General features: G+C 51.8%; 2 protein-coding genes across 2 annotated transcripts; both read right to left on the bottom strand.

Annotated features, from left to right (window-relative positions):
• Positions 1-20005: 20005 nt before the first annotated feature.
• On the bottom strand, positions 20006-36668 carry LOC132246606 (maestro heat-like repeat-containing protein family member 2B). The gene is made up of 29 exons (XM_059719934.1): positions 36603-36668; positions 36065-36164; positions 35516-35556; positions 35038-35176; positions 34405-34463; positions 33656-33763; positions 33204-33323; positions 32848-32970; positions 31751-31903; positions 31374-31400; positions 31048-31127; positions 30525-30660; positions 30279-30374; positions 29808-29912; positions 29495-29618; positions 28978-29087; positions 28320-28472; positions 27012-27166; positions 26570-26714; positions 25888-26084; positions 25121-25258; positions 24808-24919; positions 24114-24260; positions 23616-23795; positions 22883-23035; positions 22290-22424; positions 21948-22050; positions 21070-21135; positions 20006-20245 (listed from the first exon to the last, which is right to left on the bottom strand). Exons 1-29 carry the CDS (start codon positions 36666-36668, stop codon positions 20064-20066), a joined length of 3453 nt encoding a protein of 1150 aa, XP_059575917.1. The 3' UTR covers positions 20006-20063.
• LOC132246461 (maestro heat-like repeat-containing protein family member 2A) lies at positions 36150-46096 on the bottom strand. The gene is made up of 11 exons (XM_059719597.1): positions 43888-46096; positions 42492-42631; positions 41340-41462; positions 40547-40709; positions 40050-40148; positions 39450-39601; positions 38848-38991; positions 37873-37965; positions 37340-37409; positions 36603-37196; positions 36150-36164 (listed from the first exon to the last, which is right to left on the bottom strand). The coding sequence occupies exons 1-10, from the start codon at positions 43919-43921 to the stop codon at positions 37054-37056; spliced, it is 1161 nt and encodes a 386-aa protein (XP_059575580.1). The 5' UTR covers positions 43922-46096; the 3' UTR covers positions 36150-36164; positions 36603-37053.
• Between the last annotated feature and the right edge of the window lie 24088 nt (positions 46097-70184).

Below are 70184 nucleotides of genomic sequence, written 5' to 3'. Positions count from 1 at the left end.
GGTGCTGAGAGGACATGAGGGCTGAGCGTCAGGCTGGGTGGCACTGAGCACCACTTTTAGGATGGGGATCCCAGAGCCCGTATGAGCGCCACCTTGCGAGGGAGCAGAGGGCAGCAGGGCCATTGCCAGGAGGAAGGCCCCCAGGGCTGGGGCATGGGCAGGGACTGCAGGGCCAGGACCTGGCCCAGCATGAGGAGCCCATGGGGGCCAGTCCTGTTCCCCTTCCCCAGGGAACTTGCTGGTGAAGAGCAAGGGGTGGCAGCTGGGGAGGAGTGGGTGGCACAGGGCAGGGGCTGTCCAGATTGCACCTTGGACAGCGTGGAGGAGGATGGACTAAACCTAACTACCTAACTAATGCCTAAGGAACTACTAATCTAACTAAGAAACAAACAAACAACTAACTAATGAACAAATGAAATCACTAACTATTGAACTATCTAACGAACTAACAAACAACCTATCAACTAACAAACTACCTACCTAACGAACTAAGAAACTAACTAGCTAACAAACTAACAATCTAACTGGCTAACGAACTGAGAAACTACCTAAAGAACTAACAAACTACCCAACAAACTGCTAAACTAAGGAACTAACTAACCAACAGAGATGAGGCACCAGGACGAGGAAGGGCAAGTGGCGCGGGCGAAGGGCGGGAGAGCAGTGGGAGGAGCCGGTACCTGAGCGTGAGGCTGGGCATTGTGATGTCACTGGACACAACAGCTCTTTTGCCATGGCAACCAGGGGTCTCCCTCCCACCCGGGCAAGGTGCTGAGTGCGGGGGCTGTGGGCGCCTTTGGCTTGGCCTGGCCTGGGGGTGCTCCCGCCCCAGATGACCTGAGCCCCTGAACCCTTTGGGTGCATTGTCTGTCTTTGTCCGTGTGGCCCAAGCAGTGAGCGCCCTGGCTGGAGGGTCACAGCAGTGACTGCCCTGGTGCAGGGGGTCCCGGTTAAACAGGAGCCCCCTCTGATCACTGCCCAGTGGGGTGGGGCTGGGAACACAGAGCCCAGCTCGGCCTCAGCCCCATCTTTAAGTCCAGAGTGACAATGGCCTCCGAACCCTCCACCCCTGCTTCTGTCGGAGAGAAATAGCTCCCATTCCTCTTGCCCCTTCTCAGATAGAGCTCAGCTCCCCAGCACGGTGCGGTCACTAGGAGTGGACTTTCCTGATGGTCCTCTTGCCCCACACTCACCCCTGCCACCAGCAAGGGGACGGGGCGAACTCGTGCAGCTCAGGGGGCCACTCCCTGGGCTCTGTTACTCCACATGGGGAAGGGGGAGCAGGGACGGGCATGCTCATAGTTGTGGCACAGCCGAATCGCCAACAGGACACTTGTGGGCTCCTCACATGAGCCCAAGTGCCAGGGATGGGCCCAGCGATAGTGCTTGCTCTATGGCATGGGTCCCAGGGATGAGGCACTCACTCAGACCCCCATGCCTTTGGGTTCTGTCCACGAGTCACCATTCGGCTGAGACCCGGCGGGGGGGCAAACAGCTTGATCTTTATTAGGAACAGGATTCAGCAACTCACAAGCTCACAGCTTGCAGGGAGAACTACAACTACCCACCAGCACAAACCGCACCTGCAGGGCATCACAGGGAGAGACTGGGACATCCCACTGCTGGCCCCTTCAAGGGACCTCCCATGTACCACATCCCCGTCCTTTACTCGGGCAGCTCCCTCTTAGCGACTTGGATGTTCATCAGGCGCTACTTCAACTGGTGTGGAAGAAATCAAACTTCGCGTTGTGGTTGTATTAGAATTGGCAGAGCCATCTAGGTTTATTTAAAACTATACAAGTGATCACAGGGAGAGTTCTCAAAGGAACTCTGACCGCTACAAATGTACAAGCGTATTTATACTTTAGACAGCGAGAAAAGATGCAGGGTTCAGACAAAGCAACCTGGGGAGAAACAGAAAGATGTTGATCATTTGTTTGTCGCACGTAAGCAGTTTACTTATTTAGAAAAAAGCTCTATGTTTTGGGAACAGTTCTCAGCTTCTGGTTCGGCGGAAAGGAGGAGGTTAACATCTGCACACAGACAAAACAAGGCATGAAGGTTTCTCCTTATGTTAGAACATGTTAAAACACATAGCATCAGCATCAGCACCTTTTTTCTTCTCTTTCTCTCTCTTCTTAGTCAAGTAAGAGGCCTGGTTAAACTTATTTCCACACTGGGAACGTTTCAGGATCGTGGAGCCAGAGGTTGCTAGCACTCGGCTCACCAGTGGGCTCTAGCCTTTACCTCTATCCCATTATGGTCCTTGTTCTTCACAGGCAATCTCACCACACGTCCACTCTTAGTTGGCGTGGTGGCATCAGGTTCCTCTGGGCGACAGGTGGATTCTCTGCAATGTGATGAAACTCTTGCTCATGGTGGTCTGGTTCGTCTTCTGAAGTTTGCTGTGCTGCCATTTCTTGAGGTACACCAACTTGTCGTGCTGGGACTGACGAGTAATCCTATCCTAAGTGTCTTCTGTTCCTCCTGATTACCGCTGGGGGCTGTCGCGCAGTTCATCCCTTTTTGCCGTGACGGATGCTGGTGTCCAACTTGTACTTGTTTGCATCCCTACTTTCTCCCCGTGTGGTAGAGGTGGCAGGAAAGCAGCCGTGCGGTCGTAGCGCTCCTCCTGGTGCCTTTGAAGGTCCCGCAAGTTGTGGGAGGCGATCGACGGTCGTCTGGGTGTCAGCACCGCCGTTGTAGCAGGGAGGGGACTGCGCAGGCGGCTCCCCATCAGAAGCTGCGCTGGACCTTGCTCAAGACCGGAAATGGGCATGTTGCTCAGATTGAGTAAAGTAGATCAGAGCCGTCCTGCAATGTCGTCTTAAGTGTTCGTTTGACGGTCTGAACTGTGCGGTCAGCCTGGCCTTTGGATTGTGGCTACCCGGGCCTAGAATGGGTGATGGTTATGTCCCAGTCGGTCGCAAATTGTTTCATCGTGTGACTTTCAAATGGCCCATGATCACAGACAATTTCTCTAGGTATGAAATGGAGAGCAAACACAGACTTTGTTTTGCCTTCTACCATGCCAGCTGTTTTGTCTGGCAGGTGCAAAACTTCAGGGTACTTGGAGTAATAGGTGACTAGGATCAAATGAGACTGTCCGTGTTGGTCAAGAATGTCTGCTGTCAGTTTTAGCCAAGGCAGGTCTGGGATCTCATGTGAGATCGTGGGCTCTTTCTGATTCCTGGGTTGGAGCTCTTGACAAGGTGCACAATTTGCAATCCATCACTCAATGTGGGCATGCGTTTTACACCCACATTTTGTGTTGAGGGCGGGCTTCAACTCACCTGAGGTTGCATAGGGAATTTTTCTACAACCATGCACAACTGGTGGTACCGCTGAGTCGACATCGGTGTGGTGGGTACCAGGAAACTGGCCCAAACCTTCAAAAACGTCCGGGTATATTTTGAGACGGTCCGCCTTGGTTGCAGGTGCTGTCGAGCCATTCCATGGACTCGTCGGAGAAGGTCTAATGTGGTGCATGCCACCCTACCACATATTGGTGGGTCACTATTGTCTGTTATATAAAAAGGTAAATCACGTTCATTAGCACCAGATTTGCAGTGTGCAAGGATTGCACTTTGTGGTTGGATGTGTGCAGTGCCGAATGCAACCAATGTAACATGAGCTGGAGTCTTCCGCACTTTCCCTTGCAAAGGCTTTGCTACATCTGTTGGGTGAGTGTTTGCTTCTGCTCCAGGATCTCACTTCAAAGCAACTAGCAAGCCAGGGATCATGACTGTGCTACACCAGGCATTCTGGCTATGAAAGGTCTGTGAAAGCTGCCTTGCAGCCATTGGGACCATATATAGGGTAGTGGCTCCTTTTGCAGATTTTGGACCCTCTGCCTTTGATTTGCACATATTTGCAAAGTGGTTCACTCCCAAGCAAATGTAACAAGTTTCTCCAAAAGCTGGGCAGGACCCAGGCTTGTGTGTGCTTCCACACCTTCTGCAGGCTCTGCCTTTGTTAGCTTCATTGTTAACCTGTGGAGCAAGCTTCACTGATGGCTTGCTTTGCTTTTGCAAAGAGCTCTGGCAGCTTGGCGTTTGCTCCCCTATATGCACGCTTGCTTCTGCAGACATAACTCGGGCCTGAGCACTTGTGAGAGCCTTTGCTCTACAGATATCCACAGGCTGCGCTAGGGTGAGGGAGGGATTTAGCTGAAGCCTTTCTTTCAGGTTGCAGGCAGTTATGCTGAAGACACTTTTGTCCTGCAGCATAACATCCTTGGCAAGAGCAAATTCACAATGCTGTGCTCTGCTTCTGAGCTCCCTTACAAAATCACCTATGCCTGCAGCCTCACATTGTAGCTAAGCTGCCAGAACTGCTACCTTTCAAAGACAGGGTTTTTCCTGGGTTCGCAGTACTTTTTGAATTCTGCAAGCACCTCAGGAAGGGTTTTGACACCCCTTGCATGTTGGTGTCAACTTCTAGGGCTTTATCCCCAGTGCAGTGAAGCATGACTGCAATTTTATAATCCTCTGCCTCTTCCGCAGCCTCTGTGACTGCAAGGTGTAATCGAAGCCTCTGTTCCCATCTCCTCCAATCTCCCCAAGATTTCCAGTGAAGGAGGATGCTGGTGGAAGTTTGAAATGCTCCATTTTTTTCTTTGAATGAACGCTGAAACCCCTTTAATCAGGATGCCCGTGACTCGACCGAGAGACGGGTCACTTGTGACACCGTACAGTGTTTGCTGTATGCCACCGGATCCCAGGGACAGGGGACTCGCTCAGACCTCTGCGCCTTTGGGGCCCCATCCTCCAGTCACCATTCAGCAGAGACCGGTGGAGTGGTAGACAGCTTTATCTTGATTAGGAACAGGATTCATCAACTCACATGCTCACATCGTGCAGGGAGAACTACAACTCCCACCACCACAAACCGCACCTGCAGGGCATCACGGGGGAAGACTGGGTGGTCCATCTATTGGCCCCTTGAAGGTACATATCATATACCACAAACAATGCTCGCATCCAAAGGGGTGTGATGGTGAAGCCTAAAGAGCTTGACCAGGTTTCCCCAGCAGAGACGGAGAGGCCTGGCCAGGGACAGAGGAGTGCACATGCCCTCTAATCTGTCCCAGCCTCCCCTGGCACACTACCTCTATGCAAATCCCAATTCAATCCTGCTCAAGGACCTGCCCGGGGGTGCTGGGGACCACGGCCCCAGGAGCTGAGCTTCCCTCCTCCGCTCTGGGCTCCCCTCCTGCAGCACCATGACCACCCTGGTCAGGGCCCTGCTCGTCCTGGCCCTGCTCCCCCACGAGTGCTTGGGGCAGGGCTGGGGCTGGCAGCAGGGATAGAGTCAGGAACCCTGGTGCCCAGTGCCAGGTACCCCAGCGCCAGGTTGGGGCAGCTGAGGGGGGGCTCCTGGAGGCTGTGGGGAGAGACCCGCATCCCATGGACATCCCCCTGCTCCCCACAAGCAGTCCAACCCCAGCCCTGACCCTCCAGCCTCCGCTCAGGCCACACCAACCCTCTGGGCCACCTCTAGCCCCAGCTCCTTCTCCCACGGCCCAGCCCCTGCAGCTTCCCTGCCACCAGCACCCTCTGCCACTGAGGCTCTATCCTGGGCCTGTCTCCAGGAGCCGGAGGTGCTGGACTGTGAGGGGACCTTGTGAAGGTCAAGTGAGGCAAATTCAGAGCCACAAACACCTGATATCTGCTGGCATCTTCTGGCCCCGCCAAGGCTGGGGCTGGCAGGGGGTGTCCAGGGGTTTTGGCCCCCACCAGCCCTGCGGACCAGCACTGTGCAGTCCTGGGGGAAGCTGCTCTTGCTTCTCACCGCCCTGCCAGGTAAGTCCACGTCTCAATGCCCTGAAATATCCCAAAGTGTTGAGATCCCAGAGACTTCGGCACTGGGTAAGCCTGACCGGGGCATCCTCAGGGTCCCTCAACATCTTCCCATGTGACTGGCACAATGCTTATTCTTACCCTTTTTTTGTTATGGAAGCCCCGTCTCGGATCTGGAGGGGGAGTTCAGATGCCGTACAGCGGGTTGGGGTTTGGGGCAGGGGTCTGTGCACCTCTCTGCAAAGCCTCTGGATTCACCTTTTGCAGCAACTCCAGAAACCAGCTCCATCAGGTGCCTGGGGAGCGGCTGGACATGAGTGGCCTGAGAGCGGTGGACAGAGGGTCTTCCCAGCTGCCATCAGGAGGTCATCACAACTCAACACTAGCCCTGCTCCCCAGATCGGGGTAATTTTGGGAGTGCCAGGCACGTCTACACGAGACTTTACTGTGTGCTTGCCTAAAGAACCGCACAGCCTGTCCATGCGTCTTTGAAAGAGCACCAAACTAATCAACTCTGCAGCAGGGTAGGACTTGTAAATACACAGCTGCAGTTTTTTTGTGCACAGCAGCACACAAGTAGACCCGTCCAGCTGGCTGTGGCACGAGGGTGCTTCTGTGCTGGGGCTGTCTGCCAGCGAACCCCGTGCCGAAGCATCCTCATGCCCCAGCCAACCCCTCTGAGCACATTGAGCCCAGTCGACCCCCTGGCTCCCCTGCCCCCTAGCGCTGCTGTGACTTGGCTCAGTGTGCTGTGATCTGGGTGCACTTGCAGACGCGCACCCAGGAGCTTTGCCCCCTAAAGGCCCGGGTAGACGCTCCCACTGAATCTCCTATGCTGTAGACAAGACCTCCTGTCCCGGGTCTAAGGGAGTCCTTGGAAGCAGCACATTCATTTACTAAAGCCTTGATATTGCTCTGCCTTACACCAAGGCTAGGGAAGGGACCTGTATGGCTCCATGATACAGGGAACACAGTAAGAGAGGAAATGAGACTCGGGCTGCCTGCCTTCTCCAGGACAAATCCATTTTAATATTTTAAAGTTGGTGGCCTGTAGAGATTTGGACAGTTCTCCAGCACCTTGGCTCCCTGGCCTCAGGCCTAATTTAGGATGGAGATGTGGTCCATGTCTTTACAGAGCAGAAAGATCCCAACAAAAATGGCAAGAAGCCTTTTGCATGAGACGAGCCATTGCAGCGCTGGCTAGCTGTGGCAACAAGCCATGAAGGGGAAACTGTTTTAGCATTCTTCGAGGCACATTTTATTTCTTAAAGACATTTTTCACGTTCCAAGCCAAATTCGCCCAATGAAGTCCAAATCAGTGAGTCAGTTCAGACCCATAAGTGGCCCTACAACCAGCAGGCCCAAGCATGGAGGCTTGGGGTTCGGATGCCCCTCAAGTTTTGCCTGTCCTCAGACATAGCTGCAGAAGCAAGCGAGGGAGGAGCCTCCCATGTCCATAAAGTGGGCTTTAAACCGCAACACCTTAGCGGGTACTAAACCGCACCAGAAGAACAGTTATCCCGAGGATCGCTTAAGGAAGACTGCCTGCATGGACCCAGATCCATGATGTTTCCCCTGCCAGGAGCAGCCTCTCTGCAGCCTGCTGCAGCACCCCATGTGCTTCCCCCTGTGAGGTTCTACAAGATAAGATTGAAGAGCACAGCATGTAGGCTGCGGAAGACTCCCAGAATGCCTCCCTAACACCAGCAAGATAATGTCTCCCTGACACCTGCAAGATAACAAGAAGTTCAGAAAAAGGTCTCATTATAATGCTAAAAATCACCCCCCTGGGGCAGAGCAAAGTATGTTAATGAAACATACATATATGGAAATGAGACACATGGCTGAAACATAGGTATAGAGACATGCTCAGGAGAGAACGTCTTATGTCAGTGGCTTGTAACCAATCACCAAACGATACACTTGCGAACATATGTATAAAAGGTACCCAAAGGTAGTAACGTGTGTGCTTGTTACGTGAACTATCTGCTTGCACCATTTATTGCTGGCAATAAAACCTTCCTTTGTACTTCCACCCCTGGTATACTTATTGGCGCTTGCATACCAGGCACGATCCCAGACTTGAGCTGGGGCACAACAGTTTTGGCACCCCAGATGGGACTGCCTTAGATAAGTCTTTGCCCGTGTGGAATCAGAAAAAATATATGCCTTAAACTTTGATTATTTTAGTTATAAGATGACATAACCGCTTTGTGTAGAATTGCTGGCTCTGTGCAGTAGAACAGATAAGGGCAAGTGTTTGTTCTTTGTAACTCTTCTGTAAATGCTTCGCTCACCGCGGCCTTAAAGGTAGAAAAAAAAAAAAAAAAAGTATGTACAAAGTAGATTTCCAGGTGCAAAAAGGAGGTTTGTGAACTAACCCTACCTCCCCCATAATTCCCATCCTGATAACAGCAAAGAAATAATGAAGTAATATTATAGCCGCTTTTCATGCTAATTTCACTATATGATCACGTGAGTTATAAGCGACTGTTAAAAAATATATAAGCCTCCTGATTTTGCTCTTGGGGGGGGACCCCTTCCAAGTGCTTAGGAAATCCATGTCACTTTGGAACTCCCCCTACAGCTGTAGTTTCTTTTGAATAAAAGCTTCTGCTGACCTGACCCAAAAGTACTCTGTGTGTGTTTCCACGACAATTCCTGGTGCCGTGACTCAGATCCAGAACACAGGCTGAGGAAGGAGGACCGCAGGCTACCCCCCCCGAACCCTGAGGCGCCAAACTTGAGAGGTAAGAGACCTAATTCAAAATCTCTATTGGGGTTTCGGAGGAGGACTGCCTGTAGGCTCCCAACTTGGCCGTGGTAACTGGATCTGAACCTTGTTAAAACAGGTCAGTCTGAACCTTACTGCCGGCTAAAATTTTCTGTCTGGTAAAGGATCCCATTTTGTGTCTGGTAACGTACGTTTTAGGGAGAAACTGTTTGAGGCACCTTCATCCAACAGCACATCGGGCTTGTAGTTAATTAACTAAGGCGGTGTGGGGTAGGAGGTCTGGCTGACTGAATAAATGTGCATGTGTGTGTGTATTTAGAAATATGAGCCACTGACCAGGACTGAGACTACGGTTGGGCTCAGCCGCCCCAATTCTGCCTGACAGGGCAGTTTTGAAAGCAAGGGGGCCCAACTGGAACCTCGTGACCCAGTGGACAGGGCTTATTGAATGAATGTGTGTGTGTATTTAGAAATATGAGCCACTGACCAGGACTGAGACTACGGTTGGGCTCAGCCGCCCCAATTCTGCCTGACAGGGCAGTTTTAAAAACAAGGGGGCCCAACTGGAACCTCGTGACCCAGTGGACAGGGCTTATTGAATGAATGTGTGTGTGTATTTAGAAATATGAGCCACTGACCAGGACTGAGACTACGGTTGGGTTCAGCCGCTCCAATTCTGCCTGACAGGGCAGTTTTAAAAACAAGGGGACCCAACTGGAACCTCGTGACCCAGTGGACAGGGCGTCTGAGTGATTTTGTCTTTTCCAAACCCCTTGTCCCAGTAGCTTCTGCCGAAAGCAGGAGTGAAAGGATCCCTCTAGTGTTTCCCTCCCCATTTCCATTTTATGAGCCGGTGTCGGGTCAGAAGCCTTTTGTCTGGGCAGTGAAAAACTGCGGGGCAAGGCACTGAGCGGCCCGGACATCCTAAATAAGCCTCTCCTACGTCTCCCTGTGTGACTGAAAATGGGAACAAGTCAGTCTAAACAGGTTCCTGTCCCCCCTAAGGGGACTCCGGCGTACTTTATGTACACACACTATTCTCCCGAGACTTGCAAGTACCTGGATAAGTGGAACTGGTATACTAGGGATGATCCTGTGAAACATTTTCCACAGGAAGGAACATTTGATCAGGATAAAATAGTGCACTTGAGAGGGGCGTTAGAGTCCCGTGGATCCAAAACACCACAAAACCAGTGGGATGCGTTCTTTTATTGGTATGATAAAATGTCCAAAAGGCGGACAGAATCTCAAACTAGGAGCCTAAAAGACTCTCAAAAAAAATTAAAACAGCAGTTAAAAGCTGTTCGGGAGAAATTGGCTGCTCCCCCAAATTACACGCTGGCCACCGCTCCGATGTATCCAGCATTGCCCGGGGCGCCCCCACCACCGGAGCCAGCAGAGGATATCCTTGACCTTTGTTCGAACCCTGCTCTCCTGGGACTCCCACATCAGCAACAACCGGTTCAACATCAGGCTGCAGCCCAGGCTAGTGACCCATTAGCTGAAGCTCCTTCAGTAAATCCATCCACGGAGCTTAATAGTCCGGACTCATCCACCATATCTGCCACTCAATCATCACCAGTGTGGCAATTTACTCCTGGGTCACAACCCACCACAGGTGTATTTAGAAGAATGGGAATAGGCATGGAAAGATCTCCCATCAATCTGAGATCCCGAACTACACAAGTTTACCCCCTAAGATAAATGCCAGGCATTGGCACCGATGGACAAAATATAGTAACTGTGCATGCACCCTGGACTCCAGGTGATCTCTACAATTTAACTCAAAAGTTCCCAAAAATCAGGGAAGACCCAAAAAAGTTTCAGGAAGAATTGCAGACTGTTATAAATTGTTATAATCCAACATGGGCTGACATTAATCAGCTCATGCGATCCATTTTGCCCAAGGAGACTATGCTACGTCTGTACGCTGCCTGTACTTGGCCAGATCAAAACCCAGGGATTGGCCAAGACTTTATTGACAAGAGAAATGCTTTGGTTCAGGCAGTTCTCACAATTTGCCCAAAAAAGGCAGACTGGACCAAAATAAATACCTGTAAACAAAACAAAAATGAACACCCCAGTGACTATTTAGAACGCCTCAAACAGGCATTTGAACGATACTCAGAAATGGATAACCCAGTCGGAAATGCTAAACAAGCAATAGTGGCAGCATTCGTCCAGGGACTTAACCCTAAAATTGCTGAGAAAATTCAAACAGTAATTATTGGCTGGGAAACTAAAGATTTGACTAAAGTCCTTGCTGCGGCTAACCATTTTCATAACAAATTGGAACGGTCTAAAGACAGTGCCGAGTTTAAGTTAATGGCCTTACAGATTTCTCAGTTGCAGGGTCCAGGTAGAGGAAGGGGACGAGGATGGGGAAGGGGAGGCCCGGGTAGATTCAGGGGAAGAGATAGATCCTTGAGCCCACAAAACCCAGGCTATGGGAACCAATGTCATTATTGCAAGCAAGAAGGACATTGGAAATCAGAATGCCCCAACCGCCCCGGCCAAGGACCCAGACCCCAGCCCCCACCTCCACTTCCTGTCAATTTTCCCAGTGTTGAATAGGACAGCCTGAGGGACAGTGACATCATTGCTCCTTTGCTTGCTACTGACCAATCTGGTCCGTTTGTTGAATGCCTTATTTCTGGTAAACCTGTCTCCTGTCTTGTCGACACCGGAGCGTCCCGCTCCACGCTAAAGGCTGCTGAGTTTCCTTTTCTGCCTTATTCTCCTGAAACTGTAAATGCTGTCGGTATAGGCAAACAACCTATCCCACATCCCGTCTCTGAACCTGTCTCCATCTCTATTGGCCCTTTGTCTGAAAATCATGCCTTTCTTCTTAGCCCCTGTGCACCTGTCAACCTTCTTGGTAAGGATTTGCTGTGTAAACTGGGATGCGTGATTTATTGTAGCCCAGATGGTGTTTACCTTGAGGTACCGGAACATAGGGAAACCGAGCTTGTGGCTTTGCTAACCCAGGAGTACTCTGATTCCGACACTTCCTTCTTGCAAGAGGAACTGTTGGCATGAGTACCACCACAGCTGTGGTCCACCCATGCGAATGAAGTGGGGCACATGCTGAGTGCTGAACCAGTGCGTATCATCCTGAACCCTGCCAAGCCACTTCCTCGTGTCCCACAGTACCCCATCTCAAAGGAAGCTGAGGAAGGGATCAAGCCTGTCGTTTCCTCACTCTTTGAGCAAGGGATTATTGTCCCAATACGCTCCCCTTGCAACACACCTATCCTACCTGTCAAAAAACCTGGTAAAGATACGTCTCGCTTTGTGCAAGATCTTCGAGCTGTAAATGCCGCTGTGTTACCCGCTTTCCCCGTGGTCCCTAACCCTGCCACTATTCTTTCCTGTATCCCTTCAGATGCTACATATTTCACAGTAGTGGATCTTTGTTCTGCTTTTTTCTCTATCCCCGTTCATAAGGATAGCCAGTATCTGTTTGCATTTACTTATCAGGGATTTCAATATACCTGGACAAGACTCCCTCAGGGATATACAGAGTCCCCAACCCTGTTTTCCCAGATCCTAAAAAAAGATTTGGATCCTATCACGTTCAAAGGGGGGTCCACCCTTGTTCAGTACGTTGATGATCTATTGTTAGCCTCACCCACTTTAGAGGCCTGTGAGCAAGATACTTTGACACTCCTCACAGCTTTAGCTCAGAAAGGCCACAAGGCCTCAAAATCTAAATTGCAGCTCTGCAAGTCTAAGGTACATTATTTAGGGCATGATATCTCAGCAGGAGAACGACACCTTTCCCCTAGTAGAGTTGAAGCTATCCTCAACATTCCCAAACCTATGACTAGAAAACAGATGAGGGGATTCTTAGGTGCAACGGGTTATTGTAGACAGTGGATCCTGGGTTATGCTGCTTTCGCAAAACCCTTGCAAGCATTCACTCATGATACCACCCCGGAACCCCTCCCTTGGACTCCTGAAGCTGAACAAGCATTTGTGGTCCTTAAGCAAGCCCTCACTCTTGCTCCTGCTCTTGGACTTCCTAATTATAAGAAACCCTTTACCTTGTTTTGTCATGAACGGGAAGGAATCGCTTTAGGAGTACTCACTCAGCTGCATGGTGAAAAGCATCGCCCAATTGCATATTACAGCTCTGCCCTTGATCCCGTAGCTGCGGGACTTCCTCCTTGCCTCCGTTCAGTTGCAGCTGCTGCCTTGTTGGTTGAAAAGGCAGATTCTCTAGTTTTGGGACACTCTTTAACCGTTGCAGTTCCACATGCTGTGATGGCCCTTCTGCTCAAGGGCAAAACTCAGCACATTTCCAATTCCCGTCTTACTAAATATGAGAAACTTCTACTGTCAGCTGCAAATGTAACCTTAAATCGCTGTTCAATTCTGAATCCTGCGTCACTTCTGCCTATTGCCTCTGATGGTGAGCCTCGTGATTGCCTGTCTATCACAACTCAATTGTTAACCCCTCGAACTGACCTCAAGGACATTCCTATCCCGAACTCTGACCTTGTTTTGTTTGTTGATGGTTCCTGTCTTAGAAATGATGCAGGCAAATTAGTTGCGGGATATGCAGTATGCACTCAGTATGCTGTTTTGGAAGCCTATTCTTTACCCCAAGCTCGTTCTGCTCAAGTTGCTGAACTCATTGCTTTAACACGTGCTTGCATTCTTGCAAAAAATCAAACCACAACCATTTATACTGACTCTAAGTATGCTTTTGGTGTTGTTCATGATTTTGGACAAATCTGGAAACAAAGAGGGTTCCTCACTTCATCAGGGACCCAAATCAGTCATGGTTGTTATGTAAAAGCGCTCTTAGAAGCTGTTCAATTGCCTCTTGCTATTGCTATTGTTAAATGTAAAGCTCATGAGAAACCCTTTGATGATGTCACACGAGGAAATGATCTGGCAGACCGTTCTGCCAGAAATGCGGCCCTTTCTGGCCCACAGGCTCCTAACTCTGTTTTTGTGTGTTTTTCAGCAGACCAGTCTCCTTTGGCTAGCCTTTCAAGTCTGGCCCTTCTTCAAAATCAGGCCCCAAAAAAGGAAATAAATGACTGGCTGCGTGCAGGATGTTCACTGCACCCCGACTCTCTCTGGCGCTCCCCGGACGGCCGCCTGGTGGCGCCTAGAGAGCTTTTGCCACATCTTGCTCGTTTAACCCACTCTGTGGCCCATACGAGCAAAGGAGGAATGATTGCTACAGTACAAAGAAATTGGTTTGCCCCAAATTTTCCTTCCATGGCACAACAGTACTGTAGCTCCTGTCCCATCTGCTTAGCTCACAACATTGGGCAACGGGTAAAAACGACACCCGCAGCCCATCCCCCTCCATGGGGACCGTTTATAAATCTACAAATTGATTTTGTGCAGCTACCTAAGTGCTGTTCTTATAAATACATTCTTGTTATTATTGATGTGTTCTCTGGATGGGTGGAAGCCTACCCATGCGTACGTGCTGATTCCATCACTGTAGCAAAGAAATTGCTCAAAGAATTCATCCCTAGATTTGGATTGCCCCTCACAATAGATAGTGACCGTGGCACCCATTTCACAGGACAGATAATAAAAAACGTCTGCCAAGCACTCAACATACAGCAACACCTACACTGTAGTTATCATCCACAGTCAAGTGGTGCTATAGAACATAAAAACTCTGATTTAAAAATGTGCATTTCGAAGATTTGTGCTGAAACAGGCCTCAAATGGCCTGATGCACTGCCCATTGCTCTTATACACATTAGAAACACTAACAGAAAACATGGCCTAACCCCTTATAAAATACTCATGGCACGACCCATGAGGATGCCAGCTACACCACCTGTTGCCCCTCACCAAACAGACCTACAATTAACTGATGAAACTGTACTAAATTATTGCAAGGCATTAATAAAGTATGCCAGGTCTGTTCATTCACAGGTCCAAGAAGCCTTACCTCAACCACCGGATGTTCCCTGTCACAACCTCGAACCAGGGGATTAGATCTACATAAAGGTCTATCAACAGAAAAACACACTTCAACCCAGATGGAAAGGACCTTTCCAGGTACTTCTGACCACTAATTCTGCTGTTCGTTGCCAAGGTCACCAAACGTAGACTCACGCCTCGCACTGCAAGAAGGTATCACCTCCATTGGACCCCGAAGCAGCTGAATTCCAACCCAGGTTGGGATCTTTCCCTGAGGCCAAGGACAAAGACCCTCAGGACCTCACTCAGGCAAGTGAGGAGCATCAGGGTGCAAGTGCTAGTAACCTCTCCCCTGCACCCAACATCTCAGCCCAGCCGGATTCATCAGTTAAAAAACGAAGATATCATCTTCGGCCTCGAAGAAAGTGAATGCTCCCATTCGGAAGATCACCACCTCGATCAAGACCAAGAGCCGACATTATCAGTCCTTTAGATAACTTGAGCCCAGAGGACGAAGAAAGACTTTGGCTGCCATCCTGGGTTTGGCTGGTAGTGTTCTTTTTCTTACTGGTGCTGGTTATGTTTGTTGTTAAGATTCTTTGTCCCTCCTGTATCTAAAAATGGCACTGATATCCTTATATATCACACTTGGATATCTCAATATCACCCAAGGGGGGTAAAAAAAAAATTTATATTTACAGATCTCCCATGCGGTGGCTCAAGCTAAAAATAAAAATAACTGCTAGATATGCTCTCACAGCCCAGCGCACCTACACCAAAAAATCCCAATGATCGAAGTACCAATATCCCTCCAGCAATGGAAAACAATAAACGGCGGCTTCGTTAGACACTACTCGTTAGCTGCCCATCGGTCCGCTCCTAAAGAATGGAGGGCCACCCCTGCTAACTGGATAATCTCCCCAAGAGTAGAGGCGCCTTTCTGTTACAGATCCAACAACACCGGAGCTTATAATAAAGCCACACCTGTAGGACACTACCCTCATTGCCTAACTACTCTAGATTATAGCCCTAGTAGCACCAGTGGAATCCTGTTGGGTAATGTACACTCTCTCATTTGTACAGGATTCATGGTCTACAACTTTTCTAAAGAACCTCATGTTGCTCTCATTGCAAACAGATCGAAATTTTACATTCACTCCAATTTTACTTCTTGTAATATATCTCGGTCCAGCAGGATAGCAGCTAAACGTGGACCGTCCTATACGATACATATCAATCGAAAGTGCCGGATAGGACACAACAACTGTCGAGATTTGAGTACCCTTTCTGCCCCAGGCCTTTACTGGCTCTGCGAAAACAGGGCTCATAAAATCTTGCCCTGGAATTGGGTGGGGGCATGCACTCTTGGACGTGTTATTCCTGGTTTCGAAATGCATAGTGCAATATATCTGGAACAAGTAAAAAATTTCAACCATCACATGAAAAGGGCGGTTAACCCCTTAGCTACCAGAAACACAGGGTTCCATCGATTTGTGAGAACCTTCATACCATGGCTTGGAGTAAGAGAGTTGGAACTAGCCATAATTAACATTTCAGCCACAATGGAAGCTATGGGAAATGCCACTGCGGATGCAATTCAGGCTCTGCAAAAAGAGATCTCCCAGATCTCACAAGTAACTATACAACACCGCATAGCCCTAGATTACCTATTGGTATCCCAGGGAGGAGTATGTGCCTTAGTAAACTCCACCTGTTGTGTCTATGTCAATCAGGACATGCGAATAGAAACTGACATTCACAAAATCCGAAATCAGTTAAGGGTCCTACATCAAGTGGCCTCAGAAAATACTGACTGGAGGCTAGAAGAAATGTGGTCTTGGCTAACCTCCTGGCTCCCAGATTTCGGGGCCCTTGGCAAGAAAATCCTGTATGGAATATTGTTTGTCTTGATAGTTCTGATAATGTTCTATGTCTTAATGCAACTGATCCTCTGCTGCGTGAAAGCCAGCAGGAGAAACTTTAGCAAGGCAAGAAAACCCACAGCAGAGTCTAGAATAATGGTGTTACAAAAGTGTGAGCAGATTAAAAGAAAACATAAAAGGCTGCATGATGAAATAGAGGGGCTCATGAGAATGAAAATTTAAGGCTAAAGTGAGACTAAATAGTCTCAAAGGGGGGGGCTGTGGAATCAGAAAAAATATATGCCTTAAACTTTGATTATTTTAGTTATAAGATGACATAACCGCTTTTTGTAGAATTGCTGGCTCGGTACAGTAGAACAGATAAGGGCAAGTGTTTGTTCTTTGTAACTCTTCTGCAAATGCTTCGCTCACCGCGGCCTTGAAGGTAGAAAAAAAAAAAAAAGTATGTACAAAGTAGATTTCCAGGTGCAAAAAGGAGGTTTGTAAACTAACCCTACCTCCCCCATAATTCCCATCCTGATAACAGCAAAGAAATAATAAAGTAATATTATAGCCGCTTTTCATGCTAATTTCACTATATGATCACGTGAGTTATAAGCGACTGTTAAAAAGTATATAAGCCTCCTGATTTTGCTCTTGGGGGAGAACCCCTTCCAAGTGCTTGGGAAATCCATGTCACTTTGGAACTCCCCCTACAGCTGTAGTTTCTTTTGAATAAAAGCTTCTGCTGACCTGACCCAAAAGTACTCTGTGTGTGTTTCCACGACACCCGGACTAACTGACGACCAGCCAGCCGCTCCTCTGGGACGAATGTCAGGCGCGCCCCAGGATCTCTTTTCCCGGTAAGACCTTTGCTTCAGGGGGAGCTGGATCGCTGTGGCGGCAGTAGCCTAATGGTGCAATGCCATAGAGTGGAAATACCAGTAACAGGCACCGGGAAGAGAGGGATAGGGTCAGACAATGGCCCGCATTTCATCGCACAGATGACTCAGAAAGTTTCTGAGTTTCTAGGAATCAGCTGGCACTTACACACCCCTTGGCAGCCCCAGTCCAGCGGGAAAGTGGAGCGTATGAATAAAACCTTGAAAAGACATCTTACAAAAATTTGCCAAGAAGCCCAACTCAAGTGGCCAGAAGCTTTGCCTTTAGCTTTATTACGGGTAAGGGTGGTGCCTCACTCTAAATTGGGATTAAGCCCATTTGAAATAATGTATGGAAAGCCCTACCCACTGAATCTGCCTGTGAGTGGCGAGCAGCAACTACATGTGTTAGGGGAAGGAATGGTCAGAGAATATGTATGGTCGCTGGTTTCTGTTTTGTCTTCTATCCATCAACAGGTACGAGACGTGTTGCAGTCGCAGAACAAGTTTCCCGCCCCAGAAAACCAGTTGTCACCTGGGAGCTACGTAATCGTGAAGGACTGGAACGAGGAGCCGCTTCGGGCCAGATGGAAGGGTCCATATAGGGTACTCCTGATGACTCCAACAGCAGCCAAGCTCGAGGGAATCAAGACTTGGATACATTCCAGTCGCCTAAAGCCGGTGGCTGGACCAGAGCAGGAAGAAACCCCTGTGGACTATGGGACCAGAAGCAGAGAACAGTGGAAAGTGGAACCGATTAAAGACTTAAGATTCCTATTCAAAAGAAAAGAACTTTAAATAATTTGTCAATTTTGTTCCTTTTGATCAAGTTTTACAGCACTCATTATGAAATTAGTCAGGATTCTCTTGTTAGGTGTCCTGGCCTGCACACTCCTTCTCATGGTAGGGGAGGGCCTTTTAAGACATAAATTTGATTCCCAGGAAAATGTCTGGATCTATCTGGCCTGGGAGGTTTTAAATAGGACAGATTTCTGCTTAGCAGGAGGGACCAATACTCGCCTGATTTTTACTTCATGCTTAATTGCAGTACCGACCCCTTTGGAAGTTTTACAAGAATATACTATGCTGAGAGATATAAATAAGGAAAACACCTATCAAGATATGTATAATTGGAGAGCTATTGTGAAAAATAGAAGCAGAAACATGTTTTCCTTAGGGGTCCAGGTAACAGCCAGCGTTTCCAAATGCTTCCTAATGGTCAATTGTACTGGTAATTGCCTTCAATTGAACCATGGTGAAAATATCCTCTGTAATGAGACCAGTCAAGTATCCTATGCATATGCACATACCATCCTCCCTCGGGGATGGTTTCTGGCTTGTGGGAAAGTAATATATTCGTACCTCCCGGCAAACACTACTGGGGGACCATGCACCGTGGCCCGGGTGATCGCAGTTATCCCAAGGAAATCTGATATGATGTATACTGAACGAACCTCCCTCGGTGGGAGGTATAAGCAGTCATACACTGCTCTCACCGCTGATTGCGATGAGAATGATTCCCCTGGGTTGTTATCTAAGGCTGAATATACAGCATTAGCTGTATCCATTGCAGGAATTCCGGGCCTCACGGTGAGTAATAGCAGAAACCTTAATGCAATCGCCTGTGTTCTAGCAGAAGGACTAAACGCCACATCCCCAGCTCATTCAGCCCTGAATGCTGAGCAGAAACAATTAAGAGACGCTGTCTTGGAGAATGGGGCCGCTATTGATTATCTCTTACTACGACACAATCAGGGGTGTGAAGCTTTTGGGGGAATGTGTTGTTTCAATCTCACAGATAATTCTGTGCTAATTGAAGACAAGGTTGGTGCTTTACAACAACTAGCACTGGCATTAAGAAAATCAACTGGTCCAGACTTTTCCTGGTTAACTTCCTGGATTCCCAATTTTGGGTGGTTGAGACAGTTATTTAGTATAGTTGTCCTTTTCTGTATTATAGGTATAATGGTTTGTTGCTGTATACAATGCTTGCCTGCTTTCACATCTATTTTTAAGCCTAAGGTTAATCAAATGATTCTGCAAACAAGGAAAGCTGACGATACCAAATTTGTGTTACACCAAATTGAATGGAGCAATTCTAATAATTATTAAAATGCTCCAAAGCGGGGAATGTGAGGTTCTACAAGATAAGATTTTACTGGGGGAGATTAAGATTTGAGAACACAGCATGTAGGCTGCGGAAGACTCCCAGAATGCCTCCCTGACACCAGCAGGATAATGTCTCCCTGACACCTGCAAGATAACAAGAAGTTCAGAAAAACGTCTCATTATAATGCTAAAAATCACCCCCCCCCCCCGGGGCAGAGCAAAGTATGTTAATGAAACATACATGTATGTAAATGAGACACATGGCTAAAACACAGGTATAGAGACATGCTCAGGAGAGAATGTCTTATGTCAGTGGGGGGTTAGGAGGGGTTAGGGGGCTAAAAATAACCTTGTGTCGGGGGTGGGGGATAGGAAAAGAGCAGCCCCACGGCTGGGGCCAGTGGCTAGGCTTTCCAAACCCCAGGGCTATTCTGGGAACTGTACAGAAGTTCAGTTAGATCAGGTGGCCATTTTTAACCCAATCTATCCTCCCCCTAGCATCCCCAAACATCTGTTCCTAGCCTGTCTGCCCGGCAGAGTCCCACCTTCTGGTTACCGTGTGGTAACACCTATTCCCAGCTCGCTGTCCACACAACCCCACCAAAAGGCAAGGTACCCAAACCTGACCGTAAAGCCCAAGCCAAACAGACTCCTGAAGCTACAAGGCTTCACCCTCCTCTCTCTCTGCTGTGCTCAGGAGGAGAAAGGCAACAAGAGTCAGGAGAACGCAGAACATAATTTATTTTTGAACATATACAAATTCAGGAGCTTGCTTTTAAATGGAGCGGGGCCTTAGGCACCCAAAACAGAGCAATGAAGTGATATAGGGAAGGGTATGCCCATGGTTTTCCTCTTCTTGCAATATGCTGCCCCAAGGGCTTTTAGAAATAGCCTCTGCAACCTGAGTGGCCACATCTTGGACCTCCTGGGAGGTGTCCTGTCCCAGAGTTTGCAGAGCTGGAAGGAGAGAGGGAGACATTAGTGAACAGACACTTCCACCTCCGGGGAACACTGGTCACACATGCTGGCAGCGCCAGAGCAAGGCCATCCCTGGGGAACAGGGCTCTGGTGTGATGTGCGGGTCGGCAGTGCACAATGGATGCAGTGTTTCTCCCATCATCTCATCACCAGCATCTCGAACAGCCCCAGACTTGTGGTCTCTCTGGGTCCCAAGCTACAGAAACTTTCCCACACAGACATGGCTGTGGCTGCTCCATTGGGATCTTCCTGTATTCCCAGCCCAGGAGAGATGCTGATTCTGGTGGGCACTGAGCAGCTTTGCTGCCCATGGAGGAAGGCTGAGATTCTCAGCAGCTTCCACTGACAAGATTCTCCTGCCTTTGTCACCGGAAACCTTCCCAAGAGCTGCCATTGCCAAGGGGATGTGACTGGGCACTCAGACCTGGTGTGGAACAGGCCTGGTTCATGTTGGTCTGCACCTGATGAAGGAACTTGACAGACAGGCTGCCCAGGGGAGGATTGGCAGTGGCATCCAGTGGCACTGGCTACAACTTTCCCCAACCTGAGGGACCCTAGGAAGCCAAGTGAGGCCGGGGCCTGGGCAGGACAGTCAGGAGGTGCACAGATTCAGCTCCTCTGTGCTGCACCCTGCTGCTCCAGGGGAATGTGAGCTGCCTGCTCGGGGCAAGGCTCTCTTAGCCTATCCTCAGGGCAGAGCGGATGAACTGGGCTCCAAAGCACAGGGAGGGGTCGGTCCCTGCAGCTTCTCAGCTCCTTCTGGGCTCCGGGAGGGAAGTGCAGGGGCTGGATTTCTTACTTACAGCTCAGCAGGCGTGCAACCTTTATCTGTCCGGCACTCCTGGGGGCAGCATACTCCAGAAGGATACCTAAGCACACAACAGGGAGAACAGATCAGCTCCCGTGGTCAGGACACAAGGAAAACTCAGTCCAGGGGAAGGTTTTTGGCTCCCCTGTGCTGTGTTTGCCATCACAGGTGGGTTGAGGCCAACAGGTTCACTGTTGGGTCTCATTATCTAAGTAAAGGGCTGGGAGCCAGGAAGAAAAGGGCAGTCTACGCACAAGCTGCTCCCAACAGCTCTAGTAATCCACAGAAACCTGCCTCTTTCCCTGGGCTGCACTGGGGGTGGAAAGGGCACCAGGAGCCTCTCAGCACCCTGAGCACAGGGGCAGGCCGAGCAAGGACCCAGCCTTCCCTGACAAGCTGGGTTGGACATGCAGGCGGACACAGCCTCCTTCCCAGGAGGAAGAGAAGCCCAAGGACTTTCAAGTTGGGCTCAATACGGGCGTGTGGGGATCTCTCTGACAGGACTGCTCCCAGGACCAGGTCCCTGCACCCAGTGGCCCAGGAGGCCTGTGCCCCTTCCCAACTGCCTTCCTCATGAAGTGGTGCTAAGCAATTGTAAGCTGTGCTGGATGACCATGTCCCTGACACGTCTCCATCGCTCAGATCTACTGAATCACAGCACAGGGCTTGTCTGCCACAGCCCCCAGCCTTACTGTCCAGTTGACTCCCTCTCAACACCAGCCTTGCAACACTGGGAGCATCATCCTTTCCAAAGCCTTTCAGGGGAACCTGAGGCACGGGCTGACTAACAGCCTGATCCTGCTCACCAACAGCATTACCTTTCCTCTTGGGGGTGAAAGGGAGAATGAAAAGGGTCCAGGCATCCTCTCTCACCTGTAAATTGGATGGCTGCCATCTGAATTTCTGGCCACGGGCTTGAGTAGTGTCCCTGGGCTGCCTGGCAGAGACCCTCCAAAAGAGCAGGTTTTTCTCTGGCCTGGAGAGAGCCAAGGACACGTGAGCTCCCTCCGGTGAGAAGTGCTCTCACACCACATGCTGGGACTGATCAGGAGGAAACGGGAGCACCAAGGGGCTAGAAGGAGCAATCTTGGTTTGTCCCGTGCCTCCAGGTCCTAGACCCGACCCCTGCAGTTATTTCCACTGTGCCCCAGTTCCCTCCCCGCATCCTATGAGCCCTGACCTCAGTCAGCTCCTGCCACTCACAAACTCACTCACCAAATGCCTGCAGACATCCCTCAGCAGCTGTTCCTGCTTCCCCTGCTCTGACCCCTGGGTATGGAAGGCCAGGGCTGCCTGGACCCTTCTTAAGCCCAGGTAAGGGCAGCACAGGCCCAGCGTTGTTCTGCACTCCTGAAAAACACAGGCACATCAGGTCTGTACTCCCTGCTGACTGCTGAGCTGAGGCCAAGGTTTGCCTCTTGACCCAGGACTGCACCCAGGCCAGGAACAGGATGGCCTGGCCAGGAGGTGACTGGCACTAGGCATAAAGGAGTGGCTGCGAGCAAAAGGACGACTTCTCCTGCCTTTCACATGGCACCTGCAGGCAGCACCCGTCTCCCCCTCAGTAAAGCCAGGCAGGGAGATTTCCTGCATGCACAGGGGGGTCAGGTGTGCAAGCTGCCCTGGACCTGGGAGGCAGCCCCGAGCTCAAGGAGGTGCCTGCATGAAGCTGCCTCAGCGGGGAGGGGAGGGGAGAGGAGGAGAGGGGAGGGGATGGTCACCACTGGACACAGGAAGGGCAGAGTGCCCCTGGGCCTGGACTGAGGAGACCTGGCGGGACTAAGGAAATCAGTGTCACCGGTTCTTACCTTGGCCACCTGCGGGTTGGGGTCCTCCAGGTGAAGCAGGAGTGTTCCCAGGCTCTGCCTCACCTGGTTTTTATAAAAGGCTTGCCTTCTTTTCATGCAGCCTGCCAGGGCGCCGAAGAGGGAGAAAGCCACGGCGTGAAGACCGTCGTTGTCCTGTGGCCGAGAAACCCCCATGTGGTCACAACCAAGCCTCTCTCTCATGGGCCTGGCACAGCTCCTGCCAGGAGCCTTTGGCTTCCAGCCTGCCAGGTGGTGTGCCAGGAGGTGGGCTCTGGCAGGTCCTGCTCCAGGCGGGCTGCCTGGGAGCCAGGGCACTCAGCAGAGCTCGGGGAGCAGCAGCGAGCCTCGTTCCTCGAACATGCGGGCACTGGGGGCTCCGATCCTGAATCCCAGCAAAACCACACCCCCCACCCCTGTGGTCGCTTGTCTCTGCCCAGCTCTGCTTCCGACTCAGGAGAAGTAACACAGCAGAAAAGAGCCCCAGAGCCCTATAGAGCCCCGTGACCCCAGCTGCAGCCTCGACCCGTCTCCTTAGCGTCCCTCCCTGTCTACAAGGGCCCTTCTGTCATCCCATTCTCTTCACTTGCTTTTCCTCCTGAAAACTCATCTCTTCCACAGAACTGAACGTCTTCCAGTTTGGGCTGGATCAAGGGGCAGCAAGTGCATCTCCCACCTCTGAAACGGCCCCGAATGAAGAGCACTGGAATGGGGGTGGGGAGCGCTGCTCACTCACATGGTTAAAAAAGGGCCTGATGTGCATAGCTGCATCCTCAACCAGGGGCCCCGCATCCGTCCCCAGATGTTTAAAGACGCGGGTGAGTGCCCGCATGCCCTCCTCCCTGATCTCAGGCCTGGCAGGAACAAATGATGCCTGGAACAGGGTCTCCACGACGGCCTTCTGGTGGGTTTTTAGCTGTAAAAACAGAAGACACGACACACTGATCAGTTCTTACGCCCCTCACCTCTGGGCTTTCCCATTCACAGAGCGCTTGGCACCTCATCTGACCATGACCCCATGGCTCCATTCCCATGTGCCTGTGAGACACAAGGCACCCGCTTCTGAACCAAAATTACACTTGTCACACCCAACTGTCTCCAGACACACCACAAGGGGTAAGACAGCAAAACTGCATACACTTCCAGTCCTTGCACACCCTCTTGGCCCTGCCTCATTGTTTGGTCTCTACAGCCGAGCTGCGTTCTAGAGATTGCAGAGCGATTCCAACCTCACCTGCTCAGGGGCACCGTACACGATGTTGCCTAGTCCTCTCGCTGCCATTTGTTGGACAAGGTTATTTGTGTCCCTGGCTTGCTGCTGAAGTAAAGAAAGGACTGCCTTCAGGAGCTTTTCATCTTCAAGGACTGGGTCACACATAAGCTAAAAGAAATCAATGTGTCTGTGAGATCCAGCACAGTCATTCTCAACAGCCCAGCCCTGCAGCAGAAAAGTAACCCATGCCAGAGCACAATCCCACAGACCACTGCGAGGAAGAGCCTCAGCACACGGTGCACTCCTGTTGGACATGGGGAGGTTTGTCTGCTTAGAGCCAGGCAAATCATGAAAGCAGGGGCGTAGTCTAAACAGGAGAGATGATGCCGATGCAAGTCGATTGGGACATTGCTTGCTTTAGAGCAGTGTCTACCTGGGATGCTGGGTGGCTATAGAAGATGCAGGAGCTAGGACCAAACTCAGAGCTGCTGGCTAGGATGAAGGCTCAGTAGGGGCAGGTCTGTAAGGCAGTCCTTGTCTACCTCTCCTTCACATACAGCAGAAGTGGCGATGCAGGGGCCAGGACAGAAGAGAAACCTCTCAACCGCATCCAGTGATCCTCCCTCCTAGGAAGGGGACCAGGGGACTCCCCAGGGAAAGAGCACAGCAAACAGCCGCCTTTCCATCAAACTGCTCATTCTCTCTGGGGCCTTACCTGGCTGATGAAGGCCGTACCAGTCACACAGAGATTTTCCGTTGGGGAACTGGCCCACTTCAAGACCTGCCCTATAAATTGGGGCGTTATTATTCCCAGTGGGAGAAGAGTCCTGCAAGAGAAAACCACTAGTTCTGGGACCGGCTGGGCACTGCCAGCACTCATTTGCTCTGAGGCGGCAGCTCTCATCGCTTGGAGCACGAGCTCTAGGTCTCCAGCCCCACACAACCCTGCATGTTCAGCACAGAAAGTTCCCCTCCACCACTCGTCCCGCTGCCTAGAGCACAGATGCAATCCAGCCTGCCTCTCCTACCTGGCCAGCTGGCACACCCCCTCGTGGTGTGTCTGAGGGCTCTCAAGTAGTGGCCAGGTTCCTGCTTTGGAAAGGTCTGCAGCCACTCTCTCCCCCAGGCCCTTTGATATAGTGCAGGCCAGGGTCTCCATAGAAAGCCTGGGGAGAGAGAAGATTTACAGATTTACAGACCCTAACGAGATGCTGCGTCCAGAGCAGAACCAAAACGCCCTGTCACTCGGGGGCCCGTTACTTAGATATTTGCTGCGCAAGGCAGGCAGCTCAGATCAGACTGATGCTGCCATTTTTTCTCACGCCTTGCAATCCCGACAGGGACAGGGAGGGCAGGGCCTTGCACTAATCAGTGCTGGAAGCCAGACGGGACGCGTGGAGGCTCTCCCAAGCCAAATGCACTGCGGAAAGAACTGGGCAGCCATTTTTCTCTCCCTACAAGGACAAAGGCCACATGTAGAGCATGGGAGCATGCAGAAGTCACATGCCCAGGTCCCAAGCACCGGGAGCCCAGCGTGTGCTGGTCACTAATGGAGGTTGTGAAGTCCCTGGGCTAAAACTGCCAGTCCTGTCACAGAGGGCTCAGACTGGAGGAACAAATAGGCCCTCCCAGCCTTAACATTTCACACTCTGTGCTTCTCAGACAACCCCAGATACTTTCAGCTGCCAGGACCAAGGCAGCTCAGCACAGCCCTTGGCAAGGACAAGAACACCTTGCAGGCAGCTAGACTGAAGTGAGGTCAAACCTGTGAAACCAGGTGCAGCCTACTCCTTACCTGCAAGGGTTGCCCACTGTGCACACCTGCCCCTTTTGCAGCTGCCTCTGCCGGATGCTTGCTGTGGGCATCGGCATGTCCTGCCCCACGGTGTGGCCAACTTGCTCTAGAAGAGCACACAGGAGCTCGGGGAGTAGCTCCCTCAGGACTGAGCTGGAGTGCATGGTAGTCAGCATCTCCAGAGATGCACATGTTGCCTGAAGGGATAGAGAAGACCAGAGTCAGCCTGGGGAAGACACCTGGAAATCCATAACTCCAAGACTAAAGGTCTCTTCCCCACATCCAGGAGAGCTCAGAACAGCTCTGGCAGCAGCTCCCTTCCCAGTCACATCCCCACGCTCCCAGTCACATCCCTTCCCAGTCACTCCCTTCCCAGTCACATCCCTGCACTTCTGCCTGGGAAGTGCAGAGGCACCAGCAGCCTGAACGCAGAGCTGCAAAGCAGAAGGAGCCTCTCGGTTACACAAGTTCCCAGTTCCAAAGTCTCATGGAGTCAGTCAGCCACGCAGCATGAAGCTGCTGTGTTTCTGCTGCTGATGGAAGAGCGGGGGCGACCCAGGGGACAGGACAGCAAGGGAGAAAAGCTTGCCCCACGACCTGGCATCCTACCTCAAGCTCTTGAGAACCAGGACTCTAGCCCTCAAGGGGGAATGGACAGAGCTGGGCTTGGGCTGTCACTTACTGCGAGAGGTCCCAGGGCTGCAGTGCCCTCAGATGGGCTACCCTCTGTGCCAGCTGGATAGTGGATCTTCTCCAGAAGCAAACGGAGTATATGGAGGGTGGAGACGTCATCCCTCCCCAAGGCCCTCCAGAGCTCAGAGGTGTCACTGCAATTGAACACAAATTACATATGAGCTGCAGATGCTCCTGTGATGTCATGAAGCAATAGGACACTGAAGCAAAGGCCAAGGGCTCTCCTGGCCTAGGACGGGGTTGGGGCACAGTCATGTCATCTGCCAATGCCGTTAGGCATGAGCCTGGTATTTCCTACCCAAACACAGTTGGACGTTAACTCTTACCAAGTCACCCAAAGGATCTGCAGCTGATTTGAAACTCTATGGGCTTTGCCAGGCTATGGGATGTGTGCGCGCCACCAGGCACAAGAGGTAGGGAGTGGCAAGTACCTGTCCATTGGCAGAGGCTTGGCAAGGAGGCTGGTGATCACTGCCTCTAGGTGAAACATGGCAAGAATGCCAACGCCTTCTAACAGGAAGCCTCGCATGGACCTCTCCTGCATTGTTGGCATCCGTATAAAGATAGTGGACAGGATGTCCGGCACCTGGAGAGAAAATAGCAAGAACAAGGGTCCCTTTCTCATTCAGCCAGCACACTCCAAATCAAGCCCTCCCTCAGTTTGGCAATTTGCTGCCATCTTAGAAATTCCTTGCTTTGAGGGACCAGTGTCCAGACACTGCTGCCTCCGGCTGATCCTAAGAAGTGAGCACGTCCCTATGCCCTTAGTTGGGGTGAAAATGGACACCATGACATGTGGGCAGACACCAACCAGCCTGCACCCCCTCAGCCTTTCCCTCACCCATGTGCACACACCTACAATCTAATTGCATGTCTGCCTGGGACCCATTTCTGCCTGACCTGCTCACACAAACACCCCAACAAATATCAACACCTGGGGGTAGTTTGAAGAAGCTAATTTTGACCTGCTGTGTGGATGCTCAGCTCAGGACCAACAAGCACCGCCAACGTCAGAACCCCTGTGAGAATCCCTGGGACCGCGAGCAAGATGATTGTAAGTGTAATTTTTCCAGGTGAGACCAGCTCTGCTGGAACTGCACACTGGAGTTCACACTTCTCAGTTCTAACTGCACCTCCCTATTCTGCACATGGCCGGGCCTGCAGGACAGTAGGTCCAGCTGCCCATAGCCAGTCCCATCCAGAACAGGGAGAGGGTGGAGGCTGCAGTATCTCTAGCATACAGTCTTTCCTGCGCCCTGTTCCCAACCCTGCAGAGAGGAGCAGGATGGAAAGAGCATTTCACATAGCCTCTACCAAGGCTGGGAAATGCCTGAGGATACACAACCATCTCTAGGTCCTGCCTTGCTGTGGACCCTTTGCATGGTGTGGCACTGAGGGAAGTGTGCATCTGTTCCTCATGCCTAAGCATGGTGTTCCAGCCCAGCCACAGCCGGGTGCCTCAGGCTCCTTGTTGCCCTCTCCTGCTGTATTTGCCCCACAGTCTATGTTTCCAAACCTGCTGGGGCTGAAAGCTCTTCTAAGTAATCTAGGTCACTGTGTTCTCTCTCTTGGATAAAGCTGATCTGCTCTTCCCCCCCCCCCCCATCTCTGGCTAGCAAGGGAAATGGAACTTGCTTCATGTCCAGGGATCAACACTAAGATTGCTGTCCGCTCCACATGAAAGCAGTGTTTGAAAAGCACAAGGCAAATGCAGAAAGCCTCCTCAGCTTCAATTTTACCTCATTCAGAAGGGCATCTCCATTCTCCCTCAGGACTGCACAGAACCAGTGGCCTGCTGCTGTGGCACACGTGGGGCTGGCAGAAAGCATGCCATCCATTATTGTCCCCACCAAATCAAGGGCCTGGGTGGAGGGCAAGAATTTGCCAGTGACCTGGAGACAAATAGAAAGAAGGGAAATTGCACTGAACCCCAGAATTCAAGACAGATATTAAAGAGTGGTGCCGTGTATAAGCTTGGGCCTTACGGCAACATGGTGCATGTGCAAGAGGTGAATCCTGGGTTTGAACGTTCCACCGTTCTTCAACGGAGAGAGCATCAATTGACAACACAACACAAACACAGCCAAGCTGCACCTCAGGATAAGTTAAAATGGGCACATGAGGAGACCAAGTCCTGGCTGAGGCTCTCACTTGGATGCTGTACTGACAAAGGTTTGTTCTTCTGTGCAAGGACAGAACTATCTGCCAGACTTTCTAATCTTGCTCTGACTTATTCTTTCTACATGGACATGGGCAAACAGTGGGTGAACCATATGTGTCCCAAATGCCTCCCCCATGCATGCCAAAGAAAGAGATAAACCACGTGTGAGCAAAAGAACGGACAATGAAGGACACCCAGCTCCCAGAGTCTCCACACCAGCTTCTTGAGCCACTGACCTTCGCCATTTGGCAGGATGATGTCAACACAGCCTCAGGGCTGGCAGCTTTGAGCTCCTCCCGGAGACCTCTCAGCTCCCCCTCTGCTGCATCCATTGTCCTGGACTGGCCTGGAATGAAAATAAGGAGGAAAAAGTGCTGTAATGATGTCTGAAACAGAACCGTGGCTCCATGGAGGAACCATGTGCGGTGTCATGGGCAGTGTGGTCCAAGGATGATGTTTGAGGTCTGAGTGACTTCAGTGGGGTCAGAGGTGCAGCGGGATCAGAGCTGCTACAATCCTCTCCCCATTTCTGCTAGGCAGGCTTCTTTTCACACTTCCCAAAAGAGGGTCAGGCCCTTCACACCACGCACTTCTTCTCTCCTAAGAGGAAATCTTCCAAGGGCCAGTCATGGCCCTTTTGAGGTGCTTTTCAGGTGTCATTAGACTAGCAGTGAATGGACAGAGCAGACGAGTAGGCATTACCAGAGGGAGAAGAGGGGCAGAGTCACTTGCACCTACTCAGAGTGCCCTTACCTTGTAGCTGCAGAAGGCAGAAAATGCAGTCGGCGGCCCACAGGCGGGATGCAGCAAGAGAGCTGCAAGTGTATGGTGTCAGCAGCCCCAGCAGGGACCCAAACTGCTCCAAAGGCTCTTGTAGCTGAGAAAAAAGGAACAAGAAATGAATGACGTGTGCCTGTGTCTGGCTAGAGTGATATTCAGATGTATGATCCTCGGAAGGTGAAAACAGGAATGCATCCCTGTGGGGCCCTGTCTGCTAGGGGAGCTTTCTACATCTCAGGGTGAGGCTGCCAGGAGGACATCAAGGCAAGAGTTAGACCATACTTACTCTGCAATAGACTGTCTCCTGATAGGCAACAAGGAGCTGGGAGCTGGCCTGCAAGGCCCTCTCTCTCTCCCACTCCTTGTCAGAGAAGATCCACGGCTCAAGCAGCTGTTGGGAGAGCAAACTACTGTCAGAGGAACTTTTACAACAGCTCAGAGGACCCATTTCAACAGCACACATCACCATCACCACTGAAATCCCTCCAAGCAATCTGCTTCTTTTATCAGCTGGATACACCCCAGGCAGACTTGAATTCCCCTGAAGCCAGAGCAGCTGTTGAGTGACCATGGCACAAGAAGATGCAGCTACTAGGGATGTCAATGGGATGCAAGGGAATTACTATGCATTGCCTCAAGGACACCTTGGGAGACTCCCCTCTCATTTGCCCTGCTGAGGGAAACCTTCCTCCCTGTTTTTTGCCCCGCTTCCCCTTCCCCAGGAAAACAGCTCTGCCTGCTCCTGCTGGCTACTCACATGGACCATTTCCATGAACCAATTCTCAGCGGGGTCTTCTTCAAGGAGGCCCCTCATGAGCTCGCCCAAGGCCTGCATGGACAACTCGTGCAGTGCCTGCAAGCAGGAGATAGAAGAGGGAAGCTCAGGGCCAGCGGGAGCATGCGTCACAAAACCCAGAACCATTCTAGGGAGGCCAGGGGTGACTGCCAGGACCCAGAGCAGGCTGGGGAGCAGGTCCCAGCAGGTGATGCTGTCTAGGTGTACCTGTACTTGGACAGCGTCCTGAGAGGTCTCACCCTCTTCCCTCAGCTGCTGAACAGCTGGAAGAGGCAGCAGGCATTTTAAGCAGTCATCCAGGATGTTTCTGTTCTCATCCCGATTTAGTGAGGGTTTCACCTTGCTGGCAGAAGAAAGAGAGGACGAAAAGCCCTGTCACACTGACTGCCAGCCCCAAGGGAAAGTGGGTGCTAAGATATGATCTGAACCTAGAACCCGAAATCCAAACCCCGCTGGACCTGGCAGCTGACAAGCTCCTGGCACTCCCCCCAGCCACTGCTAGCTGTCCCACAACCACCACCACCACCAAGTCTTTCAAGTCCAAATCTCCAAGTGGACCAAACACATTCAAACCCTCTGACCCCAGCTGCAGTGAGAGCAGCCTGTGACCTGAGCCCTGCAGGTGTCTCTCAGCTCCAGATCTGATGGGAAGAACAACGGAGGATTAAGGAAGGAGCTCATCTCTGACCAGGGCATCCCAGTGCCAAGGGCCAGGGCAGGAATCACCTACCTCAGGTGCTTAATGGCAAGCATGGCCCTGAGGCGAACAGGAGAGGCCAAGGAATCCATTGGTTCCTCTTTCATGAAGTCCTAAAAGGCAGAAACGGAGACATGACACAGGGGAAATGGATGTGGGAAGCAGAGAGCTTCCCCCCACAAACCCACCAGGCTGCCCTCCCAGGTGAGCCATAAACAGAGCCAGGGCTGTGCTGGCTACTGCCCCAGGATCCTGCTCAGGTCCAGCAGCAGGGACTCCCGCCTGGGGAAGGTCGTTGTGCCTCCTGCAGGTGGGGTCTGGGAAGAGCACAGGCAGAGGTGGGGTCATTGAACATTTACCTTATTGACAAAGTTGATGCCAAGCACCTGGGAAGTGAAATGCAAAACAATCGTCAATGCCTGGACGGCTCCAGACTACAGCTCCCTGCCAGGTCCAAAAAAGGGCTGGGCTGGGGAGTGTTGAGCAGTGCAAGGGCATGAATGCGTGCCCCCCTCCAGCGCAGGACAGGATGTCAGGAGCGTCTATCCCAGCACTCTCCATGCATGGGTCCCTCCCACTGCACATCATCCCAGAAGGATTAACATGGATGCTCATCACAGGCGTGTGTTCAGGGGGAGGATCAGACAGTCAGAGCCTCTCTAGGCACCCAAGTGCAAAGGAAACATCAGTCCCATGGCAGGCCTCTTCCCGACATGGTGCAGTCCCAGGCTCTTACCTGGCAGCTGGTCATGTAATACTGCAGGACCTTCCTGGTGAGATCATGCTCCACGCAGGGGAGCAGCTGTGTTCGGGGGGCATGGACAGCAATTCGGCTGTAGGCCAGTATCAAGGCCCTGTGGGTCCTGGCTCTTTTCCCTTGGTGATAGTCCTGCACAGGGTGACATGACACTCACACCAGGGCTTCCCATGCCTTCTGCCCCCCAAGTAGGAGTCACTGCTGACCAAGGAGTTGCCCAGCAGCAATACCGGCTCTCCCTGCCACTCACAGGAGACCCACAGCTCTGACAGCACCATCATCAGTGCTTTGTTTCAGATGCCTCATCTTCTCTGTCCTGCAGCCTGGGTGACTCGGGCAGAGAGAGCTGCAGTGCCACTCTGAGCCGTGGAAGTCGGGGCAGGGGCGGGGGAGAGTTTGTGACCCACAGGAACTGGGGCAGCAGATGCATTGTGCCCAGGGCCGCCTCATGTATTTGGCAGTAAGGAGTCCCTGGGCACAATGCATCAGGAAGGCTGCGGCAGGTCTGTCCGTGTGAAGGAGGTGGCTCTGCCTGTTGTGCTTTGCGCAGAAGCTGAAGCTGAAGCTCTCGGCAGGTGTTTGGGGCACCGTGAACGCCCTGCTGGATGCGGCCTGGACCCAAACACCTGTCAGCGCTGAGGTGCTCAGCTCAGCCATGGTGGCGGCTCCGCTGGGCTGGGTGAGCCCTAGAGGAGAACCTTAGGGCCCATTTTACAGCATTTGGGGCATGTGGATTATGCACTCGGAGCTGGTACTTTGAGGCTGGGCAACAGGGCTCATGTCTCCTCTCCCATGGCTAACTGAAAGATGTGAGAAAGACACAATCTCTTTCTCTGGGTGAACATCAGATGTAGTTGCCTCAGTGCCTGAAAGGGGCTGGTTAACTGTTGACTTATTAACCTGGGACATGAAAAACCTGAGTAGTAGAAACTGTGTTCCCCTCTGTATCACTGGAGACCTGATGTGGAGCATGTTCCCTGGGAGAGGGCATTACCAGGGAGAGGAGCCACCGCCAAGCTGCTCTTCTCAAGGGTTTCTAGGGGAAGGAAGTGTGAGAAACCCCCCAGCTCCATTACCTGCAGGCGGCCGACTATCCCAGACACCTGCACTTTACTCAGAGCCGCACCAAAGTCCTCCAGTGTGCCCAGGGTGAGGTCCAGGTGGCCCTCGGCTGAGAATGCCAGGATGGTCACAACGTGCTGGAAGCCAAGAAACGCACTGGGGAGTGAGCAGGGCTGTCTGGCTGACAGACCCCAGAGTCCTCCCCATCTCCCTGATACTAGAACTGCCCGTCCGACCCGCAACAAGTCAGGGGGCTGTCTGAGGGAAAGGACAAGGGAAGGCCAGGAAGCAAACAAACCCGAGACACAAAGCAACAGAGAAGTGAGGACACGGGAGGACCTGATATGTCTGGAGAGAACAGGGTCCTCACCTCTCTCTCAGAAGCGTTCATGTAATCTGTGCCCTTCAGAGATTTCTGGAGCTGGGATTTCACATGGGCAACATCCTGGCAAGAGGCCAAAGTGGTACCAAGTGCCTTATATAGGAAACTCTGAAAGAAGGAGACCACCCACCAAAGAGCTGGGAACACAGCAGCCTGCTGGTCAGGACAAGAACTGCCCAGAAACACACCCATCCCTAGGAAGGACCAAGAGAGTCCAGCCCCAGCACCCACACACCGAATAACTGGCCCCACTCTGCAGGAAAATGGCAGCTAAAGGCAGAGAAAGAGCCCCAGGGGAGAATCCCACTTCAGCTCTGTGCTCCCTGTGATCAAGAAAATAGAACGGAAAAGCGCAAACTGTGGAGAGAAACTCTCTGCAGCCTCCTGCCACAGCACCACCAAACAGCTGCAGAAACCCAGCCGTTGCCAAGAGCACGCACCTTCTCCGGGGAGGAGCAGGCATAACTGGCTGTCTGGTGCTGCAGCTCCAGGCTCAGCTGACTGCTCCAGGCATCGTCAGCAATGCTCTTCAGTGTCATGTTCAGGAACTGAGGGCACAAGTGAAGGGAAAGAAAGGGTTGGGTGCATGGGCTGAGTCTCTGTCGTCCTCCTCTTCTTTGCCCTTTCTAGCACCCGAGTCTCACAGGGAGACTTGGCAGCCTTTGGAGAACGCTCCAGGTGGACACCCTAGGATCTTCCTGCTTCTTGCTCTCCCCTCCTCATCTCTGCCCAAGGATCCTTCACAACCTGGACACCAGTGGACAGAAATGTGGAAGAGATTGTGCCAAGAAACCTGTCCACTGGGGAGAGATTGTGTAGAGGGGGGAGGCTGGATCAAGTCAAAAAGGCGCCATGGGCTCTACAACGGGCACCTCCAACTGCCAGGGACTTGAGTGCTTTGTTGTGTTGAACTTGCATTGTGATAGGACCTGGGAATTGCAGAAGCCCCCAACCAAGGCCTCATCTCCTTCCATTTCTTGAGCTCAAAGACTGTACGGAAAGGCTGGAGGATCCCAAATGGACAACTCTAGATGCCAATCCAAACTCAAGGACACTGGCAAACCTTCCAAGTTGGACTCTTGCTGGGTTATTGACTTTCATCACCTCATTTCCCTGAGGCATGAGGGAACCCTCCCTTCTCAGACAGCCCTGGCTGGCTGCAACAGCAGCTCTGAGAGCCACCCTGTACCTTCAGCAGCAGGTGCTCCCACCACACATTGTCCTGGGAGGTCTCAGGATTTCCTGAAGCTGGGAGCCAAACAAGAAGGGTGTCACTGCCATAGGCACTGAAGAAGAGTCTTAGTTGCCTCCCTGGGCATCAAGTCTTTAGCAACTCCTGCATCCGCACCCAGTCACCTCCTGGGATCCCAAGGTCACAGGCCCTGCGCTCTAGTATATACCCTGCTGGCATGTCTGAACTTTGTGCATGACCAGTCCCTGCAGAAATGGCCATAAGGGGCCTGGAGGGTGCTCAGCACCTCACGGATGTGCTCGGCACAGCACAGTACAGGACTGGGCTTCGTAGAAAGGCAACATGAACAGAGGTTTCGTCTGGCAACAGAAACCTCCCAAGAGTTCAGAGAACTGCAGGAGAGTGGTTAATCTGGTGGAGCCCTTCATGGGCAAACCCTACCCTGGGTCCCATCAACCTCCATGTTGTCAAGCCCCTGGATTCACGCCCCCTGGCAAAGAGTAGAAGCTCTCAAGCATGTGATGCTGCAGAGGGGGACCGGTGCCACGGGGGGCTCCAGGAGGCTGCAACCTCCCCTCCCCTCTCCCTTTCCATTCTGCAGAGATACTGTGCTCCTTCCTTGCTTGTTACCTTCAATAGTCGAGAGCAGGATGGGAATCTTGACCCTCCACTGCTCTCCAACAGCAGGGTGGATCATGCGGTGCAGAGCCCACAGTGCCCGCAGGGCAGAATGTGCGCGGCTGCTGTCACCCAGGGCCGAGGCAACCACCTGACAGCACGAGAGAAACAGGGGCTCAGCTCTGGAGTGGGACTCCATGGCTTTCTTTAGGAGGGAAACTGGCCTCCACCATACATGGCCAGAGCATTCAGCAATCAGACAGAGGCTGAAGTGCTGTGCTAGGCTGATCCTGCATGCCCCTCCGCAGGCTGCGAGGCAGGGGCAGAGCCTGGCTCTGCTCTGCAAAGGGAAGGGAACTGTGCCAGCACAGGGCAGCGCCGAGTGTGGGAAGAGACAGAGCGTGCTCCTCCAGCTAAGGCTACAGGCACGTGTCCCCACACCACTGACCCTCCCCACACCTCTGGCAAGTACCTCTCCAGGGCTACTCACCAGGAGTCGCGCCAGCAGCCCCTGAACCTTAGGAAATGTGGCTGGAAAGAGAAAGAGAGCATGGCCATGTGGGACTACTTTGGAACTGGGGGGGTGATGCTGCTACAAGCCTGTCCATTCCCAATGCACCCGCCCGTGGCTGCTCGGGGAGCTGGGCACAACTGGCACTTTCATGGCACCTTCCGTGCCTGGATCTCAAGGAGCTTTACCAAGCAGCCTTCACTCCCAGCCCCTCTGTGAGGCAGGCACTGCTCAGTCATCATTGGATGAGTGGGGAAGCTGAGGCAAAAAGGCCCTGGGATTCCCCTGTGGCACAGCATAAATCTGGGGCAGCTCTGGCTTGGAGGAGCCCACATTGCCTGGCTCTCCCTCCCAGCTTGGAATGACCCAACTGGCCCTCCCGCCTTGACCCTGGTTCTAATGACTCAGCCTGGCACTTCTGAGGCACACCACACTCCTGCTCAAGACAATGGCAGGCTTCAGCCTGCTACAACAGAAGCCCCAAGTCCCCAGCATCCATTCCTCTTACCATTTGGCTCCTAGACAAGCTGGACTGCTTGAAATTATAGGCCACTAAGTCCCAGGCCCAGTCATCCAGGCCCTGCACACTGAGCAGTGTCCTGACGAAATGAAGGACGGCCTTCTTCACCTGGAGGGGAGGAGAGGACAGATTGGAGTCAGGACGGCCCTTATGCCCTAATGGGGGCAGGGACCGGCCATGGCACAAACCCTCCCTCAAACCTTGGAAAGGATGACAGGGAAGGAGAAGGGTCCCCAGGCCTCCAATTTTATTTCTAGGGTTTATAAAGAGGCAAGAGAACTGCGTGTCTTTCCTACTCAGTAGTCCCATATTGGCATCGGAGGGAAAGCAGATCCCCTGCCCACTGGCAAACTGATGTCACTTCCCCAGATCCTGACTCTCCCCACCTCTGGAAGCAGAGGGCCAGGCTCTCTGCACTGCCTTCCCTGAAGATGCGGATAGGGAAGAAAGGTTTTCTCTACAAGAGAACCAAGAATCTGGGGTGGGAATTTTGTGCCAGGTCCATGTGCCATCCCCAGCACAGCCACTGCTCACAAAGCACCTCACCTCAGTGCTCTGATCACCAAGCATGCACCTCATGGCCTTGACTACAGCACATTTTTTCTGGCTCATCTCGGGCACTGGAAGGAAAAGGAGGGCACAATATTGCTGTGTTCTGGGAGCAATCCACAGCAAGAGGCACCCGGCTTGCAAAAGACCTGCTTGTGGCGACCTGCACAACCTCCTGTCTCTACTTTGCAACCTGGGAAAGTCTCTTGGGCCATAAAAGGGCTCGTTAAACCTCTCGACTTGAGAGTGCTGCCAGGAGAGGTGTCCGAGCAGGATTTGGTCCCAGCATTCCTGTGTCATCCAGCAGGATGCAGGGTGCTACTGGCCCTCTGGGACCGAGCAGCAGAGGACGGAGGTCTGACTCTAGCTCTACAGCCAGGGCTCTTGAGCGCAGCTAGAGCAGGACAGGTCATTCGGCCTGGACAGTCCTAACTCAGTTCCTGAAGGGTCAGCCAAGACAGCAGTCAGCACATTTGCTCTGGTCATACTTACAGTCAGCAGCAATGATGCCGCTAAAGATGGAGAGGGATGCCACGCAGCTTCCCTCTTTGTCAGTCTTGAGGCGGGAGCCCACAAAGGAAATAAATTGGTCTGGGGAGAGACAGGTTGCAGGGGAGAAGAGCAAACCTCAGTGGCCTCAGCACTCCTCGTTCTCATTCCCCTGTCCAGGGTTTGGCACAGAGCAGGGAGGTTTGAAGGAAACCCCTATGTCACTTGGAGCCCCCTCTGCTTACCCAGCAGGCGGAGACAGTAGAACACCTTGACCTGGTTCTCTGAGCCCGGCAGCTGTGCGATATCACACACCTGTGGGAAGAAGGCAAGGGATTCTCCATAGTCCCAGCTGGGTGCAGGTGAAAGTGTGGAATGGATCCTGAACTCCCACTGTCCAGAGTCCAAGTCCCAGGAGACATCACTGCTATCACACACAGCAAGAGCCAAGAACTCAAAGGTCCAGACCATAAGCAAGAGGGGACCCTGATTTCCAAGTCCCTTTAGCAACATGGCTGCTTTTGGCTGGACTCGCACCACAGGGTTGATTGTTCGGGTCCTGACTTGGTAGGACAGAGGGATTTGCATGGAGCCTCCTATCAGTTGAACTGGACTGAGGGAGACAAGGAGGCCACCACCTGTTTTCTTCTTCTTGGGCAAGCAGAGACGTTGCCAGCAGAGTGGGGCTTGGCACCTCCATCAGCTGGGTCTGTCTGGGTAATGGGACTTGGACCTGCTGGGCCTTGGGATGAGCGGTACAGAATCAACCTCCCCTTACCTGGGTGTGCAGGGCAAAGCAGATGCTCTTGAGTTTCCCATCGGGGAGAGGGACCTCAAAATCATAGGCTACCTCCAAGAGCTGGCTCAGACTCTGCAACAGACAGTGAAAGTCAAAGGGAGGGTTAGAGAGGAGAACCGTGGAGTGAGCAAGAGCAGAAAATTAGTGAGTGAGAAAAGATACCTCACTGCCCCATGCTTAGTGCTTATTGCTTTGGGGCTGGAAGTTTCGACATCTGCAAGTCTGGCCACACCACACTGTGCTGTTTGAGCCCCTGCCCAGTCCCCTGAATACACCCCACCTGGATTACCACTCTCCGGAGATTCAGATTCCTTCCAAAGGATGCCAGGAGGAGAGTGGGTCCCACAGCCCACAGGTGTCGTAGGCCCCAAAACTGACCGCAGAGTCAGGCCCAGCCAGCATCTGCCCACACAGCCCCAGGGACACAGGACAAGGGAGCACAGAGCTGAAGTGGGATTCTCCCCTGGGGTAAACCTGTGCTGCCTCGGGGGGCTGCCCAGGTGCAAACAAAGACAGAGCGCAGGAGACACGCTCCACAGGCAGAACCACTGTATAACATGCTCCACTTCTGTAAACCATAGCAGGGAGCCCCAAATCTCCATGCTTTAAACTGCCAGGCCCTGACCATAATCCCTGCCAAGCCCAGAGGGAGCAGAGCGAAACTCAGCTGGAAGGAGTGGTCTGGTAGTTCATTTCTTTTGTCTCCCCTTATCAGACTTCCTAGAAAATGGAAGCGGCATTCCCATCATAGCCATGATCTACAGACCCGGCTGCTGTGAGTTTAGCCTCCAAGTGTAGGCAAGGCCGATCCGTTAAGGGGTCTTGAATTGCACCAGGAAAGCCCCAAGAGCTACGGAGTTCCTAGGCCAAGTCGTACATGCACGCACGTGTGCCAGTGCGCACACCCACGCATACAGACAAGTGCCAATGCTGGTTTCCCAGGTGGCATCTCACCATGGTGACATGAAGATTGTCGACCCCTCCCTCGTATTGCTGCAGGAGACAGGGGAGCCTCTCAAAAACAGTATTGCGATGCCTCTCATGGTGGAGAAGGAGGCCCATTGCGGGTCCCAGCGCCTTGACCGCAGCCTGCTGCAGCTGCAGAGAAGAAAGGCAGGACTGAGTCCCTCCGGCAGACTTTCCAGGAGGTTGCTCTGGGTCAGGAAGAGGCACAGCTTTTCTCCTTCTCATATCAGCAGTGTCCTTGGTCCATCATTGGACCAGCCCCGTCTGCATGGTTCCCAGCTACGGCCGTGGGATATGGCCCCGAGGCTGGCTCCCCGCTGTGCTGATGTGCCCAGATTCATGTGCAAAGAGAGCAAACTCCTTGTTGCCATCCCCCTGGGCCCCGAAGGAGTCATGCCCAGAAGGAGCTCCCAGTGCCCACTGGCACCCATTAGTGCACGCAACTGCACACTGCCTGTGGGCAGAGCAGATTCTCAGACACGTGATATGAGCCCCGGAGACTGGGTCTTCCCTGCCAGCACTGTACACATAGGCAGAAATAGTGAAACGTGACAGCTGTGCTATGGAGCTAGAAAGACAGCAGCCCTCACCTCCAGGTCCTCGCTTGTCAGCCAGCTGCTGCTCATGAGATTAAAGAAAGGGAGCACATGAAAACCATAGTCGGCTGCCCGGCAGCTAGGGAACGGGCTCTCGTCCCCGACGTGAAATATCAGGTTGGCAGCCTGGGCAAAGCCTTCCACAACTGCAGAGGGGGAGAAAAGACAAGACGTTTGCACAGGAACATTGGAGTGAGGTGCTGCAGGACATGCATGCCTGGTGGTCATGACAGTGTCCCGGCAGCCTCTGTGCTGCTCAGGGCAGATGGAGAATTTGGGACAGGTGGAGCACGGACCAGGGGCTACAACTAGGATTCAATCTGCACCATCTGCCCCAGGGCCTAGAGGCAGCTCCAGCCTCGGTGATGGCTCCTGGGAACTACTCTGCAAGGGTCATGAAGGGCCCAATCCTGCTCACTGCTCAGAGCCTCCAGCCAGCCCAGGGAGGGACGGTTCTCCACTCGTGGTTGGATCAGGCCCAGGAAGTGCAGTGGAGGCCCCGCTTGCTAGTGCGGGACACTCCAGTAGGGCCCAAGCTCTGTGTTAGGCCCTGGGTGCCCAGTGGGGGCACTTGCAGGAGGGGCTGGCACTCACCTCCACACAGCGCCCGCTTCATCTGGTCGGTCTCCACCAGCCTCAGCACAAAACGCAATTTGCTGAGCGTCAGCACAAGGAAGGGCTCAGACCTCAGTGCTGCAGGATAAGGATACATTATGCAGTTAGAGACATTCCTGTCCACCTGCATCCCTCACTCTCAGGGTGAGCAGCACAAAGGGGCTTTGAAGATGTCAGAGGAACCCCACAGTGACTGCCCCTACGTAGGGCAATCTTCGTCTGCTGCCCTCCCATGCCCAGATGCAGGGCAGGAGGAGGGAGTGGAGGGTCCTGCCCACCTGACCTCCACTCCTTCCTGTCCTGAAGGCCCTTTCAGCTGTTACAGAAGTTAGTGCTGGCGCCTTAGATCCAGGAGCCAGATTCTTTGGGCCCCAAATCCAGCTCAGTTGTGATGGCCCCATTGGACAGAGTGGTATTTATCCCCTCCCTCCACAATCCCTGATGAGAGCCCGGAAGCAAGGGAGGCAATGCTGTACCATAGGCTGAGGCCACGTCGCCCAGCGTAATCAAGAAGTAAATTGGAGGGAGCTCCATGATGCCCACGTGACACTGCAGCTCATACATCACCCAATTGTAAAAGGTGCCGGCAAGTGCCACGAGGGTTTTTCCTGCAGCCAACTGCACTTCATCATTTTCTTGCTAGAATAAGAAAAGAAAACTGGAGCACATGCCCGATGCACAGTTTAGACAGTGGTAAGTCAGGCTGGGGATAACTCTGAAAGGGAGGGAGAAGGATGCATTAGCCTCAGCTCCTCCAGTGGCCCAGTGCCATTTCATCCTTGGTTCCAAGCAAACTCTCTTCCCCACCACCTACCAGCCACACACTGTACTAGCTGCTCCTGAATTCACTACATGCCCCTAATAATTCCTTGAATGAGATCCCTCACTCCTAAATGCCCGCTGAAACACTTGGCTGAACAATGTTTCGGCTCTGGTTGGCTGGCCAACCGCAGAATTCACCTGGGCTGTAGGACACAGCTTCAGCATGGACCAGGAAGCTTCTTGGACAATGCTGTCCCCAGCAAAGCACCTATGCACTCTGGTCTTTCTCAGCAGACAAGCTGCCCCATGTTTCAGAGGAGCTCAACACTGGGCTGCATCGTGTTCCTGCTCTCCAGAACCATCTGGAGAAGCTCTGTCTTGAGCAAGCCTGCAGCCTCTAAGCAGGGTCCATGCAGGAGATACACCATAGGCCCAAGCTACATTGGACCAAACAAACTATGCATAGAGTCAAGTCTTGTGAGGAGAAACTGGGCAGAGCTCACTCACCTGGGTCTCCCTCATGTCTTTGGAGGCCAAGTGGATGATCCTCCTGACAAGGTCCCTGTCTAGGCTCTTTATGTCCCCCTGCAAGACTTCCTGCAGGCTGGAGTAAATGGTGACTCTTGTCTCCTGGGAACACACCGAGAAAGAGAACAATGGGTTTCCTTTGGGACCAGTGCCAGATCATCCAGGACTGTGATGTTGGACATCAGTTACCCAGGGATTCTTCTACAGCCACGCTAAGGGGGACCTTGCTCCTGGACAGGAACACAACCCAGGGTGTCTTGTGTTTGTCCTCTCATGCAGATGTTTACAGCTGGCACTAATAAGTGGGGAGTGTCAGGCACTGTGAGGGCACAAGGTAACAGACTGGCGGGAGACACAGAAAAGTGATCAGAAAAGCAGTCAGATGCATCACAGGCACTGTCACCCCAGTGCACTGGGGAGGTGGGAGTGACTTGCATTTCTTTCAGAGATGGGGACACCAGGGGAGTGACAAGGAGCTGTCGGGTGATCCTGAGCAGCAAATGTAGCAGGAGTTTGCCAGGCAAGATGCTGCCAAAAACCATTGTGCGATTAGTTCTGTTACTGAGTGAAGAAGGGAGTTGAAATATTTGTGAACCAGGTTGCGCTAAGCCAGCCAAGCCATACTTGGATGACAACAAATCAGGCAGGGAAAGTGTGTTGCCCAGGGTCTCTAGGCAGAGGCTCAGCACCCTTGGCTGTATTCCCAGTTCTTTTCCTGACTCGCTGGGGGACAGTGGGAAAGTCACTTCACTTCCTGGGCTGAGGCTTTCCAGTCTCACAAGGCTGCTGGGAAACTACATTTCATATCTCAATGCTGTGAGATACTTGGAGGAAGACACTAAGGAGGCTCACAGCATTATCTGTAGGGTGAGGGCTTGTTTGAATGTGGCTTATACCATATCTATCATCCACTGGGGAGGGGGAGATGATGCCCATGTGAGCGTGCCCTGATATCATCGTGACATCACAATATAACAACAGGGGGCATGTTGAATTGTGAGCTTTAAAAGGAGAGCAGGAAAGGAAAAGACCCAGCAGATGGACAAGGACCAGTTTTAGTTGGGGTCCCACCCTGCACAGCCTGGAAGGAAATGCTTAGAGCAGCCATGTGACACAAAGCCATCTCCTTACCTCCTCCTGTTGGAGTCTCTCCAGCAGAAGGCTCACAGTAATGTCAAGGTCCACGTCTGCCTGGCCAAACTCTGGGCCAAGATTGCCCTGAGCTTGATCCACCAGGCATCTCGCTGCAGAGGGATCACTGATGGAAAAACCTGAAATGGAGGAAAAGGATTCTGTTGATTTCCGTTGTTCTCGTTCATCACCACCCACTAGCAGCTCTGCTGGAGCCAAACCCTGTAGCCTGGCTACAAAGGAAAGGTTTCCTAGCACAGCAACAAGGGGAGAGCTCTCCAGGCCACCCTTCTGGGCTGAGGCAGCTGGTACTGCTAAAGAGGCACTTTTCTTAGTGCAATTTAGTTCTGCCAAAAATCCCGTCTTTGCCAATAGGGTGGAGATGATGCTCTGGTGTTAGCCAGCATCAGAAGCTAAAAACCTATAATCATTAGTCCTGTGCGCAATGGCCACAGCTGTACCAGCCAAAGAGGCAAGAGTGGACCTGGTCAGGGAGAAGATGCACCTTCCCCTTTCTCCCGCTCTGTTATGCTAGGAGATTTGCTTGCAAAATGGCCCAGCCAGTGGGAAGGGGAGATTACTGTGATATTTGTTTTCTGGAAAATAAGGGAAGTCATGCAAACAATAACAACTCTTTTCTCCTTGGCAATTAGTTGGAGAATTGGGATCACATACCCAAAATGATGGTTTAGGGACGTTTTTGAAAGCAAGGTTGCCTATAAGCATACCTGGGATAGGGAGGGGCTGTTTAAATTAGAGAGGTTCCCCAACAGCCATTCTAATTAAAACGGCTCACCGTCACATCTATTAAGCACCCCATATTTGAACATTGCCATTGGAGCACTTTAACTAAAGCTTATTCAATGAGCTTTAGTTAAAGCACCCCCACAGCCATTTTAAAATGTGGCGGTGGGGGGCAGGGCACTTAAACCACATGACAGTGAGGCAAGGCTGGAGCGTTTTAATTAGGAAGTGGAGCAGACTCGATTAACTGAGCCTGCTCCAACCGGTTCTAATTAGAACGCGAACCAGCACGTCTATAGGCTGCCGTCATGCTTCAGCTTAGCTAATGTATGCAGAGACACCTCACACCACCCACCTGGCTGCAAGGGGGACAGGGTCAGAAATACCCCGGGGATGGAAGGAGGCCTTTCCCAGAACATCTAACACAGTCTCCAATGACTGGAGGCATGCCAGTGTCCAGAGGCTGAAGGCTTGATCCTGACCTGGTCTCGATCACCCAAGCTGCGGTCCAGGCCACCAAATAACAGTGGTTTGCACAATTTAAAATCTAGCTCTAGCAAAACTGATTTGAGCTAATCCAGCTATTCCTTGTGCTTCCAAGAAGGGCTGTGGGACTAGAGATTAGGCATGGAGAACATCGTGGGGATCTTACCTCTGCTGGGTAGTTTCAGATCGATGACTTCCATTGTTCAAAGTCGGCTTAAACAAGCTTTCCTTCTCTAATGCGCTGAGCAGCTCCTATCGCGAAGGCGTCCGGAGGCACTCAAGGCTCCAGGTCCAGGACCCAGGAAAGAGGTGAGCCAACAGCCTTTGTGATGTAAGCACCACTATGACAACTAGGTGACCATGTCCTACCTCACAGGTGGCTGCTGACCGATGAGGGGCTGCGTATCATGGAAGCTTTCACAGGGCTGCATAAGGCTCCAGATACAAGTATCCCCAGAGGAGGGTCAATTTGATTTGATGTAGACTATCTTAGTCCCCCAGATCACCTTGGAGTTTCCTGTCTTCTCCAGGTGCGCTGTACCTTCCAGCACTGATCGAGTAATTAAATCTGCCTATGGTTGAATTTGTAAGAAATAAAACTAGGTTGGAACCAGGAAAAGCTTCCTCTCACTTGCTAGTTCTTGGCCTCCTTTGTTTTTGCATCTTGTCGTCCAAAATGGCTTGTTGTAGCCCTCAGATGTTACAGGACTGGGTTGCAACCATCTTGTCCATCCAGCCTGCCAAATGCACCCTGCCCACATGGGTCCTGGGTCTGTCTACATGGAGGCCCCACCCGCCCCCTCCATCCAGTGCCCCCAGGGGTGGGTGCGGGGTGGACGCTGCCATGAACTCTACTCAAGAAGTCGCTGATTCAGGACTTTAAAACTTGGCCCAGTAGGAATCACACACAACTGTCTCAAGAGGTAGGAAATCTGTATATAAAAGTGCTCTTGCTTCCCTCCCACGTTGCTGCCATGTTTAACTCATACACAACCCCTGTCAGATTGCCAATGATCACTACTCTCAATTAGCAGATGAGAGTAGGGAGGCAAAGAGAGAGTAAGTGGCGGGTCCACAAGACGTGTGCTGGTGCAGGGAATTGAACCGAGACCTCTTGAGTCCCTTTTCAGAGACCTCTGATGTGTCAAACTCTCACTGCAGGGGGTTCGCTCTTGCTTTTCCCAAGATGCCTGTAATTCATCGAGGGGGAGGAGACTTTTCCCAATGATACTAGAACGGTTGCATGTACTGCTAAATGAATAGATGTGATTAAGTGCAGCGTGTGACTGCATACACTCGAGGACGTGCAGGATAAGTAAAATAAAAGAGTGATTGAAGGAACTGTACAAGATGGTGGAGCTGTTATATTTTTTTTCCGTGAATACAGCATCTGGCTTAATCAAGTCCTTTTCTTCCTTCAAAACACAGTGAGAGGCTGACACCCCCTCTGCACAGGGCTACCTGCAGGAGCACTTTTCTCTGACTTAGCAACAGCAAGGCCTGTGATCTTAGGTGTGCTATGTCTCAGTTCCATATCAGGGAAGTAATGCCAAAGTTTGCCATGCTATTAAGGCTGGCTGTGTGGCATCTTACAGGGTGCTGAGCGCAAACAGAGGTCTTCTAAAATAGTGCCTGCTAGTGGCAGGTCAGGCATGCAGCATGTGCAGCAGTTTCCCTTGATTATTGCATGCTTCTGGCTTGAACTTCAGGAATGGACATCGCCCTTTCACTCCTGCTGCAGGTGCTCACCTGCTCTGTAAACTAGGCCATCATCTTAACTCCCTCTATAAATGGGAAATGGGAAGCCTTCCATGTGCAGTTTCCTCTTAGCTCGTGCCCTCTTTTCAGATTTAAAGAAGGAAGGAAGTTTGGGTTGGTGTCTGGGGCTAGGATTCCCCTCTACAGGACCTGGAGCAAGATTCTTGGCTCACTTCACACAGACCTCTGGGGAAAAGTGTCAGTCCTGCCTTGGGGCTGGTGTAAAACAATACTCTGGAGTGCCAATCTCAATCAGAGCCTTGCTGTTGCTGTCTCTAGTCATAAAAGGCATGAGCTATACTGATATGGGAAGATGAAAGACTGTGCATGCAGTTAACCAGCTCCCACATCATCTGATCTGCCCTTTGGATTTCCCAGTCCTCGGAAGGAGCTGAGCATTAAAGGCCTCCATTTGGACCTTGCTGCCCTTCCCTCCTTGTGAGCCTGAGGGGGATGAGGCGGGGTAAATGTCAGCACACAAACTCCCACCAAGGGCAATACATCCTACACATGTGCTACTGGCATTTCTCTCTTATTCGGTAGTGTCATTTGTCCTTATTTCCTTTATTGGAATAGAATGGCAACAAGCTCCTTTAACCTGGAAATATAAGTAAAAGGGTAAGGTCTCACCCTCAGCCACTTGGCCTATTGCCTGCCCCCACTCTGCCCCTTCCTCCTCTGTCCCCCACTCTTACGTAGTTTAGTGAAGCTTTGACTTTGCTCAGAGGGATGGGCAGGATCCAGACCCGGCCAGCATGGGAACTGCACCCACCGACAACAAATAGCGCCCGGGGAGGAGAGACAGGAGATGGAGTACTTAGAATATCACTCCGAATATCAAGGCAGCAGGTTTCCCAGGTGCGTAGAGGTGCCCTCAGTTGGGCTGGCTGGGCAAATGCAAACAGGCACTTATCAATCAGTCCCTAGCACCACTGAGCTGCTCTGCTCAGCGAGACTAATTTCACCTCCAACACGTATTTTTATACAAACCAAAATAAAGCAGTCTTTCCTGCCCAAGTGCAGGGGGGCTGGACCCAATGATCTTGGAAAGTGCCTTCCAGCCCCTAACATCTATGAACCCATAAAAAATGACAAAAATAAACACAGCCTATATTTTGGGCTTTGATTTTTCCTCTGTTCTGAGATATGGTGACCATGAGTTTCTCCCGATCCCACAGAAAGAAAACGTGGCAAAATGTCTGAGAAGGAGACAAATTTCAACTCTTACTTTTGCCCCCAAGGAGGGGGAATAACTTCACAACCCCAGGAGAGCAATTGGTGGTGGATCAGCTTGGGTCCCAAACCACATGTGACTGAAACCTGCCACATTGCCAGCATGGACTGGTTGTTTCAGACTTTGCTTTTTTCTGATAAACCAGTGTTTTTACAGAGAGATAATTAACACGCAATCCATATCTCACCATGAATTCCTATGGGATGGCAAGGCACCTGCAGTGTTTGCTGCAAGGGAGATGTGTGAGATCACCACTGCCCACGTTTGATTTTGCCCTATTTGCTCAGCAGTAAAATCACAGTGACTTATGGTCACAGGGTTTCTGCAGCAGGATGGTGAATGGGTATTAGCTACCTGCAGTGAAAGCACACCTTTTTTGCAATTGGAGCTGTAACACCTGATAAGACAGACGTTAGTAGAAGCTACCCTGTCTGGGTAGTGGTGCACAAACAGGCACAGGGTGACAAATGCTTGTCCTTTCATTCCTCCCATGATACCATCAGTTTCTTGACATATAATGCACCTGCTGACAGCCCTGGCATTTAAGCTTTTGGTAGATCCTTTCCTCCACAGTCCCATGCTTTCCCCGTGTCCCAGCTTCAAAAGTCTCCCTTAGCATGGTGGCCGAAGGCACGGTTCCTCCTGCTGAGTGTGCGGCCAGAAACTCTGTCTCGCTGTCACAGTCACTTGAAATGTCCTTGTCCCCTGCGAACTGTCAAGTCGAAAGGCCAAAGTCCTGGGGAGGGAGCTCACCGGAGTCATCAGAGACTCGTACTTTCAAGCAAGCTATGCGCTCAGGGAAGAGAAGTCTCTCCAGGTCAGGGTGAAGGTGGCCCCTTGCGGGGAGATGTGGGTCCTCAGAGGAAAGGTTAAAATGAAGACCCTCTGTCAGCACAGTCACCTGAAAGAAGGCCTCTTGTCAGCACCTGCCCATGTCCACATTATGCTGCTCGTATCCTTCTGCTGGATATCTAAAGTCTCCCAAGGAGGAACTGTCTGAAAGGAGGTTTTCTAGCTGTCTTGGAAAGCTGAGGTGTCCTCTTCAGTCTCCCTCCAGACAAAATGAGAGAACCCACACCCCGTAAGGTTGGGCACAGACCCTCCATCCAGCTGGGAGACTCCTGATTCAGAACCGGACTCCAACCCTTTCTGACTCACGCTGGACACTCGGCAGTTCGGGTCTCTCTTTGGGAACCGAGGCATTTCAACGTAGGCTGTGAAACTGGTGTCATCCTCCTCCTCCAACAAGGAAAGGAAAGAAGCTGCTGGTGACATGTAGTTTCTTGCTGAGGGATTGTTCCTCCTCTTCTGTGATTCCTGCTCTCCCACAAAGAAGTCTTCCTCATTAGGCTTCTTCTCAAGAACCAATGGCAGAGGCCTTAGATAGAAAAAAACCTAGTGGGGAATGTGATTTGCAGGCTAGAGGGATTTTTTTTCTTTGCTTGCTGTTTTTTCAAGCCAAGGCAATGAGTGTGCAACATGCCAGCATCACAGCCCTAGAGAACGACTCTGATCTTGGACCTATCGGTAATGGAGCCCCAGCAGGCTACAGTGGAGTTATGCTAATTTACCCAGTGCAAGGAGGCTCCTTTCTCAGCACAGCTGCCCAGTTCCAGAAATGCAAATGGCAAGCCGTACGCTGGAGCATCCTATCTGACTGGCTCGCCCATTCTAAGCAATGGTCCCTCTAAGGTGTAGCGTCCATGAGCGCCCCGCTTCAGTCCGTGGGCACGCTGCTTTGGTCCATGAGCACACTGCTTTGGTCCATTCCTGAATTGGTTCTGCTTCCCGCTTTAATATTTAATATTACACTGTGTACCAGATGCATTCTTTAATATTCGCCTCAGTCTATTTATTATCTTGCTGGATGTTTTTCTTTAAAGGCCCAGTTCTGCTTTTACTTTGCATTGTAGTAAACAATAGAAGAAAGTAGCTGTAATACCCACATGCTGAACTGAATAAGGAACTGGATTATGGACTGGGATTATACCAAGAAATCCTTCTTGGGCCACCCCAGACCATGTCTCTGTACAACCAGGGGACACTTCTGGACATCTCTGACCAGAGATTTGCCCTGCCCAAAGTGCAGGTTGGCCAACTAACAATACCCTAGCCACTGTGCTAAGTATCTGGAACCGAATAAGGAACTGGATTTTGTGCTGGGATTATACCCAGAGTATTGTCCAGCTCAAAGCGCAGTTTGGCTCTGCCACGCTGCCAACACCGAGCATGGCCTGAGCACAGACTGGAGGGCAGGGAACAATGGCAGGCAGACCGGGACAGGCTGGAAAAGTGGGCAGAACACAATAGGATGCAGCACAACAAGGACAAGTGCAGAGCGCTGCACTGAGGAGGTCAAAATATCCAGCACGCCCACTGGCTGGGAGTGACCCGCTCAGCAGCACAGGAGCGGAAAGGGATCTCGGAGTCATCGTGGATCCAAGACGAACACGGGTCATCAGTGTGGGGAAATCGTCAGCAAAGGTAACCACGCTGTAGCGTGCTATGCATGACGACTAGATCCAGGGAGGTGATCCTTCCCCTCTATGAGGTGTTGCTCAGACCCCAGGTGGAGTCCTGCGTCCAGTTGTGAGCGCCGCACTTCAAGAAGGGTGTTGATAGACTTGGGAGGGTGCAGAGGAGGCCACTCACGGTTAGGGAGGAGAAACTGCAGGACCGGGACCTCTTCAGCCTCCGCAAGAGCAGGCCAAGAGGTGACCTTGTGGCTGCCTACAAATACATTAGGGGGGCAGCAAGGGAACGGAGATGCTCTGGTCACCAGGGCGCCTCTTGGGGCAACAAGGAGCAATGGTCACAAACTGACAGCGAGCAGATTTTGGCTAGATATCACGAAAACCTTCTTCATGCTGAGGGTGGCCAAAATTTGGCCTGGGTCCCAGGGGAGGTGGTGCTCTCCCCTGCCTTGGGGGGCTTGAAGAGAAGGCTGGGTAGGCATCTGGCTGGGGGCATCTGGCCCTTTCCTCCCTAGGCAGGGGGTCGGACTCGATGATCTGTTGAGGTCCCTTCCGACCTGAGCATCTCTGAAGCCAAAACCTGCAGAGTCGATGCTTCCCTAAACCTGGGACCTCCGTGTTTAAAAGATGGTTAAAATCAAAGCTCAGTTTGACTTAGCAACGGTGTAGTGCCACCTGGGTAGCTACAGCAGATTGAAAGGTAGGTCTGCGTGCTGTCACTTCAGCTATTGGGAGATTTCTGTTATAACTTGGCCGGCATATGGGACTGAAGGCCCTTGGCGTTACACACCCCAGCGGGAAAGGCGCACGGGATCTTTGGCAAGTGTCACACACAACCTCGGCGGTGGCAGGAGGCTCTAAGTGTGTATGGACCCCTGGGCTGTACTGTGACCCAAAAAGGGACCTGTTCAAGGGAGTGTGGGGACGTCAAAGACCTGCTGGAAAGCGTGGCACCAGAGGGGTCCAGAGGCGCAGAGTGGAGCTGAGGGAAAGAGATGGATGAGAGGTCACAAGGCTGAGAGAGGTCACTGCTAAGAGCACTGAGATCTCAAGTAGCCCAAGGAGGGGCCCAAAAGCCGGAAAGTGAGAGTGTCTCACTCCACGAGGGTGAAGACGAGCAGGGCAGAGGAGCCTAATCTGGGTAACACCTAAAAACGACTCCCTCCTGGTCGGCTCTTCCCAGGTGCCACTCCCCTGCGCACCGTCCTCGGGGCTTGTCTGCCTCAACCTCCACGCAGCGGGTTTCCCCTTAATGGGAGCCCCAGCTGTGCCTGGGGGGCAATAACGGTGCCCTCCAGCCACCCCTGCAGTCATGCCCATGCCTTGCAGATGTCATTCAGTGTGCAGAAGGGGGAACCGAATAAGGAACTGGATTTTGTGCTGGGATTATACCCAGAGTATTGTCCGTCCCAAAGTGCAGTTTGGCTCTGCCACGCTGCCAACTCCGAGCACGGCCCGAGCACAGACCAGAGGGTAGGGAATGACTGCAGGCAGACCGGGACAGGCTAGAAATTGGGCAGAACACGGCCCCAGTCGAGAGGGAGAGGGCCCTTGTGACTCTCTCAAAGTCATGTTGTTATCCAGATTCACATCCTTCTTTAGGAGCACCCCTTCTGCGACCTCTGAACAGGGATGCCCGCAGGTAGGCAGCAGGCACGCTGAGACCAATGCCCATTAACCTGGTCAGCAGGGCCTCAGTTTTCTGTGTGTCTTGAAAAGCAGAGTCTCAGCATTTTGGGCCACAACCACCCTTTAGGTTTGTGCTGGTCCAGTGCCGAGCACAGTGGGTTTCCTGCTGAGGACTAGAGGCCCCAGGCATTGCCACGGTACAGACCCTTCACAGTGACGGTCTTCTCCCTCTCCTAGTGACTGGCTCTTTTACGCAGCCATTGCCATCAGACCTTTGGTCTCCATGGCTTCAGCTAGCTGAAAAAAAAGGCAACAAAAGACATCCAATTAAGAGTTTTCTTTCTTCCAATGTTATCTTTGCTGCCAGCATGACTCAGTTTTTTTCCCCCTGGGACTAGGAAAATCCCAAGGGGCTGTACCTTGCCCCCTGCGTCCCTGCTGAGTACAACTTCATGGTGCACGCAGTCCCTTTCAGTCAGGGGAAGTACTGGCGTAGAAAACGATTATTCAGTGGGAGAAGGGTTGGAGATGCCGGGCCCTTAAGTAGCCCCAGAAACTTGCATTCCTCTTCATTTCCTCAGGAACCAAATCTAGGAGCGATGCAAGGAGCCCGAGTAGCAATGCTTCTTCTGGGGGACTGTGGCGGGACCCGTCCAGCACACGCACCTGGGGGAGAAGCACGGGGGAGCCGCTAGCAAAGGCCCTGCTCACGCTGCGCTGCTCCCTTCCCCGGCCAGGAGTCGCGGGGGCCTTTCCCTTGCGCACGAACAGAAGCCCTCGTGCCTCCTGCCCCCTCCGCTGATTTAGTCCAAGTTGGTCGGCACACCACCAGGGATTACTGCAACCGTAGGTGCCGCTCCAGCTCCAGTGTCTGCGCCTGGCACAACAGGACCCACCGCATCGTCTTCTTGGCGGTGCCCCGCAGGCCTGGCTCCATCCCACTGGGTCACACATAACCGTAAGGCACCTTAAGGTGTTTGCACGTGGGTTAAAGTGCCTTAACTAATCACATATACATTTGATACCTGCTTTAGGCAAGTAGGAAATTTAGGTGTGAGTAGCCTAAAACCATTTTAAGCTGCATTAAGAGCACACATGTGTAGACCTGTGCTCTTAATGCACCTTAAAAATACCTAATGCACCTTAAACCACCACGTGAAGATGTGCCCACTGAGACCAGAAGCTCTTTGTGTAAGGCAAGGAAAGGACCCATGAATCCCCACCAAACACCTTCCTCCAGGGGCCACTCACATCTCCTGAAGAGGGCAAGCAGGGTGAGACACAGGATCACACGTGCCCCAAGGACAAGTCTGGTACAAAACCGTGTCTCTGGGGCGGGGAGAAGATACGCACTCGCTTCGGGCCAAGCATGCCCTGCAGGAGCGCAGGTGGGCGACGAGGAGGGCCAGTGAGCTTTCTCAGGGTGTGCAGGGACCAGGAAGCTGGTGTTCCCTCTGCTTTTCACACTGACCTATTTTACACCACCTTGTAGAGGGGTCATGATTTTTGTGTGGTTCTCAACACAGCTATAAGGCAAAAAAAATGCATGGCAAAGGAGACAGAAAAGTATACCCAGCACATCCGGTGATTGTAAACCACACCAACATAACAAGTAATCAGGGCAGCGCTGAGAAGAGCGGGCTGTTATCAGAGCTCAGCGACACAGCACCGTGCTCACCTGAAGTCAGGTAGAAGCTGGAGGAGTTCCCGTTGTGCTCGGCCCTACTTACACTAAGCTATTATAAGCAGTGGTGCCAAAAAGCAGTGTGGGACAAAGGAGCCTCCTGACTGCTGGATGACACCGTCAGAAAGACAAAATGAAAACACACCAAGGAGCAAAAAGACACTGAAGGAAGGACAAAAACAAAAAACCCCCAAACAAACTCAAGCCCTTCCTAATGAGCCAGAGGTCACAAGTCCAGGTGCACAACCTTGGCAAATGTAACAAGCAGAGATGAACATCTCGACAGAGAGAGAGGTAAGAGCGAGCACGAGATGGGGGCTTGCAAGTAGAAATACACGGGTTGGGAAACCTGTGCCTTGTAGAGGCCGAGAGGAACCATGAATAATGTCCGGTGTCTCTACTGGTCAAGGGTAAACGTCACCAAGTTGGGCTGAGTATTCATCAGGCAACAGGGATGCCGTGCGATGAGAAACCTTTCTGAGCTTTCGCCACCGACCACGTATCCGAGTGGTTTTCTGTGTCACCTTCAGGATCTGGAAGACGTCTCCTGAACACCAGCCTTCCCAGGCATGCAGGCTCCAGCAGCCTGTAGGCCAAAAGCAACAGCAGCCAGGTACGACCTGAGACATCTCCCCGCACGGCTAGGAACAACAGAAAGTAGGGTAGATTTGTACCTTGTATGCTAATCAAAGTAGATTGATAGAGTGATAGACAAACACACAGACACACAGACAGACACACAGACACACAGACACACAGACACACAGATAGATAGATAGATAGATAGATAGATAGATAGATAGATAGATAGATAGATAGATAGATAGATAGATAGATAGATAGATAGATAGATAGATAGGCCATGCTGTGCTTGACTTAACAGGAGACTGCTATGTGCAGTGTTTCTCTGGCAGTTTCCAATCTAGACAAGTTCAAGGGAAAGGGAGGTCTGTGGGAAAGGCAGCCATGTCCTCAGGGTCCCAGCAGGCCGAACAGTTGGGGCTGAGCCCCAGCACGTTAGGCCAAGGTATGTTCCTCCAGGGTTCGTCCCAGCAGGGGCTCTTGCAGCCTCCAGTGCAGTACCACCGCTGCGTTTGCACCTCCCCTGAGGTCACAGAGCCAGGCCCACGTCCTATTCCACCTCCAAGTGCTCCCGGCAGGTAGCAGAAAGCACATGTCCCATCTCAGCCATCTCAGTGCAGGGACCTGAACACAGCCGGAGAGAGGCATAGCCATCACTGCCTCAGTGGGCAAGCTAGCGTGCCCTAGAGACTGATCCTCATCCAACCTGAATAGACACAGAGGTCGCCTGCTCTGGAAAGGCCATAACGTGGGCAGCCTTCCTTGATCCTGTTCCACATAGTGAAGTTATCTCATGCTCTCCTGTTCCTTCAGTGGAGGATGCTTATGCCTATCATACACGCCTGGCGCTCCCTCTGACGCGGACATCTGCAGCACAGAAAAGGAGGCAGAAGTTGGAGCCTGGCTGTAGACGGGGACCCAAGGCCAGTCCTAGTCAACCCAGGTGGAAGTGGGGACCCAGGCATTCAGGATGGAGGGCCAGAGGCAGCTGGAAGTGAAGTCAGCCACATCACTGTGTTGCAGGCTCTTGGCTCCAGAAACCGGGGAGCGTTAACCACAGTGGCCCAATGTGTCACCTATGCTCACCATGGACTTCGACCCTTGCCGCTGTCCTGCGAGTCAACAGTGAGAGGTGTCTTAACCGACATGCCAGTCTGAGGCCGATGGCAGCTCCCGCTGAGCTTATTCCCTGATGCATGGAGAGTGCCGGGATTTCTTCTAAAAGGTGTTAAAAAACATCTCTTTGCAGTAGAAGATAAATCAGTAGGTGTTGTGTGCCCCAGTTCTTCTGGTCGTCTTCCAGCTGATATACATGACAGGAACCCACGTGTCCTCTTCTGGAGTCTTGCTCCAGGAGCAGAATTCGAGGCTCCTTCGGGTCATGTCATCTCTGTCTCGACCACTTCTGCAGCCTCCCAAAAGGGGCAGGGAGCAGTAAATTTCCTGAAGCCGGAGCAGAGCCTTCTGGATTGTTCTCCTCTCGTAGATGCCATCTACTAACCCAACGACCAAAGGTTTCTGCAGGCCCTCGGCATGCTTTGTAAGGGGGCAAGGGGCAAGGCTTCTTGAATACGTATATTTGCACTCCAAGGTACGGAGAAAGGCCGGAGTGCCACAAGAAGGGTCGATGCCCTATTTCTCTAGGGTGCCACTCCAGGATGACAGGCTCCTATTACATGGAGCAAGTACTCCAGCCCTTAGTACAGAATTGGGACGCTGCTTCAGGCTCCATCATGACAACTTTGAAGCCCTTAATGGAAAAGCATGCTGGGTACAACAGAAGCAGAGCAAATGCAATAGCACAGTTTCTGGGTTTGAATTGTATTTCATTGCGAGATTGGTGAGACATAGCTGCTGTTTGCCAAGTCCTTTGACAGTCTCAGATGAAATGTTCCCTCCAAGGGCAAAGCCTTGGTACTAGTATGGGCAGCGCTCGAGCACATGGCCCATCGCGTCGCAGACTGAAGTGCGCAGGCTGGGCAGTAAAGAACCACTAACTAGTGAATAGAAGAGCAGTGTCTCACCTGCAAGACCTCACACCACATTTTTCCCTCCCAGGAACAACCTTTCTACCAAGTTTCATGAATGGGTTTTTGGAGTTGTCATCATTTTAGCATTGTCTAGTCCTAAGACATTGTGGCAGGGGGTGTCACAGAGAATGCCACAGGTTTTCATACCACATTACGAAATTACGATGAATACTTCGGATTATTCATGATAAGATAGCTGACCTAGCAGTCCCACCATTGGAAAGTCCATTCTGAACTGGGTGGTGGTGGGGTTGGGAAGTGTGAGTAGAGTATGCTCTGGGAAGTGTCAACAAATAAAGTGACCCCGCCAGATTATTGTACCAAAAATGGGTTAAGTGACACAACCATTTGCGACTGGTGATGCGGTGGCAGAGTGTGTCCACAATCTAACCCTCCATGTGAGCGGCGCGTGATCACCTGTGGTCTAGCCAACCAAAAACCACCTAATGGGCATAGCTGGCCAGCATGTCCATGTGTTCCAGAACTTAGCATCAGGGGAGCTTTCGGATTGGCTAGAAATTTTATATAGGGGACCGCGCGCCTTGGTGCGGGGTCCCCGGGCTCCGACTCCCGAGACAGACTGATCACCTGTCTTGGGGCCTGGTCAGACCCCTAGGTTACCAGCAGAAGCTGCTCTGGTTGTTCCGAGCGCCATAGCTTACTGCCTCGCTTCAACCACCACCCGTCACTTGTTTGTCATCTGTCATCTGTATTCCTTGCTGCTGTATATAGTTCATCATCTGTATCGTTCTCCAAGTTATATCACCTACTGTTCAACTGTTCTGTAAGTAAAACTTCAAGTCTTATTTTACCTTCTCATTGCCTTCGGTATTCATCTCTTTCTCGCACCCGGCATCCCCGAGCGTGTCTGGGTTGGTGTCACCACCCGGTGCCCCACTCAGGACGCAACTACGGCCGGTTTCCCCATACCTTGCGGAATACGCGCCCACAGGAAGCAGCAGCTGGGCAGTGGGATCCGGCCTGTTGTTGGGATCTGGCTGGATAGGGACCTGGCTGTGCCCACCCGCCTGCGGGACACAGATGTTGGGCACTGCCGGGACGGAGCACGTGTGTGTGTGCCTGCATTACCCCTTCCACGTGAATGCAGGTGTATATGCTGATAATAACCCTTGTGTGTCCAGGGTAGATTCATCCCTCTATTAAAGCAGCTTTTCTGCTTCTAGTAGTGGACAGCCTTTCTTGTTCATCCCTCTCAGAAAGGATCTCCTACAATCAGAAAAGGTACAGGGAAGGGCAATACAGATGAGATGGATGCGGTAGTCGTAGAACCAGGTTCAGTCAAAGATTGCAGCTGTCCTTTCTAAGGCGCCCAGATCAGAAGTCCTTGCTGGCTCATGACAGAAGAAATATGTCCATCTTCTCGATACAGGCTGAGTGACAAATATCACTGTTTCAAAGACTGACCATGGCCGGATTTGGTCAATGTATTTGTTTTCAGCCCACTAGCCCTCCTCCTCAGCACCTGGCTCCTTTCAATGCCAGAAGACTTCAGGGAGGCACCAGATTACCCCAGTTTAAAGACACTGGTCTGCTACTTGCAAGGAGACATGCCTGGCTCCCAAATGCTGAAAGAAGCACAACACCTCCTGGCCAAGTTTCTGAGGGACGAGCTAGAAAATGAGAGTAAGTTATAATTTTCCCCAAGCTATCGCTGCCTAACCTCCCAAACCTGACCAAAGAATTGCATTTGGGGGGTAAATGTTACCAACAGTTATATTACCAGGGCGAATTCTGATATCACTGACATGAGAGGACCAGGCCCTGCAGATTTGGGGGTTTTTAGCGCTGTCCCCATTGCATCTCTCCCGGGAGAGCAGGTCAAGAGTGGGTTGAAATGCAAACCTGCAGGGTGGAAGCACAGGCCTGGTTGTGCGGGTTGGAAACTGGGGACTTGGCATTTCGGAGACTTTTGCCAGCGCACAGGAGTGAGAGCAGCAGCCAAGAGGCAAATTGCCTTTGGACTTTCAGCACCTGCAAAATCTGGCCAAAGCTGCTCTCTACCCAGTTGTCTCCTTTCAAAAGAGGAAAATCTCATCAGACGTTACTGTGCTCTGACCCAAGGCAGCTTCGGGCAAAAGCCTTTTTGCCACGAGGCATCTCTTGCTAGTGAGCGCCATGGCGCAGGACGTGCGTCCCACTGGTTTTTCCTATGCGAGCGATGGGCTGCGGGAATCCAAGGACACAGGACAGACTCACATTGCCGGGACGCAGACCTGCTGAAACAGCGCTGAGCTGTGGCACTGCACCAATGTATGTCCAGTGTCCAACTGACACATGGTCCTTCACCCAGGTAGAAACTTTCCTGTGGCAAATAGCTTTGTGGTTATGCTTCTCAGACCTGGTGCAATGTGTGAACTAGGACTGGTGTCGAGCTTTGGCACAGCAGTGCAGGGAAATGATATATGAAAGAAGGGAAACAAAAGAAAAGCAGTATTTCACCCCAGAAAATTGACCTGCTGGGTGTTCCAGAAAGAAGGGGTTATTTTAGACTTGGGCACAGCGCCAGGTCAACTCAGGCATTTAAATGTGGATACAAGACGCATTGCATAAAACACAACTGCTTTTTTCTTCAGCCTCCAAAATCATTCGTATCTGCAAGGTTGCTAATATGTGTCTAACGAGGCTCTGTCCCTGGTTTGGGTCCAGTGGGCCAAGACAATGTTCAGGTCGATGTTTAGATCCAACTGTTGTTCAAAGTCAGCAGAAGTTTCCAGGGGTTTTGTTCCCACATTTATTTCTTGCAGTAATATTGGAAAAAGGGTCTTGAACTTTGAGTGACAGACAGTCCCTTGCATGAGAACGAAATGATCCACATCCTGAAAGAACGGCTCCGAATTACAATGAACTTGTCTGTGTAGCAGGGAGTGCGGAGAGGGCAGGGCAGTGTCTAATCTGAGAGTATGATAGGAGCTGTCTTAGAGTGATCACTTGTGTTGTGTCCATCCGGTTTGCTCATGGTTATAGAGCTGAATGAGCTATTCTTTCCAAAGTACATCATGCTTTCTCCACAAGCACATTTAAAGGCTCAGTGAGGAGTCATTGGTCGAAGGCATTTCTTTAGTGAGAAACATGCAGGTGGAGCTTTCTATATGCAGCCTGAACTCTAGAGACCCCCCACGAGGAACTCGTGGGGGCAGGGCCCGGCAGGGCAAATTATGCTGAGGGGAAACCAGCATGGGTTTGTGGCGGGCAGATCGTGCCTGACCAACCTAGTCTCTTTCTATGACCAGGTTACGAAACGCCTGGACACAGGAGGAGGGGTGGATGTCGTATACTTAGACTTCAGGAAGGCCTTCGATACGGTATCCCACCCCATACTGGTGAACAAGTTAAGAGGCTGTGATGTGGATGACTGCACAGTCCGGTGGGTGGTGAATTGGCTTGAGGGTTGCACCCAAAGAGTAGTGGTAGATGGGTCGGTCTCGACCTGGAAGGGTGTGGGCAGTGGGGTCCCGCAGGGTTCGGTCCTTGGACCGATACTCTTTAATGTCTTCATCAGCGACTTGGACGAGGGAGTCAAATGTACTCTGTCCAAGTTTGCAGATGACACAAAGCTATGGGGAGAAGTGGACACGCCGGAGGGCAGGGAACAGCTGCAGGCAGACCTGGATAGGTTGCACAAGTGGGCAGAAAACAACAGGATGCAGTTCAACAAGGAGAAATGCAAAGTGCTGCACCTAGGGAGGAAAAATGTCCAGCACACCTACAGCCTAGGGAATGACCTGCTGGGTGGCACAGAGGTGGAAAGGGATCTTGGAGTCCTAGTGGACTCCAAGATGAACATGAGTTGGCAGTGTGACGAAGCCATCAGAAAAGCCAATGGCACTTTATCGTGCATCAGCAGATGCATGACAAATAGGTCCAGGGAGGTGATACTTCCCCTCTATCGGGCACTGGTCAGACCGCAGTTGGAGTACTGCATGCAATTCTGGGTGCCACACTTCAAGAAGGATGCGGATAACCTGGAGAGGGTACAAAGAAGGGCAACTCGTATGGTCAAGGGCCTGCAGACCAAGCCCTACGAGGAGAGACTAGAGAAACTGGACCTTTTCAGCCTCCGCAAGAGAAGGTTGAGAGGCGACCTTGTGGCTGCCTATAAGTTCATCACGGGGGCACAGAAGGGAATTGGTGAGGATTTATTCACCAAGGCGCCCCCGGGGGTTACAAGAAACAATGGCCACAAGCTCGTAGAGAGCAGATTTAGACTGGACATAAGGAAAAACTTCTTCACAGTTCGAGTGGCCAAAGTCTGGAACAGGCTCCCAAGGGAGGTGGTGCTCTCCCCTACCCTGGGGGTCTTCAAGAGGAGGTTAGACGAGTATCTAGCTGGGGTCATCTAGACCCAGCACTCTTTCCTGCTTATGCAGGGGGTCGGACTTGATGATCTATTGAGGTCCCTTCCGACCCTAACATCTATGAATCTATGAGGACTCTCTGCAGGGCCCACCCATGTAGATTAGACTGCAAGGCTGGGGCAAGAGATAAGACACACACAAGTCCATTCTGGGGTTTGCCCATGCTGTGCTGGAGAGTGTGTGTGTGTGTGTGTGTGTGTGTGGATTGGAGGCCCCCCACGTCTGGGGCAGGAGGGGCTCCAGTCTACCGGCCCAACCCTCCAGCACAGGCTGGGCAACCCCAGACACAACTCCCTCCCCTCCCTTCCCCACATGGGTGTCTGGTGGCTCTTGAGTCAAGGGGGGGCATGTGCCCCACCCCGATACCAGTCAGCAACTGGGGGAACCCCAGAGGCCGATCCCACTGGTTGGGGGGGGGTCCCCTGGTGGCCAATCCTGCTGCCTGCGGGGCCCCGGATCTCACTCACCATAAAAGCAGCCACGCTGCTTCGGGAACTTGGTGACCACTTCCAGAAGCAGCGCGGCCATTGGAGCTGGCAGCCCCGCTCCACGGCCAGCGCTCACAGGAGGGGCACTGGTGCTCCTGCCTGCTACCCTGCCCACCGGCTACACAGGGAGCGCAGCATGACAGGGGTGCCCCGGTGCTCTCAGGGGGTGCACCCCCGTGCATTCCCTATGTGTCGCCTCTGCTTCTCTGCCCGCATCCTAAGGACAGCACCAGGAACAAGGCCAGGCTGCTTCAGCCCGGCCCTGTTCCTGGCATGTCCTAACAGAAGTTAATGAAGGCGCTCTGCTTTGGAGCGCCTTAGTCTGCACCTTCATGTAATGAGGGCTCATTGGTCTGACAATCAGGCATTTTTTAAAGTGCTCTGCAGCCATGCCCTTCTCTCAGTGCTTGGTCGTAGAGTGCTGTCAGCGGCTGATCGTGGGCTAAAGCATCACTTGTCAGTGCCTACAGAATATTGTAAGAAATACCAGACAAGGCGAGCCTAGCCCAAGAGTTTGGGAGCCAGCAATCAGTGCTGTTAAGAAGGTAAGAAGAGTTTTAGAGAAGTGGGTTTTAAAGAAGGATTTGAAAACAGAGACGTGTTGATGGAGTTAGACTATAGGGGAAATGCCAGCAGAAATGAAGAGGTTAACATCTTGTAGAACAGGATCTGGAGCTGATGTTACTGAGTTAAGACAGAGAGAGAGGAGAGATTCCAGTTGGGGCGGGGAAAGAATCAGAAAGGGAGGACGGAGCGATTCTTTTTGTGAACAATTATTGTAAAATGTCATTGATGTGGCTTCTTTTCATAAAATAGCAACACATAACTAAGGCTGGTAGAGCCATTTTCACTCAGCTCATTTAGCTCCAAATAAATTGTTGTATTTAGGCCAGAGCGGGGACCAGCCTGAAGACCAGCCCGGGGACCAGCCTGAGCTCCAACATGAGGAGCAGCCTGGGGACCTGCCTGAGGACCAGCCGAGGGTCCAGCCTGAGAAGCAGCCCGGGGACCACCCCGAAGACCAGCCTGGGGACCTGCCCGAGGACCACCTTGGGGACCAGCTGAAGGTCCAGCCTGTGGACCAGCATGAGGACCAGCCTGGGGACCACCCCGGGGACCACCCCGAAGGCAAGCCTGGGGAGCTGCCTGAGGACCAGCCCAGGGACCAGCCTGGGGATCAGCCCGAGGACGAGGCTGAGGATCTACCCGAGGACCAGCTTGGGGACCTGTCTGAGGACCATACCGAGGACCATATGGAGAACCAGCCTGCGCGAGGACCAGCCTGGGGACCTGCCTCAAGAAAAGGTATGGTCTAGAACCTTTTGCTCAAAGTATTCAGTGTGAAAAGGGTAGGAGGAACTGGCAATATTTGGAGTCTAAGTGAAAGTTGAATTTCCACGTCCATTGTTTACCCCTGTCCCCCACAAGCTGGTCCTAGCTGTGAGCAAACACAAGTGCACGGCTGCAAGCAGCTTCAATGGCCCACCGGGGAAAAATCTGACCCCTCATTGCATGTGGTGTCAGATAAAGATGTTCAAAACGTAGTGTCTTCTGGAACGCGTGTCTTCTGGGGCTCCCAACCTGCTGGTGCTTTCAGAGTGGGAGGGGGCAAGGGAGCAGGAGTTGAGTCTGGGGGTTTTCAGCCCCCCTCTACAGGCTGGGGCCAGTGTAGTGCAGGCCCCCAAGGTGGGGTGGGGGGCTCCAATTCCCCCACTCCACCCTCCAGCACCAGGTGCGGAGCCCCAAGTACCAGCTCCCTCCACTGCCTTTCCCCTCCCATTCGGAAACAGCCAGGACTGCACAGAGCCTGGCCCTGGCTGTGGGAACCTGCTTGCAGGCTCCCAGTGGGCAGCTAGATCCCCGCCCGTCCGGACCCACAGTGACCTTCTGTTTGATCTGGGGTAAGGGTGTAACTCAGATCGCTTTGCAAAACTTGTTCTGAGTTACAGCTGGGAGCTCCACTTCTCTCTGCACCCTTAGGGCACGTCCACACGTGCAGGCCCGTGTGCTTGCAGCAGCTCAGATAGGAGTGGCACGTATTTGAGCTGGGGATTTCTGCCTCAACACATGTGTCTGCACATGCCCTTTGGTGTGGGGCAAGTTGTGCCACTTGGGGCAAAATAACCCTGCCCAGCTCCTCCCGGATCTGCAGCCAGGGGCAGCTAGAGCCTGCGGCCAGCACCGGTTTGCAGGAGTGGGGTGGGACATGGTGTGGGGTGGGCGGTGGGACAGGGGGTGGGTGGATTGTGGGGGGACTGTGGGTGAGTGGGAACTGTGAGGGGGCTGCTCAGGAAGGGTGGGTCCTCTGCCCCGCAACAGGGCACAGGCCGCCCCCCACAGCCCATGGTCTGCTGCCCCCAGGACCACAGCCTTCCCCGCAGGGCCCACAGCTCCCCTGCGTGGCCCACCCCCACAGTACCGCAGCCCCCCTGCACGACCCACAGCTCACTGGGAGCAGCAGTAAGGGCTGGGGCACTTGGGGCCTCCTGGCATATCCCCCCTCGCACCAGCCGCTCCTCTGCCACATCACCTGGGCCCACTCACGGAGACCACCTGTCATGCCAGACCAGGTCCTGTGTGCATGGGCACCAAGCACCACCCAGCGGGGCCAGTTTCGTGCACGCAGGAGTCATCCCGACTCAACACGCGGTCCTCATGAGTGGCACGGGGCCCGAGGGACAGCGCGAGTGGCCAAGAACTACCTAAAAGCGCACAGTGCCACACTAAACTGGGCCAGCCCCACACACCTGCATCCTGTGCCCCCCAACCCCGGCTGGGCAACTGGCGGGCAATGCCTTGCTGCCACTTACCCAGCCAGGGTAGGGGGCACAGGATGTGGGCATGGCAGTGCTGGGAGTGGGGTTTATGCCCTGCTACTGCTTGCCCCCTTCCGCCCGGAGCAAGCTGCACCTGCATCATGCCCCCGCCCCCCGCCTGTCCTGGCTGGGCAAGAGGCAGCAAGGCATATCCCCCACTCCCAGCACTGTCGTGCCTGCAGCCCGGGCCCCTCTGCCCTCCTCCCCATGTCCCATGCCCCGCTCCCCAGCTGGGCACAAGTCAGAGGAATCTGCAAACACAAAGGGGTGCAGGAGATGGAAGCCGAGTGTCCAGTGTTTTTGAAAATTAGTTTCCTTTTCGTATCACAAGAGAGCCCGTTTCCTTGGGCGAGGAACCTTGCCCGATAGGGAACGGCAGAGAAAGGTCAGTAGGCACGTCTGCTCTGCAGGAGTTCCTTCCTGAGCAAAGCACCTTGTGTAGTCGGGATGCCGCCGTTTCATTCAGCAGACAAGGTTCTCTGGGTAAAAGTGCTGTCTTTTATTAGACCAACTAAACACCCATTTCACCTCCGGTGGCAGTCTATTCCAAACCTTGGGGGCTCGGACAGTGAAGAAATTCTTTCTTACGTCCAGCCTGAATCGGTTGCGGCAGAGTTTGTGACCGTTCGATCTTGTCATCCCTTGGGGCGCTCTGGTGAACAGATGTTTCCCCAGATCCTGATGAGCACCCCTGATAAATTTATAGGTGGCCACCAGATCACCCCTGAGCCTGCGCTTCTCCAGGCTGAAGACCCATGGCTCTCAGCCTCTCATCATAAAGTCTGTTTTCCTGACCTCTGATCATGCACGTGGCTCTCCTCTGCACCCTCTCAAGCTTCTCCACATCCTTTTTGAATTGTGGCGCCCGAAACTGGATGCAGTACTCCAGCTGCGGCCTCACCAAGGCCAAGTACAAGCGGAGAATGACGTCCCGGGGTTTGCTAGAGAAGCATCTATGGATGCAAGCCAGCGTTTTGCTCGCTTTACTAGCCGCAGCATCACATTGAAGGCTCACGTTCATGTTGTGGTCAACCATGACCCCCAAGTCCTTTTCATCTGTAGTGCTAACCAGCGTACCACTACCGAGCGTATAAGCATGCTGCAGGTTTTTCTGCATCCTATAAGTTTGTGTATAGTGCCGTGTCCTATAAGTATGTCCCTTACCTGCACGGCCCTGCTCACAATGGTGACCGTGCACGCAGCCCCAGCGCTGCGAGCCCAGAGCGCGGGATCTGGCAGTCAGCCAGGACACGTGTCACAGGATCCCGCCTGCTGAGGACCCCCGACCCTGCCCTGCTGACTGCCTGCGCCAGGCGCCGCGCCCCATTCCCGCTGAGCCTGGCAGGTCCCAGGAGGCGAGCTGGATGCTGGGGGCAAAGGGGCGGAGCCAAAGGAGACATAGCAGGCGCTGTCCCCAGCTCGTCCTGTCAGGCGAGGCTGGGGCAGCCCCACGCTATGCAGCCCTTGGGGCAGCCGCAGCAGCACCCGGCTCACGTGATGAGCCCGGCCCCGCGGGGGTTAGCAGCTCCCCTCCCCGCTGGCTGGGGCCCACAGGCCGGCCCTGCCCGCCTTGCCGCTGCCCCACAGCCGCTGTGCAGCGTGCAGCAGGCACCAGGACTCCTCGCCTGTCCCGAGTGAAGGACCTCGGGCCAGAGAAAATGGCTTGGTGAGCTGCATGGCAGCCCGCGGGCCGTATGTTGGACAAGCCTGGGTTAGAGGGTCTTGCCCCTCTGCTCACAGTCAGACCGACTCCGTATTTGGGCTCAGAAAGAAATTTGAGCCCATGGTCAGATTGGTATGGGCTGGGGGGCCAAGGGGTTGCCTCCCTCTGTGGGGGCATGGAGATCTACCCGAGATCTCTCGAGTGAATATTAACAACATTTTGCAGAAGCAGGACGTTGGCCGCCATATTCCCCATGTGTTACCTGTGGCAGGTTAGGGCCTTATGGCTTGTGTGGTGTCAGGGTTGGCAGTAGTTTTACTGAGAGGTTGCATTATGGATCTGCACAGGGTGGCTCAGATAAGGATGATTCGCCTCAGGCAGGGGGTTGGACTAGGTCACCTATGGAGATCCCTCCTAGCCTGAGTTCTGTTCTGCGAAATCCAGACAGGGTCGCTACGCATTCAGCCAGACTCTGCCAAACTGGACAGGTTTAAAATGCGACCTGAGGAAGGGCACTTGGGCTAAGAAAAGACTGTCGAAAACCCCAAGGCTGAATCAATTCAACCTTTGCAGATTAGGCTGAACCAATAAGCAAGTGAACAGACATTCATTTTGATTCTGGAAATGCAGCCATATGTCTGCAGTGCTCAGGCCAGAAACCAGGGGAAGCTACAGCATGTTTCCCTGCCTGGCTGGAGCAGACAGCCTGCACAAGGCTAGCCCCCTCACTCTGGGGGGTAGAGGGGTGCAGGGGGGGTTGAGTTTGAATTTGGAGGGGAACTGGGACAGAAGTTCAGTAAACCAATTTCACCTAAATAAATTAAGTCTCATATTACATTCATCCAGGTTTATCTTAAACCGGTTTTGGCCATTTTGAAAGCAGTTTATGTACACTGAACTGCAGTTCTGTTACAGGTTTGAACTGGTTTCCAATCACTTATACCGGTTTATGTGCAACTTGTCCTTAGCCTCGATGACCAAAGGCTTGTCCAATACGTCTGTCAACTATGCACTGGTCAAACAAAAGATATCACAGAAATCCCTGACTTTTTAAAATGAAACTTTGGGTTTTAAAAATTTGGGAGGAGGTGTACGTGTCAGGTAGACTCTCTAGCATGAGGGCTGCATGGCATGGACTCGAAACAATAGCCTTACAAATGCCAGCTGCGAACACACGAAGCATACAATATGGGATAGGTTTTACCCCTGTAACAGAATGGGCCTTCAACTCTAGACAGACAGGGTTCTGTGGGTAGATGTGATATTTTAAGCTATCAATTTAGTTGGTGTAATAAAAGATATGACTTCCACCCAAACAACCTTGTCTGCCTGTGGCCTTAGATCAGCATGGTTACAGTCAACAACCCTTCAAATCTAGTTTCTCAACTTGGGCCAACTTATAGCAAGTTTGACTACTTTATTTACCCAGGTAACGAGGCCAAAACTGAACTTTTCTTTCCTCAATCTCTCCTCACCCTATTTTGTCAGAGCCAACAACACCATCGTCTTTCTCACAACCAGGCCAGGAATCGGAGGCATCGTCCACCGTTCATTTCCTTGTTCCACACGGCCGAGACGTACTTACATATTACTACTTCCTCTACAATACCTCCAAAACTGGAACCTGCTTTTTCCCTGCACAACTAAGTCTGTTATGAAGACACTCAACACTGGGAGCTGTAGTGCTTTCTACCAGCTCACCTCACTTGAGTCAGCCACACTTCTTTTTAACTTGCAAACCAGGTTCTTTATTTGAAGGCCTTCTCAGCAAAGGAAGTCAAACAGAAAAACTTCCCGCTTCCCTCTCCAGGCTAATAAACAGTACTCAGCCTTTCTCCCTCCAGGCTGTAACACAAACAGTGCCTTCCTCCAGGCTACCAAGGCTCTCCAGGCTCATCAAGTCCCTTCTGCCTCCCTCATCTCGTTCAGCTAGCCCTTTTCAATGTTTCCAGCTGGGCATCTGACCCATGGCCTGATCCCCTCCAGCGCCACTTCAGCAGCAATACTATTAACAAGATGTGCTGAGACTGTGACCCATGGCAAGTATTCTGCACTGATCGGCCGTCTGCTGGATGAATTCAAACAAAGATTTGTGGATTTCAGGGAACACAGCGATGAGTTGAAGCTGTTTGCAGATCCATTTGGAGCGGATGCCACCGATGCTCCTGACACGTTCCAAATGGCACTAATTGACATCCCAAATAACGGTGCCTTGAAGAGAGCTTTTGCAGAACATGACCTACTGACATGTTCTAGTCAATACGTTACATGGCACTCTTTCCCAAATCTCTTGAATCACGCACTTCGGTTCATTGCACTGTTTGGCAGCACGTATTGCTGTGAGCAGCTTTTCTCAAGAATGTAAATACATGAAATGCATAGGTAATTGCACGCTAATGAAGTAAACAGAGGCAGAGCTTGAGATAGGAGGAGATATGGGTGGAACAAAGGAGGAACCAAGGTGGAGGAAATGTTAATGAGCATGAACCAAGGTGTGTAAAATGTCAAAAAAACCCTGCTGTTCAGTGCAGGATCCCAGTTGGTTGTGTTTTTTGGGACCTGGCCTGAAGCTGGCTCCATTTTGAATAAAGCTGTTGTGAGCAATGTGTGCTGGTGTTTGCTCCCTGCTTGCTCTGGCTAGTGAGTAACAGGATCCATGAGCAACTGGATTGTCGTCTCCCCGGTCGTTGGGCTCTGCATGGAGTCGGGGATCTAACAGCCATCTGGTGCAAAATGTCTGGATAGTCAGCCACACTGGCTATGCATCCAGAGACAGAGTACCTCTGGATGTGCAAATACCAAAAATACACTGTAGGTGTCCAAAGAGGCCACTTAGGCGAGCAGGGAAAAAGAATATGCCAAGGCCTAGGACTAAGCAGGCCAGCTATTGCAACGCTTACACAATGCTCTCTGCAGCACAAGCACTTATTTCATGGACAGGCAAAAGCACGGACAAGGGATGAGGAGGATGTTAAAAAGCTGCCTACTAAGTTCCAGTTATTCCAAGTGTTCAACAGGTAATCCCCAGAGCTGGTGTGCCTCGCTACTGGTGACATTCCCCAAGAACCAATTATACAAGGCGTGCTGAATGCACAGCAGTTAGGACAAAACATCTTAGAGACATTTGTTGCTGATCGACTTGTGCATAAAGCTGTCATCATACGTGCACCAATCTCAAAGTTAAAAACTCTTGCTTCCATATATACAGTACAGTTAGCAACAGAAAAACACAAAACAACAGACCTCAGTCATCAGAGCTGATCGTGAACTATTCAAACGCCTACTTGTATCTATGGATGTCGATAACCTCCTGAGGCAAGAACTCTCTACTGCACTGCTATCACTGGCTACAACAAACGGAAACTTGAGACCAGCAAACAAAGCTTAACTACTCTCCATTTTGGAAGAAATATTTCGTAGACAAGTTTGAAAACAGCCCTGACTCCAACATGTGTAGTGATTGATGGTGTGGCTGTGGCTCGGGCCATGGGAAAACCCAAGGATGCAGTGACTTTTGGAGAACATGTGGATGCTTTTGCGGTGAATATCGTGTCCAATTTCAAGGAACCTTGCAGCAGGGTAGATGTTGTGTTTGACTGCTACAAAGACCCATTGATCAAGGATGTTACTAGAAAGCGTCGAATTGGGAAAGGAAGAAAATAAGAATTGGAAATAGCAGCAAGGACGTCATGTTGCCTGTGTAATGGAGAACAGTGAATGAATCCAAGGAAAACAAGGCATGCAAACACTTGTTAGGTTCCTCAAAAGGGAACGCCTACAGCAAACATTACGTGGCAGTCAGTGGTGGTAATGATGGTTATGCTACCTCAACTGCAAGAAACACGGCCCACCTCCACTCCACACAAGAGGTGGCAGGCACCCACGTGATCTTGCTTCTTTCTGAAGCAAAGTCAGAAGGATATAACACAGTCATTGTCACAATGTGGTAGCTCTATCCAAATAAAGCTTCTGCTGACCTGACCCAGAAGTTTGCTGCATGTGTTTTCCATAACAACAAGCAGTGACACAGATGTCCTATTGCTAGTGATTGCACTCTGGCCTCGTCTCAGCAGTGAGCTGTGGATGAGAGCAAGCCCATCAAGAACTCAACAATACATTGCTGTGCACAAGGTGGAGTGCTGTGATGAACTAAGGGACAGGCTGCTGGTTTTTCATGCCATCGTGGGGTATGATACCACAAGCTAGCTTGCAGGAATGTCTAAAAAGTTTGCTTGGAAGATCTGTGAAACTCCTCATCTCTTGTCTCAATTTGAAGTACCTCACACACCAGATGCCCAAGTACTGGCCATTAGACAGACTCAAGGCCCCCCATGCAGGATGCCAGCGCTTAATTTTTGCTCATTTTCTGAACTAAATAAGAATAAATTTTCTGTTGCAAACAGCTCAAAAAGATCAATCGCCACAGACAGGGCAGAGCTGTTTTTAATACTACAGATTCCCATTTAAAACTTCTAGTTTTTTCTTGTGAAGTGGGTTTGCTGCGGCCCCCGATTGAGAATCAATTTCTAGACCAGCGGTCCTGAACCGGGCTCCATGTACCCCCAGGGGGTACACAAAGCCTCGTCGGGAGTACGTGAGATATATTTCATACACCATCTAACACAGGTCGAAGGGCCTAAAAAATGTCTTGACAATTTGAAATTGCTGAGGCTTTAGTGTCGTTAAAATGCACGTGCGCATGGAAACCAGATATCCTATTCCTGCTCCATGCCTCAACCTTGCACCAGAAGCATTGCTCCAAACACCTGTCACTCAGTCATGTAGAGTCAAGTCTTTGAACGTAGTTGTGCATTCGAAGTTGTTGTGTTTGCATTTGAGTTTTTAACTTCATTTTTTTTATGCACGTGGCGGTTCCACACAAGTAACAGCATACATCTGCTTTTTCCTTTCATTTTGGTAAGTACCTATGTTCAGTTTTAAATTGCTACCAACCTACGATGTATATTTTAAGGGTTTTACTTTGCACTATTTTTCAAGGACTGAATTCTTGCTTCGTCCATAGATTTATCATGTCAAAGAAGTGTTATTACTAGGATTTGCATGTGCAGTTTGGCGTTACGTTTATGCTTGATACAAATGATTTACAAAAGCCACAATGCTTCCTTCGCTCAAAAGGTACTTTGCAATGAATATATGAAGCCATCTAAACTTAAAGAGCACCTTCAGACTGTTCACCCTGAAAATACTAAAGACCCAAAAGCTTTATTAAAAATCAAGCGATCACAACTTGAAACAAGCACACTCTCCGATCGTGGATTTACTCCCCAGAAGCCAGCGCTGGAGGCAAGTTATCATGTGGCATTAAGGATGGCCACAGAAAAAAAAGCTGCATACCATCACAGAGACCCTGGTGAAGCCGTGCCATGGAAATGGCCGAGCTGATGTCTGGTAAAGATGCACAACTAAAAATAGCACAGATCCCCCATACAACACCATTCACGACCGAATCAAGGACATGTCAGAAGACATACGCAAACAAGTAGTGGAGCAAGTCAAGAAAAGTCTGATAAAATTGGCTTGCAGTTGGATGAATCAACTGATGTCTCAAATTGTGCACAACTTCTCGTTTTTGCTTGATATGCGCGTGAGAATCATGTCAAAGAAGAATTTCTTTTGTGAAAGAAACAACGAAGGCAGCAGACATTATGGCTACGATGAATGAATTTTTTCCTTTTTTCCAGCCTTTCCTAGGACCTTGTAGGAGCTAT

This window comes from Alligator mississippiensis, chromosome 16, assembly GCF_030867095.1.
Source record: "Alligator mississippiensis isolate rAllMis1 chromosome 16, rAllMis1, whole genome shotgun sequence".
NCBI classification, from domain to species: Eukaryota; Metazoa; Chordata; order Crocodylia; family Alligatoridae; genus Alligator; species Alligator mississippiensis.
Note: the sequence above shows the minus strand (reverse complement) of the source record. Positions and strands in the feature narration are given on the sequence as shown.

Excerpts from the sequence above, each read along its gene's own strand:
- LOC132246461 (XM_059719597.1), bottom strand. The coding sequence starts at position 43,921 with ATGGAAGTCATCGATCTGAAACTACCCAGCAGAG. Across the intron at positions 41,463-42,491 it reads AGAGACTCCAACAGGAGGAG|GAGACAAGAGTCACCATTTA; the intron begins GTAAGGAGATGG and ends GTGTGTTCCCAG. Across the intron at positions 37,197-37,339 it reads CTACTGTCTCCGCCTGCTGG|ACCAATTTATTTCCTTTGTG; the intron begins GTAAGCAGAGGG and ends GTCTCTCCCCAG.
- LOC132246606 (XM_059719934.1), bottom strand. The coding sequence starts at position 36,668 with ATGAGCCAGAAAAAATGTGCTGTAGTCAAGGCCATGAGGTGCATGCTT. Across the intron at positions 30,661-31,047 it reads CTTGCCATTAAGCACCTGAG|CAAGGTGAAACCCTCACTAA; the intron begins GTAGGTGATTCC and ends TTCTTCTGCCAG. Across the intron at positions 22,425-22,882 it reads CCAACCCGCAGGTGGCCAAG|GAGTGCAGAACAACGCTGGG; the intron begins GTAAGAACCGGT and ends TGTGTTTTTCAG.